At 41.8% G+C, this 72,089-nt stretch overlaps 5 protein-coding genes and 1 pseudogene across 7 annotated transcripts in view; 3 read left to right on the forward strand and 3 right to left on the reverse strand.

The window, feature by feature from the left end:
- Positions 1 to 2,300: 2,300 nt before the first annotated feature.
- Positions 2,301 to 4,712, reverse strand: LOC111979995 (phosphatidylinositol-3,5-bisphosphate 3-phosphatase MTMR8-like; annotated as a pseudogene).
- A 7,543-nt stretch (positions 4,713 to 12,255) lies between these two features.
- On the forward strand, positions 12,256 to 13,512 carry shisa2a (shisa family member 2a). Its single transcript, XM_024010916.2, has 2 exons — positions 12,256 to 12,715; positions 12,921 to 13,512. The coding sequence occupies exons 1-2, from the start codon at positions 12,430 to 12,432 to the stop codon at positions 13,448 to 13,450; spliced, it is 816 nt and encodes a 271-aa protein (XP_023866684.1). The 5' UTR covers positions 12,256 to 12,429; the 3' UTR covers positions 13,451 to 13,512.
- Positions 13,513 to 14,639: 1,127 nt separating this feature from the next.
- On the forward strand, positions 14,640 to 20,683 carry zc3h12b (zinc finger CCCH-type containing 12B). Its single transcript, XM_024013109.2, has 6 exons — positions 14,640 to 14,939; positions 17,176 to 17,972; positions 18,118 to 18,257; positions 18,637 to 18,871; positions 18,957 to 19,063; positions 19,161 to 20,683. The coding sequence occupies exons 1-6, from the start codon at positions 14,742 to 14,744 to the stop codon at positions 20,594 to 20,596; spliced, it is 2,913 nt and encodes a 970-aa protein (XP_023868877.1). The 5' UTR covers positions 14,640 to 14,741; the 3' UTR covers positions 20,597 to 20,683.
- Positions 20,684 to 24,062: 3,379 nt separating this feature from the next.
- On the reverse strand, positions 24,063 to 29,431 carry las1l (LAS1 like ribosome biogenesis factor). Its single transcript, XM_024012988.2, is given in 15 exon segments — positions 24,063 to 24,204; positions 24,337 to 24,487; positions 24,602 to 24,933; positions 25,052 to 25,072; positions 25,074 to 25,197; positions 25,283 to 25,489; positions 25,654 to 25,739; positions 25,869 to 25,978; positions 26,408 to 26,454; positions 26,545 to 26,712; positions 26,897 to 26,978; positions 27,145 to 27,214; positions 28,738 to 28,863; positions 29,068 to 29,222; positions 29,343 to 29,431. Coding segments are annotated over 15 exon segments (1,779 nt in total). The 5' UTR covers positions 29,352 to 29,431; the 3' UTR covers positions 24,063 to 24,113.
- Positions 29,432 to 31,006: 1,575 nt separating this feature from the next.
- On the forward strand, positions 31,007 to 56,478 carry msna (moesin a). The gene is made up of 13 exons (XM_024011779.3): positions 31,007 to 31,321; positions 42,913 to 42,996; positions 48,294 to 48,389; positions 49,255 to 49,529; positions 49,678 to 49,761; positions 50,109 to 50,255; positions 50,428 to 50,524; positions 50,963 to 51,126; positions 51,529 to 51,659; positions 51,942 to 52,102; positions 52,332 to 52,424; positions 54,785 to 55,015; positions 55,211 to 56,478. The coding sequence occupies exons 1-13, from the start codon at positions 31,310 to 31,312 to the stop codon at positions 55,373 to 55,375; spliced, it is 1,740 nt and encodes a 579-aa protein (XP_023867547.1). The 5' UTR covers positions 31,007 to 31,309; the 3' UTR covers positions 55,376 to 56,478.
- A 14,254-nt stretch (positions 56,479 to 70,732) lies between these two features.
- Positions 70,733 to 72,089, reverse strand: part of LOC111980387 (rho GTPase-activating protein 20-like) — a 13,108-nt gene continuing 11,751 nt past the window's right edge. For all 3 annotated transcript variants that reach the window (XM_070449468.1, XM_070449470.1, XM_070449469.1), the window contains one exon: positions 70,733 to 72,089. This exon is cut by the window's right edge and continues 481 nt beyond it. The gene's annotated coding sequence lies outside the window, so the exon portion shown is untranslated.

Below are 72,089 nucleotides of genomic sequence, written 5' to 3' on the forward strand. Positions count from 1 at the left end.
GACATGAACATGACACACAATGCTACTACAGGGAACAACACAGAAGAGCAGACATACATACAGTGGGGCAAAAAAGTATTTAGTCAGCCAACAATTGTGCAAGTTCTCCCACTTAAAAAGATGAGAGATGCCTGTAATTTTCATCATAGGTACACTTCAACTATGACAGACAAAATGAGAAAATAAAATCCAGAAAATCACATTGTAGGATTTTTTATGAATTTATTTGCAAATMATGGTGGAAAATAAGTATTTGGTCACCTACAAACAAGCAAGATTTCTGGCTCTCACAGACCTGTAACTTCGTCTTTAAGAGGCTCCTCTGTCCTCCACTCGTTACCTGTATTAATGGCACCTGTTTGAACTTGTTATCAGTATAAAAGACACCTGTCCACAACCTCAAACAGCCACACTCCAAACTCCACTATGGCCAAGACCAAAGAGCTGTCAAAGGACACCAGAAACAAAATTGTAGACCTGCACCAGGCTYGGAAGACTGAATCTGCAATAGGTAAGCAGCTTGGTTTGAAGAAATCAACTGTGGGAGCAATTATTAGGAAATGGAAGACATACAACGACTGATAATCTCCCTCGATCTGGGGCTCCACGCAAGATCTCACCCCGTGGGTCAAAATGATCACAAGAACGGTGAGCAAAAATCCCAGAACCACACGGGGGACCTAGTGAATGACCTGCAGAGAGCTGGGACCAAAGTAACAAAGCCTACCATCAGTAACACACTACGCCGCCAGGGACTCAAATCCTGCAGTGCCAGACGTGTCCCCCTGCTTAAGCCAGTACATGTCCAGGCCCGTCTGAAGTTTGCTAGAGAGCATTTGGATGATCCAGAAGAAGATTGGGAGGATGTCATATGGTCAGATGAAACCAAAATATAACTTTTTGGTAAAAACTCAACTCGTCGTGTTTGGAGGACAAAGAATGCTGAGTTGCATCCAAAGAACACCATACCTACTGTGAAGCATGGGGGTGGAAACATCATGCTTTGGGGCTGTTTTTCTGCAAAGGGACCAGGACGACTGATCCGTGTAAAGGAAAGAATGAACTGGGCGGAGCCATGTATCGTGAGATTTTGAGTGAAAACCTCCTTCCATCAGCAAGGGCATTGAAGATGAAACGTGGCTGGGTCTTTCAGCATGACAATGATCCCAAACACACCGGCCGGGCAACGAAGTAGTGGCTTCGTAAGAAGCATTTCAAGGTCCTGGAGTGGCCTAGCCAGTCTCCAGATCTCAACCCCTAGGAAAATCTTTGGAGGGAGTTGAAAGTCCGTGTTGCCCAGCAACAGCCCCAAAACATCACTGCTCTAGAGGAGATCTGCATGGAGGAATGGGCCAAAATACCAGCAACAGTGTGTGAAAACCTTGTGAAGACTTACAGAAAACGTTTGACCTCTGTCATTGCCAACAAAGGGTATATAACAAAGTACTGAGATAAACTTTTGTTATTGACCAAATACTTATTTTCCACCATAATTTGCAAATAAATTCATTAAAATCCTACAATGTGATTTTCTGGATTTTTCTTTCTCATTTTGTCTGTCATAGTTGAAGTGTACCTATGATGAAAATTACAGGCCTCTCGCATCTTTTTAAGTGGGAGAACTTGCACAATTGGTGGCTGACTAAATACTTTTTTGCCCCACTGTATTTATATATATTTTTTTTTATGCTAAAGAAATGTTCAACATATATGGCTGCTAAAGAATTTGATCATCGTAGCATCAGAAAAATATCCAATACAATCTCCTTGGAGATTATATCCCATTTTTAAAGTGTCCACCAGGACTCAATCTTAATTGCTTCAGTGTTTATTTCAGAGGAACCTTGTCCCTCCTCTTTGCCATCTGGAGTCTTAATGGCAACAACTGTGCCCTTTGTGGCAGTAACTCCATTTTCTGTGGCTGCTGGTTTCACCTGCTCACTCCCTGCAGTAGGCACCAACTCTATTCCAGCCTCTACTGCAACAGCACCATTCATCAGTGGTTTAGCATCTTCGGTTGTGTGGCCAATCAATATAGGAGACAACGAGGTTTGTTCAGGTTATGTGCCTTTTGGACTGCCCTGATCTGCTAAAACCCCATCTATGACTGCCAACTGCTAGAGGAATGAAAACATTGGGAAAACTTATTCAAGCCACCCCAGAAAGCTTTACATGAGCAATTAAAAAAATATATATACACAGTATATCCACTTACTCTCTGGAGATCTTGTCATTTTCTTCTGATCTAGAATGATTGCTTTGGCTACATGCCCTTGTCAAAATGATTATACATGCCACACCAAAACCTGCCAAATAAATCCACGCCATTCCATATATTTTAACGCAATTCAAATGTTTGCAAATATATTCTACACACCTATTGAGCCATTGGCAATAAATTGCTTATAGTTGAAAACTCTGTATAGAAACCAATGAGAACATACTTGAAATTCAATGGTAATGTGCTTGGCCTCAGAACTTCCCTTCCTAATGAGCGCTTGTACAGAGGATTTCTGTACTGAGGGCATTTCTCCCACAGAAATGGCCAAACGGAGAAGGTCCTCTCCTTAAGTCTGAAAGTGAACAACTTGTCCTTTCAATTAAACAGATTAAAATTCTAAAACAGTTTGACTCCAGGAAATTCTGTCATGGAAATGACTATTACAGAAAAGTAAAATCAGATGGCTGCATAGACACTGCAGTTTATTTCAGGGAGTCCTCACCGCATCTCCTCTCGCTCTCTTTGGCAGTTGCCAATGAAGTTTCCAAACTGGCAGGCATAAACATGGTTGTGGATTTCCAAAAGGTACTTTTCGTTGTACTCAAAGCCACAGGGGTACTGCTCGATGAGATTCCAAAGACATTCAATGAACTGGGTGAATACAGGGGACATCTCCTTGTGATCCCCGTTCACATGCCCACACCTACAAATCAATATTACATCCATTCTATTAGTATGGCCTAGGTGCACCATGAAGATCTTAACTCTTGACATCCTGGTTTTATTTTGTCCGATAGTTCAATTGTTTTAGTCTCAAAGTTCACTAATTTAGCACACACTAATGATTGAACACCAAAATGGTTAAATTATTAACCTTGTTCAAAATATTATAAGTTATTACCTTTGTCTAAACTTATGACCCATACATATCCATTCTTTTTCTATCAAAACCTTAAAAGAAACCGACTGAGAGTTTAAAATGTATAGATGATTTAAAAAAATCATTATACTAAATATAATTCCTAGATTTAGTAGACAATAACTGAGCAGTCCAGCACACAAATACTCATATTGTCAAGATACTGTTAGTAAACCAGACTGTTCTCACCATGAGTCCCTTGATGGTCCGATAGAAGGGGTCCAAGAGGATGCTGGCCAGAGAGCACACCTGGGCTGTGCGATCACAGCCATCTGGGCAGTGCACAAGCACGTTAGCCTTCTCCTCAGCCACAGCCTTAGTAGAGACAAGGGATAGCTCAGAACCACATGCTAGAGTAAAAAGTAGATGCAAACATGATCATTTGGGGGTTTTAATACATTTTTTCACAGGTTATAGGTACCTAATAAGAATGTTTAATTCAAACACAGCAACACAAAGGAGATGGCTACATGGAAGGATGTCTATTACCTTAGCTAGAAACACTCCAGCATCCATCAGCTGCTCCAGCTGCTTCACAGCCTTGATGTGACGCAGCCAACCAGAATTCTCCAGTCCCGTCAAGTAGTCACTCATTGTTGGAGACTTCATAGCACACACTGAAAACAGAAAACTAGGCACCTTATAAACTGGAGGCTTTGTTAAGCATGAACTTTGCCTCGTCTTTTCATGCTGCAAAATGACTTGAGTTTTACACAAGTATATGATTAATAAATAAAAACCACTACACCCGAAGATTATGGTTCATCCCTTTTTATGTGAGACCAATGATAGTAACCTTCTAGAAGCTTCTGCAGACTGTTTCTCATGACATGGATATTCTCGATGCCCACAAACTGAAAGCGGATGTTTGAGTAGTTGTCCTCATTCTCGTATCCCTTCCCTGCTGCTCTATTGGCCATGGCATTCAACTTGAAATAGAAGAAAGGCAGGACAGTTTGGGTTAGGGTTGAGAAAAATACAACAGAGGGGAAATTAGCAATACATTTATCTTAAAATGTGGTTCTTACCTTAGGTCTGGTATCCACCATACATGAAGGTGCTTTTGGGATTAGCCTGGCTGATTGCCTGTAGCATCGCCTCATCTTCTACACATCGAGCATTTAACCCGAACAGGGGCTGGCTACAACGGCAAATGGCAGCCTGGTATGCGAGAGGAAAACCAGAACAGCGTCACCATGAAGTGCATTTGGAATGCCATTGTAATCATTAACATATACTGTAAGTATAGCATGAGCAGAGATGAGTCGCTGACCCTTGCATTAAATAAAGGAGAGTCTGAACTTACATTACTTTGCTTGTGGAAGTAGGAGAGAGTAGGAATGCGCCCTCTGCTCCTGAATTTGGCACTCCAAGACTGTGCCCTTGCTTGCAGTTTTAGGAATGCCCAGTTCTGAGTGATATGTGCTGCAAAGCTAAGCAATCCATCAGAGGGAACAAAACATTTATGACTACAATAGCCATGAAAACATGTGCATGCCCATAGAATTGGTCAACTTACCTCATAGTTCTGTTGAATTCTGTCATTTCCCAAAACTCGTTGGGCAATCCCATTCTTTTGAAATCCATGGCTGAGTCAATAAAGAACCAACCATGTCTTCTCTCATCTTCGTCTTGTTTTGGGTTGTAAAGAAAAGCATACAAATCGTCCACTTTCCTTATCAAAAAGCCCAATGTTATTGTAGGTAAGAATTTTATGAATATTCACAATGATCACAATCTTGTTTTCTCCAAAGTGTAATGTTATGAATATTCACAATGATCACAATCTTGTTTTCTCCAAAGTGTAATGTTAAAGGAGAGTTGATCTGGAAGTCTACTGTAAGTACCTGGTTGGGAGAGTCTGAGCAGGGACTGATACACATTCTGGCAGTCCCCCTCACTGGGAATGACAAAGTGAGCCACATGGAAATTCTTGCAGGAAATGTGAAGCGGGCATCCTGTGGCTGTAAGAGGGAGTTTCTCTACTGTAGCTATGAGATGGTGTAAAATCTGGTTATGAGTGAAACAAAAACTATTAATCTTGTGTCCTGGCTTTTAAGTCTCTTACCCCTACCACTTCAAAGTTGGCAGAAACCTGGATAAGTGTAGGCGTAATCAGTGTGGCACCACTCCTCCTACCAAGGGGCATGGTTGCTTACACACCAACTAAGCCTACATCTATCCAGTGCCTTCATAGCTGTGAACATCAAAGGGGTACATGGTTTGGGAAAGGGTCAGGGTTGTTTTCATAGCACGTACTTTGGCGCTCACCCCTTGCCATGATATCTGAACAAATGTCATACCCAGGTTTCCTTGCACAGCGGTCATACCCAGGTTTCCTTGCACTGCATCTCAGTGCTTCAGGCGTCACTACAGACACCCTGGTTCGATTCCAGGCTGTATCACAACCGGCCGTGATTGGGAGTCCCATAGGGCCGTGCACAGTTGGCCCCACGTCATCCGGGCCAATGGCCGGTGTAGGCCGTCATTGTAAATCAGAATTTGTTCTTAACACACACACACACACACACACACACACACACACACACACACACACACACACACACACACACCTCTCTCTTATACACATCTAGATGTGTACACACACCCACACACACACACACACACACACACACACTCTCTCTGAAGTGAGCATGTGTAATAGAGTAGCTGTTCCCTAATGGAATATGCAAATTCATGCTAGAACACCCCAAGGGATCTCGCTAGCTCGTGCTTAGCTCTGCCCCCCGTCCTTGCTGGTTCTTCCCACTAGGACTAATTTGTTCTCATTGGACTCGACAGGTCGTTGTCTACCTTGGGTTAGTTATACAATCTTTGCAGGGATGTAATTTAGTTAACTAGCTTGTTGCTGCTTGTAGTGACTGTGTTAGTCTCATGAAACCCAGAGCCATGTATTTATAATACATTTCTCTGATGACACAGCTAACAAGCTACTAACTTAAACCAATGCCCAAATGGCTATAACTGTAACGGCTGTCGTCGGTGGAAGAAGGTGAGGACCAAGGTACAGCGTGGTAAGTGTTCATGATATTTAATAATAATCAAAACTGAACACTGAATAACAAAACAACAAAGAAACAACCGAAAACAGTTATGTCTGGTGCAGACACACAAAGACTGAAAATAACCACCCACAAAACCCAACAGAAAACAGGCTACCTAAATATGGTTCCCAATCAGGGACAACGATTGACAGCTGCCTCTGATTGAGAACCATATCAGGCCAAACACAGAAATAGAAAATCACAGAAAAACTACCCAACTCACGCCCTGACCATACTAAAACAAAAGACAAAACAAAGGAACTAAGGTCAGAACGTGACAATAACATACTTAATAGCTAACTAAATTAAAGAACAAGTAGACGAGTCAGTTAAAACTCTCCTAGGAAATTTAACAAGTTATACTGGCTAGTGAAGTTAATGTTCGCTTAGTTGCTACCTAGTGGTCACTTACATTTGGCGTTAAAATGTGCTCCATTGTCCTATGCCGAGAAATGGATGCTGGTCTAAACCAGATACATTTTATCACAGCGACTTTTTTCTTATAGTCTTTTGCCATTTCCCGAGGAAACGATTTTGCACATTAAGACGAAAGCACACCAAACGATTATGTTAGGTCAGAGCCAAGTCACAGAAAAACACAGCCATTTTTCCAGCCAAAGAGAGGAGTCGCAAAAAGCAGAAATAGAGATAAAATTAATCACTAACCTTTGATGATCTTCATCAGATGACACTCATAGGACTTCATGTTACACAATACATGTATGTTTTGTTTGGTAAAGTTAATATTTATATCCAAAAATCTGAGTTTACATTGGCGTGTTAAGTTCAGTAGTTCCAAAACATCCAGTGATTTTGCAGAGAGCCACATCAATTTACAGAAATACGCATAATAAACATTGCCAAAAGATACAACTGTAATGCATGGAATTTTAGATCCACTTCTCCTTAATGCAACCGCTGTGTCAGATTTAAAAAAAACTTTACGTAAAAAGCACACCATGCAATAATCTGAGTACAGCGCTCAGAGACCAACACAACCCAAACAGATATCCGCCATGTTGTGTAGTCAACAGAAGTCAGAAATAGCATTATAAATATTTACTTACCTTTGATGATCTTCATCAGAATGCACTCCCAGGAATCCCAGTTCCACAATAAATGTTTGTTTTGTTCGATAATGTCCATCATTTATGTCCAAACACCTCCTTTTTGTTTGCGCGTTTAGCCCAGTAATCAAAATTCATGAGGCGCGTCCACTAGGTGCAGACAAAAAGTCAAAAAGTTCTGTTACAGTCCGTAGAAACATGTCAAACGATGTATAGAATCAATCTTTAGGATGTTTTTAACATAAATCTTCAATAATGTTCCAACCGGAGAATTCCTTTGTCTTCAGAAATGCAATGGAACGCAAGCTAACTATCACGTGAACGCGCATGGTCAGCTCGTGGCGCTCTGGCAGACCTCTGACTCAATCCCCTCTCATTCGCCCCCACTTCACAGTAGAAGCATCAAACAAGGTTCTAAAGACTGTTGACATCTAGTGGAAGCCTTAGGAAGTGCAATATGACCTCATAGACACTGTGTATTCGATAGGCAAAGAGTTGAAAAACGACAGACCTCAGATTTCCCACTTCCTGGTTGGATTTTTTCTCTGGTTTTTGCCTGCCATATGAGTTCTGTTATACTCACAGACATCATTCAAACAGTTTAAGAAACTTCAGAGTGTTTTCTATCCAAATCTACTAATTATATGCATATTCTAGCTTTTATGGCTGAGTAGCAGGCAGTTTAATTTGGGCATGCTTTTCACCCAAAATTTTCAATGATGCCCCCTACCCTAGAGAAGTTAAGCAATTTTGTGTCCCTGCCGAGCAAAAAACGGGGTTGCGTTCCAGGTCGCCTTATTTGTGGGGAACTGTAGACGAGGAATTAAGGCTGCGTTTACACAGGCAGCCCAATTCCGATATTTTTCCACTAATTGGTATTTTTGCCCAATCACATCAGATCTTTTCACATCAACGCTGATCTGATTGGTCAAAAGACAAATTAGTGTAATAAGATGAGAATTGTGCTCCCTGTGTAAACGCAGCCAAAGTTCGTAAAATTTGACACGGTTGCCGTTTTCAAATCCATGCAGCCATGTATCATATTTTGCTGCGGTAGGAAAATGTATACAGGAAAATATACCCTACCACGCACACCGGCATTATTTGGTGTGCATTTATACAGCATGTCTGGACATTGCATGCACTTGCTGAGACTGCTTATTGGCTTGTTCAAACACCCTTAACACTTTATTATGTTTTGTGTCATTTTGCTCTGATTTTAGCAAGGGTAAAATACCAACATTGTGCTGATATGAGATATTATTGTATTGTATTAGTAATTACAATTTGTATTGTATTAGTAATTTCAATTATATGAAATACAACACTTGATTAGACCATAAGAACACACAAAGAACATAGCCTAAAGCTTTAATTAACAATGTTGATAAAAGGTTATGAATGCATTCATGGAATATCACTTACTGTATTAGAACGTCAAGATGCATATTCTTATCATGTGGAGGGCCTTTTTCCTAACCATAACCTAATTCTCCTAACCTGCTATGTTAATTATCCTAACCTGTTGCGTAAGTTCTCCTAACCTGCTACGAAAAGGCAATTTTAACATAAACTGTACTCTATCTAGTCAAAACCGTTAGGGTGAGGTGTTGCAGGGTGGCCCATGATTTGCCTAATTACTTGGGAGGCCCCCCATTGATAGCCTTATTATCATCTGAATGACTCTTTTACTTACCTCCAGATTTATAACCTGATAACTGAGAAAATGTCATTGCTGATTGAAAAAACATTTTAATAAAATTTAGGGCATTGATTGTCCTTTTGTCAAAATAATCACAAATAAAACAACCTGTTGAATTAGTGAATCTGTGTAAATTTACCTTTGGGAGCTCTGTTGCTAATTTATTACATCAGATTTGTTATATTCTCATAATATATTTGAGTGAAAGAATTTTGTGAATGCTAGTACATGCTTTAAAGTCTAAATGATTCTTCATAGTCCTCAATTACTTTTATTTCAATTTAATTTATAATACTGACTTAACTCAAACTCTAAACCTGAGCGGCTGGAGAATCCTGGTCATGTCATCGTGTTATTAGCAGAGATTAGGTATAGCACAAAGAGAGTAAATTGCGATTGTCTAAAGTGCCTTCCAATTAGCATTCAACAAACAATGCCAGCCAGTTTAGGGTTTGTGATGCTAATTCAGCAAGCTTGTTTCACGGAGGCTGACTTGCTAGTAATGGCCCTTAACGTTGCAATGGATTTCAGCGATATGGCATATAGGAGATGTATTTTTTCTCCCTGCTCTTATCTGGTAAATATGAATGTAGAGGTTAGGTGCTTATATACAGTGGTGTAAAGTACTGAAGTAAAGATACTTTAAAGCACTACTTAAGTCGTTTTTTAGGGTATCTGTACTTTACTTTACTAATTATATTTTTGACAACTTTTACTTCACTACATTCCTAAAGAAAATAATTAACTTTTTACTCCATACATTTTCCCTGACACCCAAAAGTACTTGTTACATTTTGAATGCTTAGCAGGACAGGAAAAGTGTCCAATTCACACGCTTATCAAGGCAACATCCCTGGTCATCCCTACTGCATCCCTACTGCCTCTGATCTGGCAGATTCACTAAACACACATGCTTCGTTTGTAAATTATGTCTGAGTGTTGGAGTGTGCCCCTGGCTTTCCGTAAATAAAATAAATAAAAAATGGGCCATCTGGTTTGCATAATATAAGGAATTTGAAATGATTTGTACTTTTACTTTTGATACTTTAGTATATTTTAGCAATTACATTTACTTTTGATACTTAAGTATATTTAAAACCAAATACTTTTAGACTTTTACTCAATTATTATTTTACTGGGTAACTTTCACTTTTACTTGAGTAATTTTCTATTAAGGTATATTTACTTTTACTCAAGGATGACATCTGGGTACTTTTTCCACTACTGCTTATATAAGGACATAAAAAATGTATTGTATCTTGACTGCTATCAATAAGAAACCTGTCACTTTATTATTGCAATACAGCAACAACATTTTATTAGGATAGCTAGGTGTTTGATGTCAAAGTTTGATATTATTCAGTTGACCTTACTTCTGTTTATTATTGAGAAAGCATATACAAAACAACGTCACTTGGCTATAGCTCATTAGGTAAATGGGAATGCAGCACTTCTCCGGGTGTGGTACAGATAGTGTTTGACCTCCTAAACCTAGACTTAAAAATTTGTGGTAAGATAAACAGACTCATTATCACCACCCCAGTCGGCTCCAAGCTCTGACAAGCGTACTGTTTGCACAGTTTGTTTACTCTACCCTGTTGGTTGGGGGTTGAAGGATTAAATGACTAAATGTAATCAGTATTTCTTCAGCCTAGTATCTTACGGTATCCAGTTAGTATAATAATCAGACAGACCAGGCTTAGGCCTACATTGACATAACCAGTCCATGAAACCCTAAACGGTAAAAGCAACCACCACAGTAAATTATAAGAATATTAAAGGGGCAATCTGCATTTAAAAGAATAACAACACGTCTCCCCGCCAATACATATCTATGGATGCAAAAACTAACCATCCTAGAAATCAAAATTAAAGTTGTAACCATGTTTTGATGCTTTATGGTGTTTGTTACAATTACATTGTTAAAAAACAATTGAGTAAAACAAGGTCACTTTGCTACCATCTAGCAGAGACAGTACAGGTGCATCAAAGCCGGGACCGAAAAACAACTTCTATCTCCAGGCCATCAGACTGTTGAACAGCCATCACGCCATCTCCTGTAGTAAGTGAGAGTAGTAAGCAGTACTTCTGTAGTAAGAGACAAAGATAGACTCACTCACACATAACACACAAACACACACAGTCAACGCTGCTGACCCATGTATTTAGAGACATTAAACACTGGACCGTTTCTTTTATACTGTTTTTCACACTGCATATTCATATACTGTAATCTCATATGGCTCATTCAAATATATCTACAACTGTACATTGCATTTTTGTTACACTGTTAATACTCACCGCATATTTATAAACTGGATTCTTATTTATATACTGGATTCTCATTCATATACTGTATTCTTCACATAGCTCATTCTTATATATCTACTACTGTACATTGCATTTTTGTTACAATGTTTATATACACCGCCTGTATTTATATACCGGATTCTTAACATAGCTCACTGTAATATACTGTATCTACTGCTGTACATATCATTCTTAGTATATCTTTCTGGTGTATATACACAGCATGCATTTGGATTACTGATACAGTGTTATTTGGGTTGTTAACTGGATTTGTCCTAACATTCCTGATTTCTTATTTTTTAGTATTGGATTATTATTATTTGTGTACTTGTTTGACATTTTTACTGCATTGTTAGGAGTTAGTAACACAAGCATTTAGCTGCACCCACTGTAACATCTGCTAAACTGTGTACGCTAACAATAACCTTTGATTTGAGGTTATATTTTAAGTTTTGATGGTGTATGACAGTTGAAGTAAGGTCATGAGGCATTTATTAGTTATATTCTTCAAGAATCAGAGGGTATATATCATTAGTTTTAAAGATTGAAAGTCTACATTGTAGTATCAAACACATGCTCCCTTCCTCAACTCCTCACTTATTTTTGTTTGCACTGAATGCAGACCTCTCCATTTTCTTCCAACAACTTTTCAAAGAAATAGGCAAGGTAACACATAACACCCAGACCTCACATTGCTATTTTGAATATCTAATTGAGTAAGGCTGGTTGAATTTGAATGAACATTGAAAAAAAATGTCCAGTAGCCTATTAGCCCATATAGTATTGTCTCCTTATCCAAAAGTGCAGACAGGTCTTGGCCTGGGGCAGACCTACATGAAATTAGCAAAGTAATGTATCAAGCCCCTCCCATATTAGGCACACAATAGGTGTGAGGGAGGGGGGCAGAGGATAAAACAGAGGTGAAATAGCCACATACTCCCATTATGGTCACAGATCTGCCTTGCTTCACCACTTGACCATTGACAGGATCACATAATTTTTTAATTCATTGAATTGTTGTTGATATTTCATTGACCATTTTCTTCCCAATTGTGAGCATGTCATTGGGCTTTTGATTTGAACTTTTTGAAGCTCCAAACAACTGTTTCACCAATTGGGTGTGAGGGTTTTTCCTGTCATACAAGATGCGTTTTTTAGTTGCTTTGTATTTATTTTTCTCTTTGATGCACAAACATATTGTGGCCAGCTCAGGAGAGTATTGCCATGGCTGGTCCGACTCTTACAAGATCTGGCACAAGGGCTTCCAGTGTCCAGAGCAGTATGACGGCCAGGACGCAAAGTACTGCTGTGGGACCTGTGCGCTCCGCTACTGTTGCACGGCTGTGGAGGCGAGGCTGGATCAGAGCTCCTGTGACCTGGAAGAATTTTTTGAATTTGAAAACGATAACACAATCAACATGACACCAACGGGTAAGATTTTGTGTCAACATTTTCTATTTTTGGTTTATTCAACATTTAAACTGTAATGGCTAAATTATCTCTCCCTTGGAAAGGTTAAAGCATTTCTGTTAGAAGTAAATAGCAGGCATAGTAATTTTGGTTCAATGTATACAATTCATCGATCGTGGTTTGTGGTTCAGCATTTACATTTTGTTCTATCTTTTTTCCCCTCCAGTACCCGCCTACTTGCCATTTGTGATAGTTGTGAGCACATTTCTGTCCTTTGTGCTACTTGGCACCATTGTGTCCATATGTTGCTGCCAGTGCCTAAAGCCAAAGGCACAGGATCGTCAAAATGCATCAGCACCCTTCCAGACCAGCCTGTTGGAATCTGGAGGGCCATCTCCAGAGAGCATGACTCCATCTCGCCAGTCTAGTTCCAGCTCAACAGGAAGATCAACCTTGGCACCCCCAAGACAACCAACCACCTCCACTCCTGGCACTGATGTCAACGTAAACATGTATGTTGCGCCTTTGAATAATGGATACCCTGTTTCAAGCACACAGTCTAACCAGTATGTGCCTCATCCGCAGCCCCCTGGTCCATTCTATCAGCCATATCTAAACTATGGGATGCCCCCAGAGCACACTTTGCTAATGGCTCCATTCTTAGAAAACCGCTCAATGTACGGACACCAACTGGTCCATTCCATCCCTCAGGCTCCAATGCACACAGAACAGTTGTACACAGGTGTCACAATATGAGGCGATTACACTATGGACACCTTTTTGCCACATGAGTCATTTGTGAGTGCCCACTTGCCTTGTCTAAGAGGTATTTATGGAATCATTATTAGTGTATATTTATGAGTGTAAATAAAATGTATTTTTCTTACTTTTTTTGTCTTAAGTCTTAACTCTGATCCTGTAATAAGGATTCCAAACAGTCTAAAATCCCACTGTACTATAGTGACTAATACATAGCATGACAATCATCCCATAGGCCTATATTGTCAAAAGTAGGCCTACTCATGATATTGCAAAGTTAATAATATGCTAATATGCTATTTCGAAGACGCTTTTTACGTATGGGTACTATGATAGAATGCTAGAACAATAGTCTTCCAATGTTTTGGGCTGCAAACAAGCTTTGTCTTCAGGATGGCCAGAAGATTTGGAGTTGAAGTCTTTTGTGATGTATCCCAGATGTTTTCAAAAGAGTGTACTTACTGGTGTGTGGGGAAAAACAGCGGGAGGGAAGGACAATGGATGGAGGTTGCAATCTCTGAATAAACCTAAGTAAAGAGGGGATTGTGGTAATCTCTTGAAAATTAGTTGGGGGAAGTGAAGGATAAGTACATAGGAGGGCACAGCTTGGGGTTCAGAGGATGCGCACAGATAATCAACTACCTTATGACAGTCATTAGTGTCGAGGCTAAAAACAGTTTTACATAGGACATTGTGATACAGTAGCCTAGATAATAAGGGATGGGGGGTAGTATTTAGTAAGACATGCACATTTCAAATGATAACAGCCTGTAGATGCAATGCCCACCAAACCCAGAGTTATTAAGATATTTAAGGCCACGTGAGTCAGCTAATACTTTTTAAAGTTTGCTGAAAATAAATAACCAAATTGAATATGCAGTTAAAACAGTCTGTGTTGATTAAAGTAGACTGGCTTAATGAGGTGGTAATTCCTTCTGCAGATATTCTAAAATATGATCCTCTATGCAGCGGGATTGCAAAAAGACGACCTGGAACGGCCCCAGAATGTTTATTTTTAGTTTAGCAGACATTGCACGGAATCGGCGTCAGAGGGCGTCCTACTTGTTGCTAAGAGACAGTATGTGGGAGGCTGTCAGAAATGATGAAGGGAGGGGATGATGAATGATATTTAGCAAGCTGTAATGTTCGTGAATAGACTGTAATAGCTAGCTAGCTATATAACTTAAATATATCTACTTTACTACATTCTGAACAAAATACCACAGCTAAGCAATTCGTTAGACAGCTGAGTGCGTTGTATTCGTGAGTCGTTGATTTATCATAATAAATGGTTTTGGAGCTGGCAGTGCCCGCAAATGCAGGCCCATTGCTTCACCGCTCCATCCAGCACATTGAGCGTATTTTCCGGGTGAGGGTCAGCTACGGATCCGCTGAGTCAAACTGCGACAGCGCAAATGTCAGCACCAGCAATATAATCATAGTTCGTGTCGGAGAGGGCGAGGAAGATGACTGCACCAAGGCAAAAGTATGTAACTTTTCTGGGACGTTAACATATGCTTTGTGGTTAACAGTCTATCTATCTCTGGACTGGAGAGTAACGTTCGCTAGCTAGCAGGCTAATGTTTGCAGCTAACTAGTACTAACTAACGTTAGCCTATTAAGCTCATCTGTTGTTGTAGTGGAGTTGGTAACGTCTGACTAGAGTTACATGTTTACATGTAACGTACTGCCCTTTTTGTTTTCAGTCTTATGTTGCTAACGTTAGCTAGCTAGTATACGTTAACTAACGTTACTGCTACCTTCTTAGCTAACTAGCTAATAGTAGCTAACGTTAGCTACTTCGCAAACGTAGTTAGCTAGTGCTATACAACTTGTTTGAGCATTTTTTTTGCTCTGAATAGATGCCATTTTTACAGTGCCAAAATTGACCTAAATGATGTGGTTCATTTCTGTTGGACGCTTTTCAGCTAATGTGTTAGCTAGCTAGTGTCTACAGGTCTCGATCTCATCTAGCCATACCAGTAATGTATGGGAAATATGATTACAGGTATTTATATCTTTGATATGATTGTGAGCTAGCTAGTACTATTAACTAGCCCAACTAGCTACCCTTTGCACGAATGTTGCTGAAACATGATGCCAAATGTGCTAAATAAACTCGTAGGATCTTGCTATCTATCTAGTCAGTATTAGCTCACCTTAGAACCGATTCATTGGTGTCTAACGTTCATTCTGTAAGCAGCACCAGCTACGAACATTTCGCACTAATGTTGCAAACCTCATCATAGCTACTTAAATGACCCCTTATTTGACATAGTTTTGACTTACTCATGGTGTTGTGTGCTTTAGAAACCTCCATTACTGCAGCATATATGTACTTTGCAGTTTCGCTGTGGGGCCTCAGCATCCATTTACGTTTCAGCTTGACCAACCATCTAGTGCTTCTGAAGGCACATGTTCCACTTGTTGCTATGAGACAGGGCTGCACAAGCCTGTGCATGTGCAGTGCTTTAGTCTTGTGGCCTTGCTGTGTCTCAGCCTGTTCTGTGGAGGGGGAAAAGGATGGGGCTTCTTTGCTGTTATGCCATGTAGTGCCAGGAAATTCCAACACATCGGTATTGTTGTGTGGGTTAGCTACCAGGTTTCCTACATATACACAAATGTCTTTGTGTTGATGTTGTGAGGGCATCTGAAAATAATCTGCCACTTTTGTTATTGTTCATATCATGTATAGCCTAGCTATATTTATTCTAAGGATCAAGTACAGTAGTTTCATTCCACCACTTTCTCAGGCCAGATCTACTCTATTATCTTATGTTTTCTATAGAGTCTTGACTCTCACTTTCTTTGATATGAGGTGGGGAAATAATTAGGCTCTCTAAGCAAGTAAATAAAACCTTTAGGCTCATCATAAGCATAAGGCTCATTATATTATGTTTACCCTTTGATAGAAGAACACCATAGAAAGACTACTAGAGATGGACATTTTCTGTTTTTATGTGATTATCAAATGTCTATTTTTCCCTTAGCTTTGGCTCTTGACAATGTGGTGGTTAGGATACAATCTGTATAAAATTGGGGGAAATATGTAGCAATGTACTGAATTAATGCTTTTGTTGTGTCTGTTTCTTACATTGATTTATGCATCTTATATTACTAGTGTTTTACATTGTAAATCTCAAATTGAGGCATGCTACGTTAACCATGTTTGCCAGGCTACCTAGAGAAAGATGGACTGTGTTCTGTTAGTCGTGACTGCTAAAAAGCAGTTAGCTGATGACAGGGCTGTGTTGCTAGGCAACCCATTTCATGGGCTGAGCCTCTTGAAGCACTAATGGAAGTAGCTAGCTATCTACTATCTGCAAGACCTGGGGAAGTACCGGTTTCAGGAGCACATGCAATCCGTTTCCATTTGTTTTAAAGCACTTGGGTCTGTATGCATATTTATTGTTTAAATGCTCATGTAATCTCATGCATCTCAGCCTTTACATTAAGTCAATGACAATGGATAAGATTTATATTTTATTTGAACAGGAACGGATACAATTAACATTGACACATCAATTTATTGAAGAGTCTGGTGCATTGCACCATTCCAGTTTTTACTTTTCATGCGGAGTTCAGGGGCCTTAGATTTCCTCTGAGGCCATACTTAACATTTACACATGAATTAGACATGCATTGAATCTTGTACTTGTAGACAGGGATGACATTTGGCCAGTTTGGTGATTTATTGACAATTACCCTTTGTTTTCCTCCAGGATTACATAGTGTCCTTAATTTCGCCAGCTCACCGAAAGAGAGAGCGTCTAACGTTGGCTTTACACATACAGCTGGCTGCGCTGAAGTCAGCCATCGAGTATGATTCTCAGGCTGTGGTGGAGGTGAGGGAGCATGTGGTGGACATCTCCGGTGGCGAGAGGAACGTGATGACGGCATGGTCGATGGTGGAGAAGATCAAAATGGAGAAACACCCATGCAGGGAAGAGGCCCCTGAGCTGACTGAGGCCCAGCAGCACAGTGGGGAGTCTGAGGAGGGAAGCAGCTCAGAGAGCGAGTCAGAGGAGCAGCATCAGCTGCAGCTGAACAGCGGCGGCTGTAAGAGGAAAGAGCACTTCAGTGCCACCAAGCCTCACCGGCAGCTCTGTCGCTCTCCATGCCTGGACCGGCCCAGCTTCTCCCAGAGCTGCACTCTACCAGAGCTCCGCATTGAAGACACCAAGGCCGCTGCAGTGCTCAAACATGGCAGCGACAAGGAGTACCAAACCAAGATGGAGTTTGCCTTGAAGCTGGGATACTCAGGTGAACAGGTGGAGACAGTGCTGAACAAGTTAGGGGCTGCTGCCCTTATCAATGACATTCTGGCTGAGCTTGTAAGGCTTGGTAATAAAGGAGAACCGGAGGTTCAAGCCAGCAGTAACACCGGCACGTTCGTCTCCCGTGGAGGCCCCTGTGTCAAAGAGGCTGTCAGTCCGGAGGTGTCACTTGAAGATGATTCTGTGGATCCTTATGATAATCTCAGGCCTATCGTCATTGATGGATCGAATGTGGCGATGAGGTAAGTCTCTATTAGACGCACACGATCAAAACAAATCTCGCCTCATGCAGAATGTTCTGAACCGTCTGTTTTTTTATGGCTGTAATTGAATTAGCTTTACAAGCAGACCTTTTACTAGATTTGGTTGTGTTGTTTTGTTTTGTAGCCATGGAAACAAAGAGGTTTTCTCTTGCTTTGGTATCCAATTGGCTGTTGATTGGTTTGTGGAGAAAGGACACAAAGACATCACAGTGTTTGTTCCTGCCTGGAGGAAAGAGCAGTCGAGACCTGACGCCCCCATTACAGGTACTAAAGCTCTACTTCAATTAGCCACATTAGACAAGATGTTTTCTAAAAATTGTGTCTGTGTTGGGGGAGGGGTGGGGGGTATCTGTATGTGTGTGCTTTATTAATCAACATGTTTGGACATTGAGCTCCATTTTCCCCATGCAAAAAAAGCACGACCCACAGTTAGAAAAATAACTAACATTTAAAGTATATAATTTTGAATAAGCAATAACATGAGTTTGGATAAATGTTTAGCCACAATTAATTTGAATTTGTTTTCAAATGCAATGCATATGAAAATGTCAGTGTGAAACCACAGGTACATAGGCCTACATAGTTCTATGTAACAATTTGTACACTGCTGTTCTTCACTGATTTAATGCTTTTCTTTTCACAGACCAAGACATTTTGCGGAAGCTAGAGAAAGAAAAGATCCTAGTGTTCACCCCATCTAGAAGAGTCCAGGGAAGGAGAGTGGTGTGCTATGATGATCGCTTCATAGTGAAGCTGGCCTGTGACTCTGATGGCATTATTGTGTCAAATGACAACTACAGGGACTTACAGAATGAGAAGCCAGAGTGGAAGAAGTTCATAGAGGAGCGGCTGCTGATGTACTCGTTTGTCAATGATAAGTAAGTCATCAGAGCCCTCAGCGACTTGGGTAGGGAGTATAATTAACTACAGAATGACTAAGCATATTCTCGTTTTATGTTTCAGATTCATGCCACCTGATGATCCTTTAGGAAGACATGGTCCAAGTTTAGAGAATTTCCTCCGCAAGCGTCCTGTTGTTCCAGAGCACAAAAAGCAACCCTGTCCATATGGTAGGTTGTCTCAACAAATTATGATTGTATTTTTGTGGTTGTACTGCTGATGTCAATATTGTTTAACTTGTGCTCTCTTTTATATCACCTTAAACAGGGAAAAAATGCACTTATGGACATAAGTGCAAGTACTATCACCCAGAGCGTGCAAACCAGCCTCAGCGGTCAGTGGCTGATGAACTGAGAGCGTTTGCCAAATTGTCTGCTGTAAAGACAATGAGCGAGGGGGCCCTGGCCAAGTGTGGCACTGGACCCACCACAGCTAAGGGGGACAGTGGCTCTGAGGCTAAACGTGTGGCCCCCAAGCGCCAGTCTGATCCCAGCATCCGCTCAGTGGCCTGCGAGCCAGAGGAGAGACTGTCTGCTGTCCGTAAGCCTGAGGCAAATTCTGTGCCTTCCCTCGTGTCTGCCCTCAGTGTGCCCACCATGCAGCCTGCCAAGAGCCACGGGGCTGGTGCCTTGAACACTCGATCAGCCAGCAGCCCAGTACCCGGCTCCCTCCAGTTCACCCACAGCTCCCTGGAGCACATGTCTAGTGTACAGTACCCACACCCACCCATCCTAGTCACCAACAGCCATGGTGCTTCTGTCACTTACAGTGAACAGTTTCCTAAGTACGATTCTGTGAGCACAGACCACGGATACTACTCTATGCTTAGTGATTTTTCTAACATGAGCATGAGCAGCATGCACAACGTGGACAGCTTCTGTAGCATGGAGCATGAGCARGGGYTTTATCWGKGAAATCCCAGCCAGCATTGCCCTGAGCCCTGCCTCAGCCACTCTAACAGTGACTCCTTCTCCTCTTATGGGGAATTATACATGAGCTCAGTGGACAGTAGCCTGGATGAGAGCATYAAGGSYCAGCAGWCTCCTGCACAGAGCAGACTKCAGGCCTTCTCCCATGGGGGYTTCCACCACGAGGCCCTGACCCGYGTGCAGAGCTATGGCCKTGAGGAGCCRAAGCAYGGTCCAWGCAGGAAGCAGTCCATATCCCACCTGGCACCGCATGTCCAGCACCCTGRTGTTGGGGCCKGGTCCAGCTGCCCAGGGGACTACCCCTTACCTCAGAATGTCCTCCCGTCKCAGTCCTCGCAYCCGGGACGCTCCCTGGGCATGACACGRATGGACAGCATCTCAGACTCCAGGCTGTACGAGAGTAACCCCATGAGGCAGCGSAGACCCCCACTGTGCCGCGAGCAGCACGCCAGCTGGGACCCGCTGCCCTGTGGCAGTGAGTCCTATGGATACCATTCGTACCCCCTGAGTAACAGCCTGATGCAGCCGTGTTGTGAGCGGGTGATGGTCCGCAGCATGCCTGACAAGATGGAGCAGATCTGGAGGTCTCCGTGGGAGAACCCGCCTCAAGCCGAGCGCCATGTCATCCCAGAGCACCAGTACCAAACATACCGCAACCTCTGCAACATCTTCCCCGCTTTCGTGGTGCACTCTGTCATGGAGAAAAACCCTCATCTAACGGACCCACAACAACTCGCTGCTGTCATTGTCACGAAGCTGAGGTCTTGCCATTAAGTGTTTTTATTTTATTTTTGAAGCTACAATTGTCTGAATAGTATTAGTATTCTATATTTGAAGTTATTTGATTGTCATCAAAACAATTTCTCCTCATGAAATTCAGAAACCCAAAATCATTATAATCAAATGTAAGGGAAACTGACTGATGGTAAGATTATGTATTTGAATTTAAACGTAGCCATCTATCATTTGATACAGTGAGGAATTAGTTCACTATACCTAGATAATATTGTGCATATCTGACACTGATGTAAATACTATGTGACTTTGTTGTTTATTGTGCAATGATTTGTGGTAAAAGACAGAGGGAAGTGAGTGCAACCATACCTCAGAGCATGAACTTTGACATTTTAATGGCCTTATATCTGAATGACCTCACTTCTCCAGTCATTGTTTAATGGATTTCAATGAATATCCTAATGTTGTTGAGGTCAGTCTCTCTTGCTTTTTAAATGTTAAGCACTGTAAGTATTTAGAATTATATATATTTTCTCAATCTCACTTTACAAAGCTACTATTTTGGTAGAACTTGTGAGTGCACGTATATAAGCAAGCCAAACTAGAACTGGGAAAGATCAGACTTAAAACACCTGTGCTCATATGACACATGAAAGCCATTTCAAAGCTGCTGAAATAATGCCAAAAAGATAGATAATTGACCTTGTCATTATAAAAGCGATTATAGTTTTGATGCAGACAATTGATTGGATAGTAGTGTAACATCACACCAGTGTTGTAAGCCTTTCCTATGGTATATTGTATGGCTTGCTGTGTTGATTAGTTACATTAATGTAACTGTGTTACATGGACATTATTGGGATCATTTTGAGCATGTGTATATATGATTGGGACCTGGCATGTGACTTAATGGCACAGAATGGCACTTCCATTGTGTCTAACATGACTTATTTTGTATTTACTAAGGAACTGGTGAAGTCTCTTCGGCAAAATGCTTTAAAGAAAAGCATCCGTTTCCTTATTAATGCTGAGAGACAACCCATGTAAAGAAAACAAAAAAACATTTCTGAATGTTATTTGCCCAAAACAATTTTGGGGCTTTGTTGACTTTTGTTTTTTCATGAACTAAGAGCAGGCCATGTTGGGCCTGTTGTCTCTTCATGAGAAGGTGTGACACACTGCCTAAATGTTTCTTCCTGTGAAACACTCAGAATGCGAGGCTGCCGTCAGGGTTGTTTCTGGCATTTGGCTTACAGTTTGCGTGCCTATCTTTTCCCCTCACGTTTGAAAGGTTTCATTATGATGTGAAATGTGTTGGTTATAATATCATTTCTAAAGACTTATGGAATTGTTTCTTTTCTCAGTGAGTAAAATATGATCTGAAATCAAGGTCTTGGGCCATATCTAATGCACGTTAGTATTTTGTTTATTTTGACATGACGTGCATGTTTCATATTTTTGATGAGAGTAGAAGAGAGACCCCCCCTCCCATTTTGAAGTGCCGCAAACAACAAAGCCTAAAATGTCTAGAAATGACCTTTGTTTGTTGATACAAATTGTATCTATTTCTTGATTGTAAAATATATTTATGAAATGTACAGTATCATTAAAAAAAGTTTTATTTAAGAAAAAAAAATACAATGCCATAATGTTTGTGACACTGTGTGTCACTGGGAGTAGCCCATTGGTATGTACTTTTTCCTACTGGGCACAGTAGTTTATTTACAGGGATACTTACGCGCTACATGGAAGTGCATAGATACCCTGTGTGCAGCTGTAAGCATTGTGTCCTTTCTCTGTATGTATTAATACTGAAATGACCACTCATTGTACAGTTTCAATGCGCTATTTAACTTGTTGCATCAATGTTTTTTGCTGTGTTGTAACCCAAGCAGCTTGGTAAAAAATGTGACCCCTCTAACTTTTTATCCATATCTGCTCTATTCCTGTGTTGATACCATCTATATTTAAATGTATTGACATTGACGTATTGAAAAACATGCCAAAACTGGTTAACTTTTAATTGCTGCACAGAAAACTGAATAGGTTGCGATGTCAGTCATATATGCTTGGGTTACGATACTTAGGGGGTTATTTATTAAATAAATACTTAAAAAAAAAATGTTGACCCACATAATACTATATTCAACTCTTAGGCTACTGCCACAGTAAAGCCGAGTGACGGTGTGTTAGTATGATTTAGTATTTATGAGGCAGCGTCAATTACCACTGATTGGACATGGGTAAAACCTGTGAAAAATATTTGATGGATAACCCCCTTTTTTGGTGACAAGATTATAACTATTGATTTGTGGTTTACTTTAGAAATCTGGCACTCTCACCAATGGCACTTGATCTAGCCTTAAGTATTTTAAAGCATGTGAGAGAATATTGGTTTAAATTCTATTGTTTCAAATGAGAAATTGTATTTTTGCTGTGAGCCTTTGTAATTACATTGAATTTACAAGATAGGCCTGTTTGCGATGACTGACTGATTTCAGTCTGATATTGGTGGTCTGAGCAACTTGCAGTTGATTTTGTTGGAATTGAACACAGCAGATAGATGTTTGAAAAACTAGATATTTCCAATGTGTAGATTAACCTTGAATTGTGTTCTAAATATATCAGCTTACCTGAAATGGTAGATTCTCATACACCCACAATATAAATTCTCAGGTACTATGAGATTTACAGCAAAAACAATATTGATGTGTGCTATTATGAATGATAAATGCGCTTACAAAGTCAAATTTGTGAATTAGTGCAGCTCTCATGTCCTAAAGTTAAATTGAACTGTCTTGTATTGTGGTTTTGCAATGTAAAAGGGTTAAGAGTGAGTTGACAACTAGGCCGTGTGTTATGAGCTGCAGTAGTTTGTTCTATTCTATGTTGAATTAAATGCATTGCTTTTAAAATTGTTTTAAGTGACAAAACAATTACCAAAAGACAAAACATGAACTCTTTGGGTCTGTTGGCTCAAACAAAATGTAAGTCTCAATGACGAAGTGTTTGTTTCCTCAAATAAAGCAAGACTATGTTTATACAGTGTTATTTTGTTGGCCGTGTCAAGTGTTCTCTTTCAGATGTCCAACGGAATTTTGATATTCTACAGCAGTCCCCCATCCAAGGGCCAGCAGAGGGGTTCAGATGGCTGCTGAAACTAGTCACCTTTGTAATAAGAACTTGTAAGTAAGAATTTAAATGGTACTGTGTCCTGTGCATGTGACAAACTTTGATTTGATTTATTTGTGCCACACACTAGATTTCCAGAACACTGTTCTGACTGACTATAAATTCATAAGAATTAGCCAATTGTAATTGGCATAACAGGGATTCAGGAACCTTCTGTTTGCAAGTAAGATGGAATTTAATATTTAAATCAAAAGAACGTGATACAATGTCTTGGGTACTCTTAAGTAATTTTATTTGCCACGTGCCTTTGCTGGAAGAAAAATAAAATAAATGCTTTTGGCATGTCAGAGAAACAATACAATGTGTTTGCAGATGAAGATCAATGACAGTGAAGGCCTTCATTTTACAGTATTGGCATATTTGTTTAAAACAGTTGCAGGCCAGCTTTCAATTTGCTGATGTCATTGTGTGTCCAGAGAAGCCCATCCGTGGTGACTCTGTGTGGCATTGAGACACTGGAGAGATTAAGAGAAACATTACTGATCAGATTAAGTATAATTGCTTAGTGATGGTTGATCTTACTTACTCATACTTTTATTTCTATGGATGCCTACAGATATATAGTATAACTTTATTTTGTTTCTTACCCTGCATGCGCATTGTGCTGAGTGGCATTCTCCATTTCCACCTGCTGGTCAAACACCATAATGGTAGAGAAGTTATCTACCATTAGGCAGGAAGGGTCCTCTGTCTGGCCTGGAACTTTCCCAAGAGGATAGTTCTTCCACTGGACTTTGTCTAAACAGGTGAGAAAACAAACCTATTTAGATAAAATGTTATATTCTAATGAAATATTGTGGAATCAGATGATCAGATTCATGTTCTGCAAATTGGCATGAGAACTGAACTGACCTGTGCAAACTTGCCAGGGAGAACCCCTGAGTTCTGCGGCCCTCTCGGCCAGGACATCTGGGCTTAGGTGCTCTTGGAAGTCCTCGGTCCTCTCTGGCAGGGCCTTGCGTGAGTCAGACACGGTTCCTGGGTGCATCATGTAGACCTGGCGTCTGGACTGCACCCGCAGCCTCTCATGCAGGCTCTCCAGGGTGTAGATACCGCTAGGCTGGCCTGAGTGCTCCATGGGAGGATCACACCCTGAGTCTGCCCCCTGAGTGTAGATACTGCTCAGTCTGAGTAGCTTCTGTCGGGTGTCCAAGGGCATCGGATGTTCCATGTCCTCCAGGATCCTAAAAGTTCAAACAGTAAGTCATTTTCAAACATAATGGCAGAAAATATTTTTCATAAGCTGGTACAGCGCAGTAGAGAATACAATAAGTGATGTGTGTACATAATTAAGTCAGTTGCTGCTGGAGCAGGTGAGGCATGGCCACACGGAGCGTTCAGACATGCTGCAAGGAGTTGCTGCCACCTCAGCTGGATGCGTTTCATAAAGATCTTGTCCTTCAGTCTGGCTTTCCTCTGGATTTTCGATTCATAATGGTATTCATTCTCTGTAGAAACAAAATTAATCCACATCAGTAAATCCAGCACAGTTTTGTATTTACATTGAGTTATTGGGGTAGAAAATGATCGTACTGTTGGAGTTGCAGAGGATGACCTCAGAAATCCACCCAGCGATGTAGAATGATCTGTGTTTCTGGTCGTCTTCAGAGAGCTGCTGCAGCTCCACAAACAGTTTCTCCAGGAGGAGATGAATGAAGAGCTGAGAGTTGAGATCCTTCAGGAGGGGCAGCCAGAAACGCAGGACAACTCGAGGAAGGTGGGGAGCAGTGGGGTCTGCATCTTCAAAAACAAAGGCATTCTAGTCACTCAGGGAAGTGTATGGCTTACAGTATTTTTAACATGTTCCCAGTCTTACGACATCTGTTAATAAAATCAACATGGGATTTACACACACTTATTTTAAGAAATGTATTGGGAGGAAATCTACCTAATCCCAGTCATACCTGAGTTGTCGACACTAAGTGACACCAGTTGTTCAATGGTTGGAACCATGAATCCATCCTCAATCAATGCATCTGTTAGTATTTCACTATATGGGAAAAAGAACAATGAGGGCCCGGAGCGTTGCTATTTAAATAACGTTATTCTTGTGGAATACAATCGGATGCAGTTTGTGGATTTGACAATCACTGCAATACCAATAAATGTGTTAACTGACCTAGACTCTAGGGCAAAGTGCTTGATCTGGGCAAGGATCCAGCTCATGTCTGCAGAGGGTTCTGGCCACAAGCTCACCTGTTTGTCCTCCTCTAGAAATCCTTCAAACGTCTAAACAAAAGAAAAGAGTAATGACCACCATACGCTATAAACATTTCTGGCAGTAGAGAAAACCCAATCACTCAAGAGTGATGTCAATAACAAAATGCCTATCTTGAGAGGCCCTCATTTATAGATGGAAGAGGAGATGCTGTGCAGACTAGAGAACAGACGTCTTCACCCTCTAATATAGTGGGTTGAGTTGAGTGGGCAAGTCTCACAATCATAGGAAAATTATTACGTGGTTATAAATTGTGATTAAATGTTCTTTCTTGGACTTCCCACAACCATATCGTCCTTGATGTTGATTATGCACGATTCACATACATTTCTGACGTACATGGCATACAGTGCAAATAAACCTAACAATCCTGCTGTTAAGGGATTTCACAAATCAATATAAAAATGTAACAAACAAACGGCAAAGGGTAATGCAAATACCTGAAACTGCTCCTTTTCAAAAGATATCAATAACTCTCGTGCCTTCTCTGAAAAAAAAAAAAGCTGTTTTAAAAACCGTTTGAAAATGTAACTCGGTAATAAGCGGCGCCTAATGTGTTCAAATGTTTCCAACTTACTGTAGGATTCAATTTCTTTTTGTCTGGTGATGAGCTCATCCTCCTGTCTCTGAAGCTCCTCTTCTCCATCCTCCCCCTCTGACTGGGAGTCCCAGTTCTCAGCCAGCCCACTGCCCAGCTGCCTGGACCAGTACTCCTGCTGAAGCCACTCCAGCACAAACTTACAACCTGCAACATAGAAAAGACATCAACACAACTAAGAGTAAGATCACTGCAGAAAGTCCAAAGTCAAATGGAAAGTAGGAATGATATCATATTGTTATTGAGGATGATGAGGATAAAAACCCATGGTCTCGGAGATTATGAAATTCTTAAGAGAAAAATAAATCTGTTTGTTCATGATCATGCTCACCCTTGCGACACCATTTCAAGGTAGGGAGCTTGCGGTGGGTAATGTCATGTCTGAGGTTTACAATCCACTCAGGGATCTTCAACTATTAAAAAAGCCATTGGAATAATAAATACATGTTTTTATTATATCACCTGTATAGTGAGGTCCCCCAGATGACATGATAATTTCATGTGTAGTGAGCAGAGGAAAATGTAATATTAGATTTATTAATCATGATGCAGGAATTACATATTTTTTCAATTACTCACATTGCTGGCTAGCCTTCTGAGGGGACGAGCAATTTTCCCCTGCTGACGCTCTGTGATTAAGTTGACAAACCTATTGAGAAAAATATCAATCAAGCCAATAGAGGAATCAATAAAACACGTTTTTTATTTTATACACAGTACCAGTCAAAAGTTTGGACACCTACTCATTCAAGGGTTTTTCTTTATTTTTACTATTTTCTACATTGTAGAATAATAGTGAAGACATAAACACTATGAAATAACACATGGAATCATGTAACCAAAAAAGTGTTAAACAAGATTCTTCAAAGTAGCCACCCTTTGCCTTTGACAGCTTTGCACACGCTTGGTATTCTCTCAACCAGCTTCACGAGGTAGTCAACTGGAATGCATTTCAATTAACAGGTGTGCCTTGAATTTCTTTCCTCAATGCGTTTGAGGGAAACAGTTGTGTTGAGACGAGGTAAGGGTGGTATACAGAAGATAGCCCTATTTGGTAAAAGACCAAGTCCATATTATGGCAAGAACAGCTCAAATAAGCAAAGAAAAATGACAGTCCATCATTACTTTAAGGCATGAAGGTCAGTCAATCCGGAAAATGTTAAGAACTTTTAAAGTTTCTTCAAGTGCAGTCGCAAAAACAATCAAGCGCTATGATAAATGGTTCTCATGACCGCCACAGGAAAGGAAGACCCAGAGTTACCTCTGCTGCAGAGGATATTCATTAGAGTTAACTGCACCTCAGATTGCAGACCAAATAAATGATTCACATGGTTCAAGTAACAGACATCTCAACATCAGCTGTTCAGAGACTGCGTGAAATCAGGCCTTCATGGTCGAATTGCTGCAAAAGAAACCACTACTAAAGAACACCAATAAGAATAAGAGACTTGGTTGGGCCAAGAAACACGAGCAATGGACATTAGACCGGTGGAAAGTCCAAATTTTAGATTTTTGGTTCCAACCGCTGTCTGTGAGACTGCAGGCGAACCACAGCATTCTGCAGCGATATGCCATCCCAACTGGTTTGCACTTACTGGGACTATCATTTGTTTTTCACCAGGACAATGACCCAACACACCTCCAGGCTGTGTAAGGGCTATTTGACCAAGAAGGAGAGTGATGGAGGGCTGCATCAGATGACCTGGCCTCCACAATCACCCAACCTCAACCCAATCGAGATGGTTTGGGATGAGTTGGACCGCAGAGTGAAGGAAAAGCAGCCAACAAGTGCTCAGCATTTGCGTGAACTCCTTCAGGACTGTTGGAAAAGCATTCCTCGTGAAGCTGGTTGAGAAAATGCCAAGAGTATGCAAAGCTGTCAAGGCAAAGGGTGGCTACTTTGAACAATCTAAAATCTATTTTGATTTGTTTAACACTTTTTTGGCTACCACAATTCCATGTGTTTTATTTCATAGTTGATGTCTTCACTATTATTCTAAAATGTAGAACATAGTAAAAATAAAAACCCTGGAATGAGTAGGTGTCCAACTGTTGACTGGCACTGTATATACACACATCATTGATTGCAACAGTATGCTGCCACATGAGAAAATGTAACAATGGACCTGACTCGTATGAGGACATTTAAACATGAAAAAAAGCGATTCCAACCTCATGAGTGCTGTTCCATAAAGCAAGACCAGGTCGTCAGCGTCAAGTTTTCCTGATCTGTCAAGTATTTGACATCTGACCAGGTCTGCTGTGCTTTCTACAGCGATGGGAGTGTTGTGGGCAAATCTGAAAAAATAAATCAAATTATGTGAATATTTTTCATCCAGGAACGCCTTTGTCCACCAGAAAACAGCAGTGGTGGGTTGGACACGAACTAACGTTAGCTACAAGCTAAGCTAACACCAACTATTCTGCAATTATCTAGCTAACAAAATAGTAATTATGCAACAGGAAAACATTATCTGAAGATCAAATACGTGTATGCCTTACCTGCCCTTCCATGCCGATATTCGGTGTAATGCATACTTTTGTAAAGCACAATCCTTTGAGTACAGATACTCGAGCACCTGGTCCCATTCTGCTTTGTTGATCCATGCAACTACATGGCCCTTTTTCTCTGTTGTTTTTTTCTTCATATTTACCAGCTAAAGAAACGACAGTAAGACAATTAGAGACAAACAGTTTTTACCTAGTTGATTTAGCTCTAATGCAAAACATGTAGCTAGTTAGGCTAACCAAAATGGAATGTTCCAATGCTAACCTACCAACACCATCCACAGACTAGAGTGGGGTCGGTTAAATGCAACACCAAGAAACGGATACCGCGCAGAAATGTTCCGCTATTGCACCCGCCAAATTATAATGCTATAAATAGAAAAAACAACGAAATAATAAGCAAATAGTTCATAGTTAACAGTTAACAGTTGACATCTAGTCTGCCATTCAATCATACAATTATAGTGTGTAATGTATTGTCATAGGCTCCTTTTGGGTGTTGCGCATGAATGTAGGCTAAAGCCTTACTCAAAGATGGCTTCCCCCCCTCTTGTAGGCCCGCAGATAAAATAAAAACAAAAAATAACATTTTGTGTGGAACTCAGTCGGGGTCTCTACTTACTGATGAGAGGTAGAATGTGCAATTTCGAAATTTGGTTGTGCATCAGCAGTTTTTCTCTCATGTCAGTCACTGGCAGTCACTCAATTAGCCCATGTCAGCAAAACATTTTTAGATAGGTAAATTCGTCTAGCCAGCTATCTAAACTTGAACTTGTAGTAATCATGGTCAAATTACCGACCAGGGGGCCCTCATTGATTTTGTTTGTCACTCACTCAGATCCATATTAAAAACGGCAAACATGTCTCTCCAACCTATGGCAAAATTACTAGAATTGCATGGAATTAGTTATAGAATTGCAAAATCTTCCCTCTGCCTCGTGGCAATATGTGTAGAATTGCAGCATATTTTATTTAAAACTGCAACATGTCCTCTACGCCCAATGGCAAAATGTGTAGAATTGCAGGAAATGAACTCTAAAACGATGTCAAGAGGGGGGAAATGTTTTTGTTTAGGGCCCCCAAAATCCTAGAGCCGGCTCTGACTGCATGCTTGGGTATGCAGACCCTCGAGTCACTGCAGCCCCTTGAGTTGAGATTTGTTGTGGCCCCCACCCCCCATAAAAGTTGCCCATCCCTGGCCAAACTTATTGTGAATTATAACTTATCTTTATGGACAGGAAATCAAATGTATTGTAAGCTACTTTTTTGTACAGTTTAGCATACTGGTATAAAAATGTGGCTTATATTTGTATGCATCGTGACAGGCCTTTATAGTAGACCTTGGCCTATCCTATTTCTGTAATTATTTCAGTAGCTGTCCATATACAGTAGGTTGTCCATGGGTCAGGGGAAGTGGAATGAGGCTATTTCTGTCTGGATTCCTTTTGAATGGATATCAATGATGCATTAGCGTACACAAAATGCACATCATTTAAATGGTGATTGATTGGAAGTTGTGTCATATGGGGGTGTCAGACCGTGTCATTAGAAAAAACTCGTCTCAGGTTCAATAATTGATTGGAAAAATACATCTGCTTTATATTTATTCGATCATTAGCCTATAAAATATAGTTCTGACTAGGTGTTTGTTGAAAATAATATGCAATGGCAATTTTAATCAAATATGCCTAACCACCCTATCCGGTGCGCCTGTCCCAAACAGTGTGTTACCTTCAAAATTGTATTATAATTTAGATTGAAAAACTGGAGTGAAATCAAATGTCGCTACTGACAGTAGCCTAGCTATATGCTTATGGTATGCGGGAAATTACGTATATCGGAATTTTGTGGGGTATCCCGGCTTAAATTTCAAGTCCAGGAATTTAGTTCAGCTGCTCACGTTCAACTGGAGCTTGACAAAGGAATAACGGGTCATTGAGAATACAGGCGGAGTCTGCTGAAAAACTCATTTTAGTATGTCTTCATTGGGCTGGGTGTGGTTTTTCAGTCACCGTGCCGTTAGCAGGAAATTAAGCTCTGGGCCACCACTTTGAGGCGATACAAAGAAAATAGGAAAATACGAGCAATTTGAAAAGTTTGAAATCAAAGTTTAACTGAACTTGACGGACGATTTTCAGATTGTGCACTTTATCTAATGGACACAAGTTTTTGTTGACTCCATTGTTGCTACCATCCAATTCCTGACATCAGTGACTAAGGACAGATAACTGCGAAAATGCCGAAGACGGTGAGTAGCCTTTATTCGTGTGTGGGACCAGCTTTACATAGAAATAAGACATTATATAAAACGCTATCTCTGGTCAAAATGTAGCTTTCCAACTTGTTGTCTTGTTTGGTCGTGAAAGATAATTTAGCCCATGACAGGCTATAAAGTAAAATGCTTGAATTGATATCCTATAATTCTTCGAAAGCATCTCTTTGGCAGATTTAACTCAGTTGGGCTACTGAATGTGTCTGACGTTGTATAGCCTATGTAGAGCCATATAGGTTCAGAAAAGGTTTAGCGCCCCTCAAATGAATGAAAAGTGTATTTTAAAGCATGTATTTCATATAGGGCAGGACGCTTTAGCCTATATTTTTTTCTCCAGCATCCCCTAAACTTGTTTTATTACCGATTACAAGGAATTGATACAATGTTGCCCAACGTTCTTTTTTGTTAGGCTACCCTAGGTTTGTGTCTATCCTATGAACCGTTATTTTGTGGCAAGCTATGCGCCATCGGCAATCCCCCGTTCCTTGGAACGTGATTGGCTTTTGAATGAACGTTCAAGAAGTTGAATAGACCAGCGTTGGGTTCATATCAACTCGATCCCTATTCATGAATAATTATGTCAGACATTTTAAATGTTATTCAAATGTAGTCTATAGACTACATTAACGCGTCACCGGGCCCAATTCATATCAATGTGGCCTATTAGTGTTGATTTTGTTTGCTGTAGGCCTACTGGGGGTTCCCATGGCCCATTCGATGACGTTGTGTTTGTCTTTGTGGTACCCCGTAGTACAATAGCTAGCCTATGCACTCTTGCAACAGTGGACTACCATGTTAGCCTGTCCTATAGGCCTGCTATTGAGTGATGGAGGTTAGATCACTTGCATTGTGCTCTATCAAAATATAGGCTATTCTAGGAGGTACAGTATCTAGAAATGTAGGTTCTTAAAGTTTGATCTAAAGTTTGATCTAGAATACCAGGCCTGTGTGATTTAGATATTTGCTATATTTATTAAATATTTTTTATTTGACATTTATTTACCTAGGCAAGTCAGTTAAAATAACAAATTCTTATTTTCAATGACGCCTAGTTCAGGGGCAGAACGAAATATTTTTACCTTGTCACCTCCGAGATTCGATCTTGCAACCTTCCGGTTACTAATAGTCAAACGCTCTAACCACTAGGCCGCCCAATATAGAGCCCAGATCAGTTCTGTTGATGTTAAATAGCATTGCATTTGTAATTTATTTGATTTCTACGTTATCTTAATCAAGTATTTACTACAAATTAGGAACAATGAATAAACCACTCTCTATAGCATCATATTTTAGGTCAGAACGTCAGACATGAGGATTTGAAAAATATGTTTTGCATAATAAGAATCAGTCACTGAGATCAAATGCACCCCAGGTAATGACAGTAAAATAATGTGCAGTATTGTGACATTTAGCTTTTAAGAATCAATTGTGAACTCATGAGAAGATTATAGTTGTATTTATTTTAATCTGTATTTATGTATTAACATGTCTTTTCACAGCAGTCATCCATGTGTCCCCCTACCATTAGTGTAGGCTTTGGCTGTGCTTCTTTTGGCAATTTTACAGCTTCCCAAGGAACTGTAATCTAGTGACTCAAGGTTTCTAAGATTGCGTCAGTTACTTTTTAGCCATTTCCTGGCCTGCAGTCTCTTGACGCTGCCACTGAAAGCCTTATTTGGTGTTTCACAGCACAGACTCCCCCTTCTCCGTCCTGCGCAACTGCATGGTCCTCAGCCAGTGTTTCAGCATTTAGGTTTTTAAGCACTTCTACAGGCCACCCCATGTCTAACACCAAATTGACTCCTGTCTCATTTCCCAGATAATGTCATAATACATATATTATGATATGCTATTTTACATCAATCAATTTTATTATATTCATAAGACCCTCTCATCACTAAAAAGGTACTTGCAGTCTGGTTAATTTTATTTCAGATGTACCTTTAGACTCTAGAACTCTACACATCACTAATAAATGTGTTATTCAGTGATGTTGCTTTCCTTCAGAACTACGATATTCTAATCAACAGCAATTTCTACTTACTACGGTCCAGTGAAGTGAAATACTATATTGGCATGAGTATAATTTTGTTAGTTGAAAAGCCTTAGTTCTTCACAAACAACAAATAACAGAACCAAGTGAAGTGGAAAGTCCAGTGGTATGTAAGAAAGGGATTAAGCAGCTCTGTAAACGCACATAGCAGAGCTGAGATTAACAATTTGTAATAAACTAAGCTACAGGTGGTAGAGTGTATGAAAGGCAGAAATAATGCGAACCTTTGGGGGCTTCAGCCCGTAAATGGAGGGTAACTGTGCGGCTGCTCTGAAACATCTCTCTGGCTGCAGAAAACCAACCAGTGAGTTGTCTTTTGTTGTTGTTTTGGTGTGTTTTTGAGTTGATTTAGATGAGGTTTGTTAAAAACCTTGTTTTTACATAGGATCTCACCCTAGGTTAACATAAATCACTGCACTATTACTACGTTGGTAAGTGAACAGTAATGATTGTGATAACGACCTTATCAATTTGTACTGATAAGTGGTTGCTTTAAGGTGTTCGAATACAAAGGAGCTGGCATTATCTGCGATTCATGAACCTGATTTGAAAAAGGGCAAGTCATAGTACAGTGAGTTTAACTAATTTGAAACTAATATAAGACTCGCAAACACATTCAATCTGAAAAAAATATCAACATAATGGAAATTCTTGTATTGATTCTGAAAAACTGTCTATAGTGGAAGTTTATAACATTTTGGCTCTACGGTGAGTAGCATTAGCAGTTTGAGGCTAACCTCATTCTCAGAATTAAAGCCAGAGAGCTTTTAGTTCTACATTAGTGCCTGTGGCTCTAATCTTCCTGTTCATGATTTTGACCTAAAAACATACTATGAATACTTTTCTAATTGATTGTATTCAATTTGTGTATGCGAATATGTTTGTGAATGGTTAACATTCACCTCCAAAACAGATAAAAGTATGTGTGACCAACAATCTAACAACATAGTATAAGAATTATCCATCAGTTCCTGATTTCCACATATTTATGATTTTTAAATCCCCTTCAAAGTGTATTTCAATCAGATGTCTTGAGGGGATGCAGTTGAAGGAGGTATTCCAAAATTTTGGAAAGAGAATTTGGAAAGTGGAAAATGTCACTTCATTTTTTCCTAGTGATTGGTGTCCCAGTTTATTATAATTTGTGTACTTTACTGAAATAGTCTATAGCTAAGATTTGTTATAGCTTTGTTTGCTCCTCAGTATGACCCAACACCCTTTACAAGACAGAAAAGGCATTGAATGGTCCCAAGACAGAATGGAAACATTAACATTGGTGATTTTGTAGCACATACAGATTAAACATTATAGTCTTAAAGGAGGCCTGTGTAAAGGCCTTTGTAGACTGTACAATTTTAGCCGTCTTATGCCACGATTTTGCTGTCCCAGACAAAATTTCCACGTCGTGGGCAAATTCTTATGTCGGAAACAATTGTTCAGATGTCTTGGCTCGTTCAGTGTGGCATGGTCTAGGTCTGCCAATTAAGTATCACTACATGCGGTCGTAAACTTTTTGCCTTCATCGTGTAGTGTGGCTGGCGTTACGAGCCGATCCCGATGACTGACCAATAGTAACACCGCCAATATTGTATGTACACAATAATACGATTAGTGTAAATAGTCAGATTAATATAATAGTTAGATTTAAACGTTTACATGCTGTGCAAGAATAACGATTTCCCTAATGATCTTGTTTACATGATATCTGCGCTGCTGGCACATGCGCAGATCAAATACACCGCTGAAGCCTTGCAAGTCAATCGCAGAATGTGACGACAGAACTGAAGGAAATCAAACAATCTTTTTTTTTAAACCTTTATTTAACTAGGCAAGTCAGTTAACAATTTTTTTTCTCTCAATGATAGCCTAGGTTAACGACAGATTGCTTGGGGATTTAATTTTGTAACCTTCCGGTTACTAGTCCAACACTCTAACCACTAGGCTACCTGCCACCCCTAGGTTGATAGCCTTTCTCCAAGGTACTCGTCTATGTATTACATTTTCAGGAATCAGCCACAACACTGTCCTTGGTCCTGTTACTGAGAGTGATGTTTTGCTGCTATTCTAATAATAGTGTGAAAAGTGTTCTGAGCTCTAGCCATGCGATACACACCCTTACCAGGCAGAACTGCCCATTCGTAGTTCTTTTTTTCCTGTGTGAGATGAACTATTTTTACCCAGGAAAGGCACTTCTTAACAACCCTTGACTGGTAGCCAAGGACCTGTTGGCCTGAACTACACAATGAAATAATGTCTAATCAGTAGGCTATGTATGTGTTAAGCAGTTCATTTGGTTGACTGGGAAAATAAAGTATAGTGTTTAGAGAAAATATAAAATTGGTATGATTTAGGGCAGTGGTTCCCAACCTTTTTCAGTTACTGTACCAGCAACAACATTTTGGTCTGCCTGAAGTACCCCCTCATGTGCATTTTACCAGTAAGCCTATGGTCACGAGTCTTCTCAAGTACCTTCTGTAGATAGGCCAAGTACCCCCAGGGGTCCTAGTACCCCTGGTTGGGAACCATTGATTTAGGGGATTCATCAAAACAGTGATGCAAATAAATGTTTAACATGGTGACAGAGGCACAATGTGGGACTTACATGCAAATCTACTCTCAATGTCTTACTGGATCTTGTAAATTAGTGTCATTTAACAAATCTTAGTCACTGAAATTAGATTCAACTCACATTTGCCGTGTGGCTCAGTTCATAGTTAGGGTAAATCATAAAAGGAATAGCTACGGTGTTAAAGGCTTTGGGGTTTTGATCTACTTCGTTTTCGAGGTTGGTTCTGTTTGGGTGTGGCTTTCCCAGATTGGATGAGTTGCACCTGTGGCCTTGTTAAACATGTTTAAGTTTCACCTGTGCTGGCACAGGTGATATTTTAGCGCTGCAGAGCCTATGTGCCAGTTGGCATGAGGCAAATCTAGTGGGTGTCCATGGTGGGTGTGTGTTAAGACTCGAGTTTGCTTGGCCAGCATTCAGTAGGTACCCCCATGGATGCCTTTCAGAATCCATTTTAAAACCCCACTTGGTTTCGATTTGTTTGTGAATGATTCATTTGTTAGTTCCCTTTTCATGTTGAGCGAGAATTTTTGGTTGGTTATTGGGGTTAACAAAATGGGGGCTCAGCCAGGAAGGATCATTGTTTCCTATGAGTATGGTAGTCACTCTAATCACCTCTGAAGTGTTACTGTGCCCAGATATTTGAGTTTTCAAAATACACTTTTGTTGTAGCGTTTGTCACTGACAACCACTCAAATGGGTTATAAAATTCGTGAAATCAGTGGAAAGTTGCATAAAAACTCACACTGTAAATAAAAATAAATATGGACTTTTATTTGCAAGCATTTGTGGGGAACCCTACTTGGGAGGTACTGGATAAAATGTACAAAAGCGAATCTGCTCATCATTGCAAAGCATTATGTGACAGTGGCAACTGCCGATTCAAAAGCACTAGTCAAAGAGTTAATCACTACTGTTTTAGTGGAAGAGGAAATCCTCGTGGAGAGGGAGGATGATGAGAAGGGTCCTACGGATGGTGGAATACACCCCGTAGAGGTGCAACTGTGAGAGGTAGAACTAAAGGCAAGATTGAAGCAACAGAGATTAGAGTTCGAGCACACCATTCAGTTAAAACAGATAGAACTGCGGTGTTAAAGGCCACCAAAGCAGCACCAGAAGTGGATGCCCTCACAATCAAGTCAGGCCATGATCCTCCACCCTCAACAGAGTTTGATCTTGGTCGGCTTGTACCGCCTTTCAATGAAAAGGAGGTGGAGGTATATTCTACTATGAGTGGATTGCCACGTCGCTAGAATGGCTGCGCAATATCTGGTCATCCTCTACAAAGTGTTTTTGTGGGAAAATCTCTGAAAGTGTACGGTGCTTTATCTCTTCATCAGAGTTCAGATTATGACACTGTTAAAGCTGCTATCCTTCTGGCTTATGAGTTGGTCCCAGAGGCATACAGACAACAGTTCAGTAAATTACGAAAGACATTAAAAAGCCATGTTGAATTCTCAAGGGAACCAGCATGTCTTTTTGATCGGTGGTGTTGTTCTCAAGAGGTCAAGGTCCTTCAAGAGTTAAAGGCACTCCTACTACTCAAGTAGTTCAAGAATTGCCTTCACGAAAGGGTTGCTACCTACATTTATGAGCACAAGGATCTCACTCTTGAGAAAGATGCAGTCCTTGCAGATGAGTTTGTGTTGACACATAAAACTACCTTCACAAATAAAGCGCCCCCTACACAAAAAGCAATCTAGAGAAGTTTAAGGTTTAAGTATTTTCTGCAGTGCCCAAAGACAAGGCAGAAAACTTGTGCTTTGTATCCGCCAGTTTGTCATTACTGCCGTGACAAAGGACACATTGTCTTTGTGTCCTAAGTTGAAACAGAAAAATGAGAGAGAAAAACTGTTTCTTCTTGTGGGATCACTCCAGCCCGTTAGGTCTCTGGCTGGGACTGGTTTATCGCCTAAACAAGGTTTTGGATTATATGTGTAACCAGTTGCTGAAGTGTCAGACAAGGACAAAACACCCTCGTCTTCTGCGAGACACTTGGGCAGTCCAACCTTTTATATTTGAAGGGTGTTTTGCCTTTGTCTGACACTTCAGCAACTTGTTACAGTGTGTTTGCTCAAGGCATGAAGATGGATTGCATGGAAGTTCCTTTGTATAATGTGGAACTCGAGTCTGGTCTTGTTACTGGGTCCGTTATCGTTGGAGTGAGGCCTAGCATACTGGTGAAGAGGGTCTCTTTCATTTTGGGCAACGATTTGGCTGGAGGGAAGGTTGTGCCAAATCCTGTTATTTATAAAGGAACCAAGAGTAGAGGAACCTGATGGGTTATCAGAAATGTACCCTAGAGTGTTCCCAGCATGCGCGGTTATATGTGTTATGTCAAACAAGATTGCCAAGAGCAAGTCTAGTGTTCAGGAGGATGTCAGTGATCCCACCATGTTTCATCTGTCTGAGACATTTATGTGTGGTCCTGATTTCGCTATACCTCCTGAGCTGACCTCTCCTTTGAAAACCCTAAAGTTGAGCAAGTTTGTAGGACCTCTGAAAGAGAGAGGGTCCATACAGTTGACACTTCGATGTCTAGGAAGCAGCTGATTGCTGAATATAGTAAAGATGTTTTCCTCTCTCCTTTTTTTGCTGAGATACGTCCAGAGGAGGAGTTTGATGAAGTTCGTGTGGGTTACTTTGACAGAGACGGTATTGTGATGAGAAAATGGCGTTCCCACGTCACAACCGGGCAAGACGATTGGCTCAGTGTATTTCAAATTGTCGACGAGATACTGAGGTTGGCGATGGTAGTATGGCAGGCCATCTTGGGGTCAACAAGATGTATGACCGTATCTTGCGTAACTTCTTCTGATCTGAAACGGGATGTTGTGGCTTATTGTAAATCTTGTCACATTTGCCAGCGCACAGGCAAACCAAACCAAACTGTAAGCTGCAAAGGTGCCAGTTGCATCTTTGCAGCCTATTCCTGCTTTTGATTAACCTTCAGCAGGGTTCTGGTGGACTGTGTTGGTCCTTTGCCCAAAACAAAGAGTGGTCACCATTTTCTTCTAACCGTTATGTGTGCTGCCACTCGTTTCCCTGAGGCAATTCAAATGGAAATTTACTACGGATATTGCGGGAGTTTCCCCTTGAAATCCGTAGTAAGGACAACTTTGTTGCCGATTTTGTTTTTCAAGGGTTGGCAGTCATAAGTTTGGTTTGTGTTTAGCCAGTGTGTATCCTGGCTTTTGTTTTGACTGCACGTTTTGCCGTATTGGAGATTATTTTTGTTTTGTTTGGGCTTGTCCCAAGGGGATGAGTACTAGTAAGGTACACAGATCGAGATTTTCCCTCTGTTCTCAAAACTTTTGAGTTTTAGGCAGCTATTATATATATATATATATATATATATATTTACAAATATGAAAAATATAATAGCATTTTTTTGTGCCTGTTTTGTCTTGTACAATAGACTGGCAGCAAATACCACGTTTTTATTAGAGAAGGCGATTCATTAAAGTAGTGTCGCATTTAAGTTGATCTTGTTCTGGAATGGGAGTTTTTTTCTGTTGGTGGTGAGCAAACTTGTCCAACAAATACATGGTATATATTTGTTGTCTTAAGAGGGAAGATGTTATAGGCTTTGGGATTTCGACTTCGAGTTTGGTTCTGTTTGTGGCTTGCCCTGATTGGAATCATCCTTGTTGGTCAGGATGTGTTGCACCTCATTAATCACCTGCTGGCACAGGTGATATTTAAAAGCTGCAGAGCCAGTGTTCCTGTTGGCATGAGAGATGTTGGAAGAGCTAGACTGCTGTTTAACACTCCTGCTTTAAGTTTAATACAACACCTTTTATTTTGTCGCCATTTGGTTTGATTGACGTTTATTTTCACTCCCTAACCTAAGTTGGCGTGTGTTCTTTTCTTTTAGTTTATCAAGCAAATCTAGGGGAGCATCGATTGTGGGTGTATATTTAAGACCCTAGTCGAGGTTGATTGGTCAGCATTCAGTGGATGCCTTTCAGAACCCATTTTAAACCTCCACCTGGTTTTGTTTCGTTTGTCAGTGACTCATTTGTTAGTTACCTTTTTATGTTGAGCAACGATTTTTGGTTGGTTATTGGGAAACGTGACAATAGCAATAGACAGTTATTGGCCCTAACTTGTTTACAAACATAAGTTATCGGTATAGCCTGCAAGTGCACGTAAAGCTTCATTTCACTGGTAGAAGTTGCCGGAACATGGAAAGAGGAAATGAAACATTCAGCTAACCACTCCCTAGAAAACTGGGCCTTCATTTTGTGTGAAATAAAAAGTTGATTTATTAATCTCTCCCCTACAACGTTAGGTAACACTTTTGAGATGTGTCCAGATCTTGTTTAGTCATACATTTTAAGAAAACAAGGAACTCAACTATGCACTGTCAAGTGGCATAGAATTGGTTTGAGAACCAACCATGTTAAATGTTTGTACTAATTACTTGTAGATGGTTGAATGTGTCTGGGTCATTTGTGAAGCCTAAATTAGGTTAATGTTCATAGTAGTTAGCTCCTGCTCCTACAGGCCTCAGTCCAGTCACAGCTCTACTCTACAGCCCTCTACTCTGTGTGCCGCATCAGTCCAGCCACTCCAGTCTGCTCTGTGCTGCCGGTGATGACAGGAAGTGGCAGGGTGACAAGTAGACTAACCAGCAAATGGGGCCTGCTGACACAAAGGGGAAAGAACGCAGCCCTAATCAGCCACACAGCTGGGAAATAAAGCATGCCATTGTGGCTCAGCTCAGGCGTGGGCCTCAGCCCTGCTCAGTTATTCCCCCCCCCCCCACACACACACACACTCATGTCATCTCTGAGAGGACAGAACATGGAGCCATGTCAATATAGCTTTATTAATCACTCACAGCGTAAGATGGAAATATGTTTAGGGTGCACAGCAGGAGGAAGCTTGTATACCACGAGACAGGCAGCATACACTCATTTGTTGCATTCCTTTTATGGGCATATTCCATTTGTTTCTAATTCATACTGGCTGTAAAACTGCTGTGAGTGTTGGGCCATGATGTAGTGGTCTAAAGACTGAGGTATCCAGGATGGCTAGCTCATCAGGTTTTGTATGCCTGCTGTTATATAAATCATTCTAGAAATAAGGCTACTTTTCCTAATTCCACTTTTGTAATTACAAAAATAGCAGAACTTGCAATTACAAAATGATCACGTTATTATCGTGTCAATAGAACAGTCTAAGAGCAACTTTTTATCATTATTACATATAGGCCTACAGTAAATGTCATATGAGGGCAAAACAGTGCGATAGAGAGCTACAAGTCCTTTTTGCATGCACGTGTGTGTGGATGTTAAGAAATCAAAAAGAGAAATTGTGCTGGTGCAATCACTGAGCACACGTTAACTCTGAGAGAAAGGCAGGCAAGCAGCAATGTGATGCATTACAGGATGTAGTGTCAGTGAGCTCGATTTTGGGCGGGCCACCCTCGCTTTGCGAGGCCCAGCTACCAGAGGATGTGGTTACTTCCTGTAGTGAAGCAGCTCGGTAGAGAGAGAGAGTGAGCTAGGGGACAACATGTTCACTTAGCATGCTAAAACCCCCAAAGTATTTCTGCTACATTTAGAGCGATATACTCATCACTATTGGCCAGATGCAAAACTATTTAATTTGACACAGTATTAGTATAGTAACTGTAGGAAGTTTTTATTTCTGTGTAAAATCTACTCCCATAAAATACTGTTTAAAATTCTGTTAGTGTAGTTGACAAGTTTTATCGCATCATTAAGATAAAATATTTATTTCCCCTTTGGTTTCTGTGAAGCCAGTGTGCCTCTTATTCCAATATAAGCTAATAATACCTCATTGTGGCAGGAATTGGTGCACTGTCTCTCTCAGTGGGTTTCCTGCAATTGTTTTTTCCAGGGTTTGAGGCTGATCAATCATTTTAGTCTAGCACCTCCCCTTGTGCAATCATCTGTACCAGGCACGGAAAATGGCCTCTCTCCCACATTGTACATCTTTGAAACATTGTAATTGTCTGCCCCACCCTCCCCTCTCTAGTGAGTAAGGGAGTTGAAATTAACATGCATATTACGTCTCAAAGGAGTATACCCAAAGAGTATTTAATAGAGTAGTATGGACATGCAACAGCTCTCAAATAAAGACAAAAATGTTTCACACTGCTTTGAAAAAAGTAATGGTTGAGTGTTAGTCTCAGATATCCCAGACCTGGGAACAACGTAAGCTAGGCAATGACACTGGAGCTTTGGAACATTGCCGGAAGCAACCCAACTGTCTAGAAAAACTAGTTGACTGTCAGCCTAAATTGTTGTATTATGGCTTTTGCTTACCGCCTGATGAAAGCAGTATTTGGAACCTAACGTACTATGATGCCTTTGCTGCCTGCTCTTTGGTAATATGTTCAGTAGTTATCAGTTTACAAACCACTGACATTTTGGATGAAACATATCTGACAACCCACATACGCACCATTTTTTTCTGAAAGTATGTGTGTCCACTCTGCTATAACCATAAATCTTTCATGAGATGTAGACAATTATAAATTGCACTGCCAAAATGTTTAATCAAATAGAGATTTTGCCAAGTTAGTGTGCTCATATACCTGGCCCAAGTTGTCATGTAGGTGCACTCCTGCCCTGCTGTGAAACTCTACTGCCTCCGGTCATAGAATGAGGGTTCATTCTAATGCTTATGCAAGCTATTCCCCTTTGATCAATCCCAAAATTAAATTGTGCATATAAATGTACATACATGTATATATTTATTAGCATAAATCATAAGTAAGTAACTCTAACAGTCTCTAATCAATGTAGTCTGATCCAACATGCTATTGATTCTCAATCTCTAATTCTCAGAGGCATCTAACTTGACAATCACATTTGTTGTAAATTAGGTACACCGACACATGTAACTTTTATTTTTATGGAATTTACTCGTTGTCAGTCACAGCGTACTAACTAATTTTGGTTTCTTCAACAGATTAGTGTGCGAGTTACCACGATGGATGCAGAGTTGGAGTTTGCCATCCAGCCCAACACAACGGGAAAGCAACTCTTCGACCAGGTAAGAACAATGCTTGCTCTGCTGAAACATGCTAATGGTTTTGCCTCCCCAGTGGCAAATTACATGTTCTTGTGGTGCTTTTCTTCTAATGCTAATCAGTGTAAATTGCAAGCTGGGGAATGGAAGCCCAGTTGTGGGACTGGAGTGAGGGGTTTATTTTTCTAGGAACTCTCACTCTCTCGCTGTTCTTCTCATTGAGTCAAGCTGTTCGCTATGGCATAGGCCCGAGAGCAAAACATTTTTGGGGGGCTCCTGAAGATTTTTATTATATATGTATTTATATCTACAGTACCAGTCAAAAGTTTGGACACACCTACTCATCCCAGGGTTTTTCTTTATGTTTACTATTTTCTACATTGTAGAATAATAGTGAAGACATCAAAACCATGAAATAACACATATGGGATCATGTAGTAACCAAAAAGTATGATTGGGAATCATACTTAGGCAGCCTGTTTTGCCACCTTAGTTGTGGGTAGTTGTCTGTGTTTGTGGCCAGTATAGCCCTAGTCAGCGTCACGTTCGTTTCTGTTGTTTCTTGTTTTGTTGGCGACATTCATAATAAAGAGAAATGTACGCTCACCAAGCTGCACCTTGGTCCGGTCATTTCCACCCTGATGACGATTGTGACAGAACTACCCACCACAAACGGACCAAGCAGCGTGGTAAGGAGGACTGGATATGGGGGGACATCCTGAATGGGGAAGGATCCTGGACGTGGGAGGTGATCCTGGCGGGAAAGAATCGCCTGCCGTGGGAGCAGGTGAAAGCAGCGAGGAAGGCGGAGGCAGCGAGTAAAAGGGCCCAGGATTACACAAGGGTCCAGGGTGCACAGAAAGACCGGGAGGCCACTCAAAAAATGTTTTTTTGGGGGGGGGGGGGGGGCACACGAGGAGATTGGCTGGTCAGGTTGGAGACCTGAGCTAACTCCTCGTGCTTACCTTAGGGAGCGTGGTACTGGTCAGGCACCGCGTTATGCGGTGGAGTGCAAGGTGTCTCCAGTGCGCGTTCACAGCCCGGTGCGCTACATTCCAGCTCCCCGCATCGGCCAGGCTAGAGTGGGCATCCAGTCAGGACGGATGGCGCCGGCTCTGCGTACTGTGTCTCCGGTGCGTCTGCACAGCCCAGTGCGTCCTGTGCCAGCGCACCGCCTTTGCCGGGTGAAGGTAACCATCCAGCCAGGACGGGTTGTGCAGATACTACGCTCGAGACCTCCAGTGCGCTTCCAGGCCCCCCCCCCCAAAGTGTATCCGGTGCCTACTCCAAGAACCAAGCCTCCAGTATGTCTCCCCAGCCTGGTGAGTCCTGTGCCTGCTCCCAGAACCAGGCCTCTTGTATGTCTCCCCAGCCTGGTGAGTCCTGTGCCTGCTCCTAGAACCAGGCCTCCTGTATGTCTGCCCAGCCTGGAAAACCCTGTGGCAGTTCCACGCACCAGGCTCTCTCTCTCCAGTGATGATCTATGGCACGAAGCCTCCAGTGATGATCCATGGCCCGAAGCCTCCAGTGATGATCCATGGCACAAAGCCTCCAGTGATGATCCACGGCACGAAGCCTCCAGTGATGATCCACAGCACGAAGCCTCCAGTGATGATCCACGGCACGAAGCCTCCAGTGATGATCCACGGCACAAAGCCTCCAGTGATGATCCACGGCACGAAGCCTCCAGTGATGATCCATGGCACGAAGCCTCCAGTGATGGTCCATGGCCCATAGCCTGCAATGAGGATCTATGGCATGAAGCCTCCAGAATTGATCCGCGGTCCGGAGCCTGCAGCGACGGTCTCCAGTCCGGAGCCTCCAGAGACGGTCTCCAGTCCGGAGCCTCCAGCGACGGCCTCCAGTCCGGAGCCTCCAACGACGGCCTCCAGTCCGGAGCCTCCAACGACGGCCTCCAGTCCGGAGCCTCCAGCGACGGCCTCCAGTCCGGAGCCTCCAGCGAGGGTCCCCAGTCCGGAGCCGCCAGCGAGGGTCCCCAGTCTGGGGCCTGCAACGAGGGTCCCCAGTCCAGAGGCGCCACCAAAGTGGGGGGAGCCAGAGGTGTGTCCCGCACCGGAGCCGCCACCGAAGTAGATGCCCACCCGGACCCTCTTCTATAGAGTCAGGTTTTGCGGCCGGAGTCCGCACCTTTGGGGGGAGGGTACTGTCACGCCCTGGCCATAGAGAGGCTTTTATTCTCTATTTTGGTTAGGCCAGGGTGTGACTAGGGTGGGCATTCTAGTTTCTTTATTTCTATGTTTTCTGTTTCTATGTTTTGGCCGGGCATGGTTCTCAATCAGGGACAGCTGTCTATCGTTGTCTCTGATTGGGAATCATACTTAGGCAGCCTGTTTTGCCACCTTAGTTGTGGGTAGTTGTCTGTGTTAGTGGCCAGTATAGCCCTAGTCAGCGTCACGTTCGTTTCTGTTGTTTCTTGTTTAGTTGGCGACATTCATAATAAAGAGAAATGTACGCTCACCACGCTGCACCTTGGTCCGGTCATTTCCACCCTGACGACGATCGTGACAATTGTGTTGTGACAAGGTAGTGGTGGTATACAGAAGATATCCCTATTTGGTAAAAGACCAAATCCGTATTATGTCAAGAACAGCTCAAATAAGCAAAGAGAAATGACATGAATGTCATTCAATCCGGAAAATTTCAAGAACTTTGAAAGTTTCTTCAAATGCAGTCACAGAACCTTCAAGCACTATGATGAAACTGGCTCTCATGAGGACCACCACAGGAAAGGAAGACCCAGAGTTACCTCTGCTGCAGAGGATAAGTTCATTAGAGTTAACTGCACCTCAGATTGCAGACCAAATTTATGCTTCACAGAGTTCAAGTGACAGACACATCTCAACATCAACTGTTCAGAGGAGACTGCGTGAATCAGGCCTTCATGGTTGAATTTCTGCAATAAGACGAAGAGACTTGCTTGGGCCAAGAAACACGAGCAATGGACATTAGACCGGTGGAAATCTGTCCTTTTGTCTGATGAGTCCAAATTTGAGATTTTTGGACGCAGAGTAGGCGAACGGATGATCTCCGCATGTGAGGTTCCCACCATGAAGCATGGAGGAGGAGGTGAGATGGTGTGGGGGTGCTTTGCTGGTGACACTGTCTGTGATTTATTTAGAATTCAAGGCACACTTAACCAGCGTGGCTACCACAGCATTGTGCAGCAATACGCCATCCCATCTGGTTTGCGCTTAGTGGGACTATCATTTGTTTTTCAACAAGACAATGAACCAACACACCTCCAGGCTGTGTAAGGGCTATTTGACCAAGAAGGAGAGTGATGGAGTGCTGCGTCAGATGACCTGTCCTCCACAATCACCTGATCTCAACCCAATTGAGATAGTGACCGCAGACTGAAGGAAAAGCAGCTAACAAGTGCTCAGCATATGTGGGACTTCCTTCAAGACTGTTGGAAAAGCATTCCAGGGGAATCTGGTTGAGAGAATGCCAAGAGTGTGCAACGTTGTCATCAAGGCAAAGGGTGGCTACTTTGAAGAATCTCAAATACAAAATATATTTAGATTTGTTTAACACATTTTTGGTTACTACATGATTCCATATGTGTTATTTCAAAGTTTTGATGTCTTCACTATTATTCTACAATGTAGAAAATAGTAAAAATAAAGAAAAACCCTTGAATGAGTAGGTGTTTCCGAACTTTTGACTGGTACTGTACATGATTTTAATGAAAAGCAGTAAACATACACATTTAATAACAGACTCATAAACACAATCAAGCAAAAGTTAAAATACACAGCATTGTTTCACATTTTGTAATAACCGACTCATAAACAGAATCATGCAATAGGCTGGCTTCACAGCTTCCCCCGGCGCTTCACAGCTTCCCGGGGAAACTGGACTTATTGTAGCCTCACGCGGAGGAAAGGGTAGTGGAGGAATGCGTTCGCTTCTGCTGCAGTGTTCGCTGTAAAATATTACACGTTGTAGCGGTGCTTTGGATTTGCCATTAAACTCCCTACCCACCCTAAGCTAACCCATCTCAACTCAAGGGCGGCTCAATCAAATCAGATGACTGTGTAGAACTGGATGATTTGCAGGCAGTGGTAGTGTGTTTAAACACTGTCTTCTATATGGGAACACCCCCACCAACTCCTCCCCAAGGCTGTTTACACAGCAGATGTGTCTCCTCCATGAGTGGTCATCAGTCCCTAGCCGTCTCAAGCTGTTCTACGATGCCTGTCTGTGTGAGGAGAGGAGAGAGGAGAGGTTGGTGCTTGGCAAGCCGTTTTGGTCCCACCAGTGTTAAAGTGGCTCTCTTAGACACAAACTTGTCATGGCTGTATGGCAGGCCAGCCTGGCCTAAGATTACGCTTGGCCTAAGTCTCTATCGTTTTAGCAGTGTCACTCCATCACCAATTGTATTTTGGCTGCTGTCCCTATCTCACTTAATGCTTATAATCACATATATTTTTTATTTGTTTCTATTACTTTTATTATTATGAATTTTTTAACTTAATGTGGACTTTGCTGTCCAGACATATCTGTGTCAGGACAGCCACAACCCCTCTAAGTGGCATTTGATGTAGTGGGAATTCTGGGCAGGGGACTGGATGACTCACTCCACAACCATTAGATAAGATTACAGAGTTTCCCCTCTATTTTTACTCAGGCAATCAGAAAGAGAGCTGTATGGGGCAACAATGCTGAAGCACTAAGTTTAATATGTGACTTAATTCTTATTTCAATCTGGTTATGATTGTCGTAATACATAAAACGGGTGCCTTTCACAAATTAGCATATTGGATCTAAAGCCTCTGTTTGTTTGTGTGTATGAGAGAGAGATGATCTACTCAAAAAGAGTACCAATGTCTAGGGTAAAACAAGAGTTAAGTTATGTTGAGAAAGTTTAAACTGCTCTTCTACATGTAGGTCCAAGCAATTACTCTTAGGAAATGGCTGCCAACTGTATTATTTTTGGCGTTAGGTTTAGCTTAGAAATGGTTATTTGATACAGTGTTAGTTTGAAACTGAAAATGAAATAAAAAATGTAAAAGATAAGTAGAATATCTATGCACTAAGCGAAGATGATTCTGTATTCATACTTCAGTAAAAGTGCTTTAATATAACTCTAAAGAAAGACTAAACTAAAGACTATCTAAAGACTATTAGATCGTCATATTCTTTTCAATTAATGACTCAACCATCATGCACCAGTACCAACAGTAAATTAAAACCTGACATGAAACAAGAATGTCGCATAACACTGTTTTCACAGACAATTTAACACAATTAACCCCTGTTGAGAGCTAGGTTACATAAAAAAAATTGTGTGCCCTAAGGTTGTGAAGACAATCGGACTGCGGGAGGTGTGGTTCTTCGGACTGCAGTACCAGGATACAAAAGGTTTCTCAACCTGGCTCAAGCTTAATAAGAAGGTGAGTGCCTCCATTTGAACAAGGATATAGTGAACAAGGCTTCCATGCCACCATACACTCTTAAAAGTAAAGGTGCCTGGAAAAAACTTTTTGGGTTGCCACACCGGCGGAACATTTCCAGTTGAAAAAGGTTATCCAAGGAACACCTGTGTAAAGGTCAAACCTGAACCTTTTTGGGAAGGGTTCAATTTTGAACCTTTTTGATAATATATTGTAGCGGCGGCAGCCTATCAGATTGGAGGCGTGGCTTATTGTAGGCGGTGCTTTCAGATAGTTATTTTTGGTCACCCGTTAGCGTAAATGTCATTCCTGTTCATCATCTTAAGTTTGTACACTGCAAATTAAAATGTTCCTTGAATATTTATGCATATTACATATTCTAATATAATATTAATAATATTAACATTGCTGATTACATACAGTAATAAAGTGGAAACTATTCCAACTTTTGGATTTGCATAGGCTCTTAAGGAACTCATACATCTGTGTTAGCCTCATTGAAGCTACAAAACTGTCAGCGTTCAACCTTAATCTTTTCTGTTGTATTGTCATCACATTAACAGGAATGAAATTTACTAAAAAAAAAATCTTTAAAAAATCTTAAAGCCACACCCCTACTAAGCCACGCCTCAACTCCAGGGTTTATCCAGGAACCTGTTGCTACATTGAACCATAAAGGTTCCTCCAAGAACCCCTCAACTAACCAAAGGTGCAAATATGAACCATTGACTAGCAATCTTTGAGGAACTCCAGGGGTTCCTTTAGGATCTCTGGGTTTCCTCTAGTCACCACTAATTCTAAGAGTGTAGGTAAAAGAGAAACTGCTCCTGGTGCCTACACTCAGCTGTATGACCCCTGACCCTAGGTGACTGCCCAGGATGTGAGGAAGGAAAGCCCACTGCTGTTCAAGTTCCGCGGAAAGTTCTTCCCTGAGGACGTGTCAGAGGAGCTGATCCAGGAGGCCACCCAGAGGCTGTTCTTCCTGCAGGTGAAGGAGGGGATCCTCAACGATGACATTTACTGCCCCCCGGAGACTGCTGTGCTGCTGGCCTCCTACGCCGTGCAGGCCAAGTATGCTGACTACAACAAGGACATCCACTCGACAGGATACCTGTCCAGTGACAAACTGCTGCCTCAGAGGTAAGGCCTCCACCATCTCTAGAGTTTACATAACACCTTTTGATTGGACCTCCATACTCTCTTTACCGTAAACAGTTTATGATGGCATACAGTTTTTGATGGTGCCATGTTTTTATGGTGTAATGTAATGTTCTCTTTGTGTTTTTAGAGTCCTGGACCAGCACAAGCTCAACAAGGAGCAGTGGGAGGAGAGGATCCAGGTGTGGCATGAGGAACACAAGGGCATGCTCAGGTAGTGAAACACACACACAGACACACACATTACTTACCCCTCCTAGCTCTGTTGTCCCTGGTCTAAAAAAAATCTGCATCTGTTGGTTTCAATTGAAAGTTCTATATCTCTCTTTACAGTACAACATACCACGTCATGTGGAAAATTGCTTTAGCTTCTCTCATAGAGTGAATGGATTTGCACTCAGAGCTTGAGTATGTGAAAGCATATGCTGTGATTTTGAAGCATCTTGACAATCAGCTCTTATTGAGAATTATTTTGGCAGCTACCTTGCTGGTAGTATTTTAATAACTTAACAGCTTGTGTTCCTTCTGTGCTTAATGACTTGATTTGTTATACCCACACAGAGAGGACTCAATGATGGAGTACCTGAAGATCGCTCAGGACCTGGAGATGTACGGTGTCAACTACTTCAGCATCAAGAACAAGAAAGGATCAGAGCTGTGGTTAGGAGTAGACGCCCTGGGACTCAACATTTACGAACAGAATGATAAGTGAGTGACTCATGTAGAAATGTACACAACAGGGGTACTCACACATATGGGACTGAAAGCTGTTATACATATGCCGTACAAACTCTGGTCCAATGGTTGTTTTATGATTGTGACGAAGTGTAAATAAGAACGCAAATATCACTGTGTTGATATCACATTTTTGCTTCAACAGGATGACACCTAAAATTGGATTCCCATGGAGTGAAATCAGGAATATTTCCTTCAATGACAAGAAGTTTGTCATCAAACCCATTGACAAGAAAGCACCAGTATGTACCACCAATGCCCTCTCTGTACTCATGATTAAAGGAATACTGTGAGATTATGGCAGAGTCAGATGCGCCCAGAGTCAGATGAACTCGTGGATACTCATTTTATGTCTCTGTGTGCAGTATGAAGGAAGTTAGAGGAAGTTTAGCGAGCCAGTGCTAACTAGCGTTAGCGCAACAACATGAAGTCTACAGATATGCTAGCATATGCAAAACTACATCTAACTTCCTTTGTACTGCATGCAGAGGCATACAAATGGTATCTATGAGTTCATCTAACTCTGGATAAGTTGAAAAATGAATCTTGCATCTGCTAAACTGTATAAACTTTGATTTGATAAAGTTATAAAGTATTTACTAGGGAGAGAAATTATTATTGTTGCCATCATTTTTTTTTTTTTTAAGATTACTGGTACTCACACATGCTTTCTTTCCTAGGACTTTGTATTCTATGCTCCACGACTGCGTATCAACAAGCGCATCCTGGCACTCTGCATGGGCAATCATGAGCTGTATATGCGTCGCCGCAAACCAGACACCATTGAGGTACAGCAGATGAAGGCCCAGGCCAGAGAGGAGAAGAACCACAAGAAGATGGAGAGGTCAGTGTCACCACCACCGCACTGTAGTTACTGCTTACAAGACTATTTCAAGACTTCAGACACCCGTGGTTACTCCAGCCTCTGTCTTTGTATCGTCCTTGTATCTGCCCAACAGTAATGCTCAAAAAGAAAGCTGAACATGAAGAGCATCAATTGATCATTTCTAACATTAAAATCACAGCAGTCTGTTGTGGGTGGAAAATGGTGGCCACTGGCCAGACATTATTACTTCTTCTTACTAAAGTCCCTCTAACTTCAGTAGCCATCAGAACATTGACAGATCTCTTTAGCTAATGTTTAGGTTGGCCTATTGTCTGATAAAGAAGGCTTGAAAATGTTAGGAAATTGTTCATGTTCCCTCCCTTCTATCTCCCTGTTTACTCTACGGCCTCTGTCCACCAGGGCACTGCTGGAGAACGAAAAGAAGAAGAGAGAACTTGCTGAAAAAGAAAAGGAAAAGATTGAAAAGGAGAAGGAGGAGCTTATAGAGAAACTGAAACAGATTGAGCAACAGACGAAAAAAGCTCAGCAAGGTTTGAAACCCCCTATTACTGTAGTATGAATAAATAATAGAAAACCTATTATCTTTACTCTTAAAGCTTAGAGTCTTCTACGAGAGTGATTGTTCATTGCTTATTATTGATTATTGTCTAAATACACCCAACACACTGTAAAGCACTGTAAGACCTAATGTAACCTTTATTCAAGGAAGTCAGTCTTGTTGAGAGAAATTCCATTTTACAAGAGAGACTTAATGAAAGCTACAGTACATGTAGTCCATTCTGTCTATTATCATCATTACTGTGTGTTTGCAGAGTTGGAGGAACAGACGCGGAAGGCCCTGGAATTGGAGCATGAGAGGAAGCGTGCTCAGGAGGAGGCGGAGCGTCTGGAGAAGGAGCGCAGGATGGCTGAGGAGGCCAAGACTGCCCTGCTCCAGCAGTCTGAGAACCAGATGAAAAACCAGGAACACTTGGCGAGTTACCCACATATTACACACATTCATCAACAGCACACGCAGTGTCAGCACGTAGCATTGTGCTACAGAGTGATGAGCTACTGAGTAATGTGATGATTGTTAATTACTGTAGTTCATTTTTTGGAATAAAACAAATAAGTTATTGTTTGTATTGTACAGAAACATGTATTATCATGATAGTTAATAGGCTAAGAAAGAAAGTGAAAATAACCAATTTTTCCCACAGGCCACGGAACTGGCTGAGCTAACCTCAAAGATCTCCCTACTGGAGGACGCCAAGCAGAAGAAGGAGGATGAGGCAACGCAGTGGCAACAGAAGGTGTGGTCTCAGCTACTGCTCTCCTCATTCACTCTGACCTCCCCCACCTTCTCAAATGGTTTAGTCCCATGTGTAATTAACTACATCCAATGTTGCAGTAATTCATCCATTAGAACAAAGTAACCATAGCTCTGATATGCTGTTCTAAGTTATAGCAGTTGGACACTGTTTGTTTTAAGAGACCATACTTCAGGCATGGACACAGTGGTAGCTTTTGTCAGCCGAGAGTACTTAGCATCTCTGAACAGAGTGCCAGTCGTAATTTGCAAAATGAGTGCAAAATGACGGCAGTCAGAGACGCCCACAGGCGGGTGGTCCTTAAAACACACCTTGCCGAACGAACTGCAAACGAACGGCAGATGAACGGCAGAATGACAATCGGTGCAGTGTGTGCACACAGCACCGAATGTGGATCTAGTGTTTGTCTCTGATCGTTCAGTGTGCTGTGTTTAAGGGACCACCCGCTGTAATCGTCTGACTGACCCAAAAAATCACACGATTCTACATCATGGATGGCACTCTGTTCAGAAGGTGCTAAATACAATCATCCAGTAAACGCTATTGGTGCGTCTGAGCCCTCTGGTGGAGGGAATTGCGGGCCCCCCCCATTGGAGGGGCCCCTCTTCTCTCCCCCTGTGTGCATGGTGAATCATGCTGTGGGCCTGGCTGGAAGGGATGGTTTCTCTCTGTCTTTACACTAGGGAAATCCTGTTTGCCTGGGAGGATTTCTCTCACCCCATATATTTTCCCTATTTTCACATTTCAAAGAATGCAAATCTAAATGGCAGGTCCCAAATGTTGTGTGATTGTGCTGTCTAGATCAACCCCCCCCCCCCATTTTAATCTGAAAGATTTATGAGCTGATTGGTGCACCGTACTGTCACACAGAACATTCATGTATATTTTGGACTGTATAATCTTATAGAGGTCATTATAGAGGTATAGATACACTACATGACCAAAAGTATGTGGACATCTGCTCGTCGAACATCTCATTCCAAGATCATGGGCATTAATATGTAGTTGGTCCTCCATTTGCTGCTATAACAGCGTCCACTCTTCTGGGAAGGCTTTCCACTAGATGTTGGAACATTGCTGCGGGGACTTGCTTCCATTCAGCCACAAGAGCATTAGTGAGGTTGGGCACTGATGTTGGGCGATTAGGCCTGGCTCACAGTCGGCGTTCCAATTCATCCAAAAGGTGTTCGATGGGGTTGAGGTCAGGGCTCTGTGCAAGCCAGTCAAGTTCTTCCACACCGATCTCAACAAACCATATCTGTATGGACCTCACTTTGTGCATGGGGGTATTGTCATGCTGAAACAGGAAAGGACCTTCCCCAAATTGTTGCCACAAAGTTGGAAGTACAGAATCGTCTAGAATGTCATTGTATGCTGTAGCGTTAAGATTTCCCTTCACTGGAACTAAGGGTTCTAGCCCAAACCATGAAAAACAGCCCCAGACCATTATTCCTCCTCCACCAAACTTTACAGTTGGTACTTTGTATTGGGGAAGGTAGCGTTCTCATGGCATCCGCCAAACCCAGATTTGTCCGTCTGACTGCCAGATGGTGAAGTGTGATTCATCACACTCCAGCCAACGCTTGGCATTGCGCATAGTGATCTTAGGCTTGTGTGCGGCTGCTCGGCCATGGAAACCTATTTCATTAAGCTCCCGAAGAACAGTTCTTGAGCTGACGTTGCTTCCAGGGGCAGTTTGGAACTCGGTAGTGAGTGTTCTAATCGAGGACAGACGATTTTTACATGCAACACGCTTCAGCCCTCAGAGGTCCCGTTCTGTGAGCTTGTGTGGCCTACCACTTAGCGGCTGAGCCGTTGTTGCTCCTAGACGTTTCCACTTCACAATAACAGCACTTACAGTTGACCGGGGCAGCACTAGCAGGGCAGAAATTTAACAAACTGACTTATTGGAAAGGTGGCATCCTATGACGGTGCCACGTTGAAAGTCACTGAACTACTCAGTAAGGCCATTCTGCTGCCAATGTTTGTCTGTGGAGATTGCATGGCTGTGTGCTCAATTTTATACACCTGTCAGCAACAGGTGCAGCTGAAATAACCGAATCCACTAATTTGAAGGGGTGTCCACATACTTCTTTATATATAGTTTATTCCTTCTGCTGGGGGAAACAGAACCAGACAGGTGAAACACTGGCCAATACTGTGCTATGGTGAAACAAAATCCTTTATGGATATTATACTGAACTCGGCTAAACCCGATAGCTGACACTGTAGTTCACCTGAAGTTCACCCGTTTATATGTATCACATAACCTATTGATATTCCTTCTCCTGAATCAGTTCATACCATGAACCGTCATTAACATGAGTGGCTGCCCCCCTTAGGCCTGCATGGTGCAGGAGGACCTGGAGAAGACCAAAGAGGAGCTGAAGAGCAAAATCATGGCGTCCCACATACAGGAGCCTATGCAGGCCGAGAACGAGCATGACGAGAACGACGAGACCAGCGACCAGGCCAGCGCCGAGTTCACAGGCGGTATCTCCTACAAAGACCGCAGCGAGGAGGAGCGCATGACGGAAGCCGAGAAGAACGAGCGTGTACAGCAACACCTGCAGGTGAGTGACCGACTGTGGCTGCTGCCCACATCAAATCCCCCCCAGCACTGGAGACAGATGTTTATAGGGGTTATATCACTGTTTATAATAGTGTAGAGATAACAAGAATGAGGCTTAGAAATGTATCCTGTTATGCCTGTGTTGTTGTGTGTGCCTTAGTGAGACTTGGCCGTAATGTTATGTTTCCTCTACCAGGCTTTGAGCTCGGAGTTGGCCATCGCTCGGGATGAGACCAAGAAAACCGCAAATGACATCATCCACGCAGATAACGTGAAAGCGGGACGGGACAAGTACAAGACCCTCCGGCAGATTCGGTCGGGCAACACCAAGCAGCGTATAGACGAGTTTGAGTGCATGTGATACATCTGGTTTGCAACTGCTATAGGCCCCACAGCGGTGCCATACTTGGTCCATTCATTCTAGACTGCAGACACTGCCTTACACAAGCTACAGTGCCTTCTACCCAAACAAGACCAGTATACATATCAAAGAGCAAAAAAAAAGTACAGCACAATGTATTTGAATAATGGTGCACAAATTACATTACAAGTAATGAAATAAGTGCATCAGTTAATAAGGGAGATATTTAATAGAACAGTTTAAAGTGAATAAGATTTGATCAATTTTATTATAGATGGAGGATGTTTTATTGATTATCCTTTACAATTTATTTTTAATTGATTCATTCCTCACACTGTTTTAAACTGAAAACGAACTAAACAACAACTCGATGCAGGACAGCTGCAATTTGAATTACATTATGGTTGGTCACTATTTGGGTGTCATTGTTTCAGAGCAGGTTTGTTTGTTTTGAGGTGGACTGTTAAGCATTTTCAGCAAATGAAGAGAACATCAAACTGTATTTAAATTAGCATTTTTTTATTCTAATTTTAAGCATTTAAATAGATGGTTGTCTTTCTAAGAGAAGGACATCTTTGTTTGGAAACCCTCAGCAGTATTGCTTTTATGTAAGATTTGATTAAGTCCATATGAAATAAGCGTTGGAATACCACATTTTCCTTTTTCAGAGAGAGACATACAGTACCTCTGAATGACTCTTTATAGACCAAGTGTATCTGCTATGACGTATAGCCATGCACACTAGTAGCTGCCATGATTAGGAGTTTCTTTTTGTATATCAATCTTTTGCTAAATCTTGTATTATATGGCATTTGAAGCAATATGATTCGAAGACCTGCCTTGAAAGATTTATTTTGTCATTTGGATTTTTTAATAAAACAAGTAATGTGTAAAAAGATGGATGTCTTACGGATTGTAAGTGTCCCTCTAGCCTTTTCTCAGTAAATTATATGAATGACTGGAAGCCACCAGCCAGAATTAAAACAAGGATGAATATTGTAATTCTTACAGTACTGGGCAGTGCCTTGTCATCTGCAGAATGTTTCAGCAGACCTTTGCTGCTTGAGTCTTCATTTCAACTGTCATTAAAAGTGGAAACTACACTGTTTTGTGTGTTCTGTTTTCCTGTTTCCCTTATCTTTGTTTGAGCTCAGAAACTGACTGGCCATAGGTACGTTTGGGCAAATGCTGGATGGGCAGGTCCATCTTTAGCAAAGCGGGCATGTCTAAATTGGTGTTTTTGCGCAAACTTACCGTTATTTAGCTAATAATGTGTGCCTCGATTAAAAATGGGCAGGTTTGTTAAAAGTGACTGGGACGATTTCTGGTCCAGTCCGTCTCGTTTCTGATCTCATGAAATCCCTTGGAATAGGTGCAGTATCTTGCAAGGACACTAGAGGTCCTTGGTTGGCCAATGCATATATTTCAAACGCCTCAGAAAGTGGTTTATTTTCAGCACAATACGAAGGTGGGGTTTCAGAAATATCTTCTCTTGTTTGCATGTAGACTTCTTGAATATGTTAAACCCTGAAATCAAATCCGGTTTTAGTTAACAATTGGACGGATGACTTAACTTTGACGGTTCAGCTCAACGTAATGATTTTAGTAATTAACAAGCACTTCCGTTTCCCCCAGGAGTGGCCAAATATCTCCTGCACCTGAAGTATCAAACCAAAGAGTGCAGCGCAAAGAGATCCCTCCGGGCAAAAACGTACATATAATCAGTAACACTTGATATGAAGAGGGTATACATAACACATTTATGAAACCAGTCATACCACTTTTATGAGTGTTGTATCATTTATAACTTTCATAACACATTCATCATTCATAAGATGCTTTCAAAATAAAAGTTAACTCAAATGACATTGTATTAAACCTTTGTATAAAGAACATTTTCATTTTTACCTTCACAGTACCCAACCTCCTGGCACACTATTAACACAACAGGTTGGGAGAAGCACATAGCAGCCCTTACAGCATAACCCTTGTAGCAGTGTATGTGTTAAATGCCCTGCTTGAGGCCACTATGGCGATAGGGAATAGCACAACCCTGGGTGTAGTATCTTTTAAAAACATGAAATAGCTGGGCTTCATTGAGCTTGCCTGGTGCAATGGAACCAAATGGATATTCCCAAAAGTGCAAACCCCACCCGCCCATCTGTCACAGCAAGCAGGCTCAAGCAAACACTCAAAGTATTTGAAAGATTTCAAATATCAATCAATCAATCAGTTTATTTGTCAAGTGTGCCTTACAGTGAAATGCTTACCAATAGTGGAAAAAAGGTATTAGGTGAACAATAGGTAGGTAAAGAAATAAAACAACAGTAAAAAGACAGGCTATATACAGTAGCGAGGCTATTAAAGTAGCGATGCTACATACAGACACCGGTTAGTCAGGCTGATTGAGGTAGTATGTACATGTAGATATGCTTAAAGTGACTATGCATATATGATGAACAGAGAGTAGCAGTAGCGTAAAAGAGGGGTTGGCCGGTGGTGGGTGGGACACAATGCAGATAGCCCGGTTAGCCAATGTGCGGGAGCACTGGTTGGTCGGGCCAATTGAGGTAGTATGTACATGAATGTATAGTTAAAGTTACTATGCATATATGATAAACAGAGAGTAGCAGCAGCGTAAAAAGAGGGGTTGGGGGGGGCACACAATGCAAATAGTCCGGGTAGCCATTTGGTTACCTGATCTGGAGTCTTATGGCTTGGGGGTAAAAACTGTTGAGAAGCCTTTTTGTCCTAGACTTGGCACTCTGGTACTGCTTGTCATGCGGTAGTAGAGAGAACAGTCTATGACTGGGGTGGCTGACAATTGTTAAGGCCTTCCTCTGACACCGCCTGGTGTAGAGGTCCTGGATGGCAGGCAGCTTAGCCCCAGTGATGTACTGGGCCGTACGCACTACCCCCTGTAGTGCCTTGCGGTCAGAGGCCGAGCAATTGCCATACCAGGCAGTGATGCAACCAGTCAGGATGCTCTCGATGTTGCAGCTGTAGAAACTTTTGAGGATCTCAGGACCCATGCCAAATCTTTTTAGTTTCCTGAGGGGGAATAGGCTTTGTCGTGCCCTCTTCACGACTGTCTTGGTGTGTTTGGACCATTCTCGTTTGTTGTTGATGTGGACACCAAGGAACTTGAAGCTCTCAACCTGCTCCACTACAGCCCCGTCGATGAAAATGGGGGCGTGCTCGGTCCTCCTTTTCCTGTAGTCCACAATCATCTCCTTCGTCTTGGTTATGTTGAGGGATAGGTTGTTATTCTGGCACCATCCGGCCAGGTCTCTGACCTCCTCCCTATAGGCTGTCTCGTCGTTGTCGGTGATCAAGCCTACCTCTGTTGTGTCGTCTGCAAACGTAATGATGGTGTTGGAGTCATGCCTGGCCATGCAGTCGTGGGTGAACAGGGAGTACAGGAGGGGACTGAGCACGCACCACTGGGGAGCTCCAGTGTTGAGGATCAGCGTGGCAGATGTGTTGCTACCCACCCTCACCACCTGGGGACGGCCCGTAAGGAAGTCCAGGATCCAGTTGCAGAGGGAGGTGTTTAGTCCCAGGATCCTTAGCTTAGTGATGAGCTTTGAGGGCACTGTGGTGTTGAACACTGAGCTGTAGTCAATGAATAGCATTCTCACATAAGTGTTCCTTTTGTCCAGGTGGGAAAGGTGGGACATCTTTGGATATGTTTGGGCGGTATGCAAATTGGAGTTGGTCTAGGGTTTCTGGGATAATGGTGTTGATGTGAGCCATTACCAACCTTTCAAAGCACTTCATCGCTACGTACGTGAGTACTACGGGTCTGTAGTCATTTAGGCAGGTTGTCTTTGTGTTCTTGGGCACAGGGACTATGGTGGCCTGCTTGAAACATGTTGGTATTACAGACTCAATCAGGAACATGTTGAAAATGTCAGTGAAGACACCTGCCAGTTGGTCAGCACAATACCATTTGAACCCAGGTCTGGGTGGCAACTGACCAATTGTTTGCCATTGTAATGTGGTAGTCTGAAACCTTGGCTGAGACCTGAAGACTTGCATTAGCTCCACAAACTAATGCCTAGTCCTTAGCTCAGCAGGTTAACACAGTCTTGTGGTGCGCAGAAGAACCGGGCTTGAACCCACCCAGTCAGTAACATTTACTTTTATTTTGAAGACTGCTTATGAATCATGTTTAATAAATGTCTTATGAATGTTGTATGAATGATACTAAAACATTCATGAAGGTGTCATCATGACTGGTCTTATAAAGATGTTATGAATACCTTATGGATACCCTGTTACCATCAAATCAATATCAAACGTTGGTTGATATTTATTTGAGCTGTCAACAAATGTAAATTCTACTTTAAAAGGTCCAATGCAGCCGTTTTTATCTTAATATCAAATCATTTCTGGGAAACAATGAAATACGTTACTGTGAAAAATAGCTTCTTAGCAAAGAGCAATTTCTCAAGCAAGAATTTAGCTAGGACTGTCTGGGAGTGGTGTGAGGGGAGTGGAAATTTAGAAATATATATATAAAAAAATTGAAATATATATAAAACACAGAAAAATCACATTTTTGACTGCACTGGACCTGCAGATAAACCAACCCTTGAGATCCTGTCATTAATATGTGGTTCAAAATGACTCAAACTGTGTACGTGTACTACTTCTTCCATCGATGCTAAACATCAGTATGATGGTGTAACCGATGTGAAATAGCTAGCTAGTTAGCGGTGGTGCGCGCTAGTTAGCTGTGGTGCGCGCTAATAGCGTTTCAATCGGTGACATCACTCGCTCTGAGACCTTGAAGTAGTTGTTCCCCTTGCTCTGCAAGGGCCATGGCTTTTGTGGAGCGATGGGTAACGGTGCTTCGAAGGTGGCTGTTGTCGATGTGTGCAGTGGACCCTGGTTCAAGCCCAGGTAGTGGCGAGAAGAGGGACGGAAGCAATACTTCTACATTGGGGGGGAAATGAAATATGATGCATAGAGAACGTCATATTTCATGTATTTTTACCTAGTGGGATGAGAATAGTTGATTACCCAGGGTTCCAGACAGCTGGTGTATGGAGTCGATGCAAATGATCAAAGGAGAATGAAGAATAGTCATGCTCAGAACATCTGCACCCAGAAAGATACAAACATTTAGGATGAAAAGAATGAAGAACAGAGGGGAGTCACACTCTCCTGTAGTTCTATTTTTGTTGTGCAGGAGTTCTAAAGAAAAACATAGCTGGAGATAATGATTCAAGCTGAAACACAATGCTGTGTGATCTGATGTCCGTCTTTGAAGGTTATTGTATTCAGTATCCTGCCTCTCCGCATATTTCCACATGTCGTTGGGCAGCCACTGCTTCACATTGACGCTTGCAGTTATTATTTGTACCTAAATTGTATTTTGGCCACCTGTGTCTAATTTACAACACATGCTGCCTCATGTTGTTTAACTGTTAAAAAATCTAGCTATAATGATTATCCTATTTATGAGATGGAGATGGGAAAAACATAAACATACTTCTTATTCAAATGTCCATTCCATGCTAATTTATACAAATTCACTGCCTACAGAAGCTGTCCCGCAATGTCAAAATATAAATACTTTACCCAATTATAATGACCTAATAAAGTGTCAAGTCAATGTTTTGTCAGGATGTTGTTATCACTGAGCAAGTTTGTCATGGATACTCAGAACTTCAAAGACATTGGTCATGAAGGATTGTCATTGTAAATAAGAATTTGTTCTTAACTGACTTGCCTAGTTAAATAAAGGTTAAATAAAAAAGAAAGTTATAATAAAAAAAATTAAAGGACAGAGCTGCATGGCAACAAGGACACCAGTTGCCATGCAACGCAGTCCTAAAATAATTTTGACTAAATCCATTGACATGAAGTTACTGCTCTCACATCGAGCACAACCTTTTCCTTCAGTCACAAAACAGTTGGATTAGTGGAACTTTTTAGGTCATACCTGCATTTTCTGAGTACTGCAGTACTGAGCGCCGAATAATTTACTTGATCTCGTACAATCCAAAAACAATAAGGTCATTTGTTGAGTTGGATTAGTTGTTTGAGATTCTAGTTGCCTTTTCTTGCCGTTGTGCCCTTAATGAAGGCACTTAACCCCTAAACTCCCCCAGGGGCGTTGACTCCATGGCTGAACCTGTACTCCCACTTTTGTGTGGGTGTGTGTACAATGTCTAGCTTTAACAAATGTTACATTGAGTACAACCTAATGTGCACTTCATGTACACATACACGTAATGTACACATTCCTAGAGGATGATATGTGGGTTGTTTTTTGGTAAGCTACTCAGGAAAAATGGGACATTCCCAGAACATTAGCCAACATTCCCATTACGTTATATTTAGGGTTTCAGCCAACATTAAGATGATAACATCCCACAAACATTCAAAGAATGTTTTTCATCACCAAATATTTTTTTCTAAGAAAATAGTTGAAATGAAATATCCTTGGAATGTTCTCTTAACATTCACTAAAATGTTGTTCACAACATCTGTAAAAACAACCACAAAACATTCCCCTAAGGATCTCTTTCAATGTTCCAGTAATGTGGGAGCAATAGAAGTGGTTCTGAGGAAACATTACGGGAACATTCTGCTAATGCCGATGGCTATGTTATTCAAAACACCCATAACAACAAGCAGGGACTATTCCTTCAATGGTCTCATGAAATTATACTGTGACTCCATGACATGATGATTTTAATAACGTTCCCTGAACGTACTTCAGCAATCAGTTCTTCCAGCTGAAGCTGGGTCAGTTTTCTCTGAATGTCTTTTCCTTGTTCTGTGAGTCTCTGTTCATCCTTTCTGTATTTTTTCACTGCATGGAGCATATGGTCACAGAATTCCTTGTGTGATTTTGAAGTCAGTCCCACCACATCCTCCAGCCTGCTTCTTACTGGTTGGGGCATGGCTTCTATCACAGAGTTTCGGAACAGAATCGTCATCAGTGGGTCTCCCTCTGGATCCCGTTCTGTTTCCTGCCTCCATCGTTTCAGCTGACCATGTAGATACGCAGCCGGATTCTCTGTCTCCCCCAGTGGTTCTCCTTTTAGAGACTTTGGGACAATCCTTGTGGGGTACTCTGCTCTTAGAGTCCACCAGAATCCAGGACGGTATGTATCAAAGTCCCTTCCATCCCCCAGTGAATCCCATACTGCCGCTGTCAGGCCACTGGCACACAGTACATTCTTCATTTTTACCGGTCCCACTACTCTCTCCAACAGTGCCTTTAGATCCCCCACAGCCAGTAGTTTCCCCATGGTTGTGCTTCAAAGGTTCTAATCCATTTTCCAGCTCCATCATCCAGGTCCTGTGATCCCCATGGGACATAGTGCCCTTGCGCCCCTATTACCAAAATTGGACATTGTGCACCATATCTTCCAGGTTCTTTTTATTTCACCTTTATTTAACCAGGTAGGCCAGTTGAGAACAAGTTCTCATTTACATCTGCAACCTGGCCAAGATAGAGCAAAGCAGTGCGAAAAAAACAACAACACAGAGTTACACATAAACAAACATACAGTCAATAACCCAATAGAAAAGAAAAATAGAAAGATCTATGTACTACGTGTGCAAATGTAGAAGAGTAGGGAGGTAGGCAATAAATAGGCCATAGAGGCGAAATAATTACAATTTAGCATTAATACTGGAGTGAGATGTGCAGATGATGATGTGCAAGTAGAGATACTGGGGTGCAAAAGAGCAAGAGGGTAAGTAATAATATGGGGATGAGGTAGTTGGGTGTGCTATTTACAGATTGGCTGTGTACAGGTACAGTGATTGGTAAGCTGCTCTGACAGCTGATGCTTAAAGTTAGAGAGGGAGATATAAGACTCCAGCTCCAGAGATTTTTGAAATTCGTTCCAGTCATTGGCAGCAGAGAACTGGAAGGAAAGGCGGCCAAAGGAAGTGTTGGCTTTGGGGATGACCAGTGCAAAATGACTGCTGGAGTGCATGCTACGGGTGGGTGTTGCTATGGTGACCAGTGAGCTGAGATAAGGCAGGGCTTTACCTAGCCAAGACTTATAGATGACCTGGAACCAGTGGGATTGGTGACGGATATATAGTGAGGGCCATCCAACGAGAGCATACAGGTCGCAGTGGTGGGTAGTATATGGGGCTTTGGTGACAAAACAGATGGCACTGTGATAGACTACATCCAGTTTGCTGAGTAGAGTGTTGGGGGCTATTTTATAAATGACATCGCCGAAGTCAAGGATCGGTAGGATAGTCAGTTTTACGAGGGTATGTTTGGCAGCATGAGTGAAGGAGGCTTTGTTGCGAAATAGGAAGCCACTTCTAGATTACATTTTGGATTGGAGATGCTTAATGTGAGTCTGGAAGGAGAGTTTACAGTCTAACCAGACACCTAGGTATTTGTAGTTGTCCATATATTCTAGGTCAGAACCGTCCAGAGTAGGGATGCTAGTCGGGCGGGAGGGTGCGGGCAGCAATCGATTGAAGAGCATGCACTAAGTTTTACTAGCATTTAAAAGCAGTTGGAGGCCACGGAAGGAGTGTTGTATGACGTTGAAGCTTGTTTAGAGGTTTGTTAGCACAATGTCCAAAGAAGGGCCAGATGTATACAGAATGGTGTCATCTGCGTAGAGGTGGATCAGAGAATCACCAGCAGCAAGAGCGACGTCATTGATATATACAGAGAAAAGAGTCGGCCCGAGAATTGAACCCTGTGGCACCTCCATAGAGACTGCCAGAGGTCCGGACAACAGGCCCTCCGATTTGACACACTGAACTCGATCTGAGAAGTAGTTGGTGAACCAGGTGAGGTAGTCATTTGAGAAGCAAAGGCTATTGAGTATGCCGATAAGAATGTGGTGAGTTGAAAGCCTTGGCCAGGTCAATGAAGACGGCTGCACAGTACTGTCTTTTATCGATGGCGGTTATGATAACGTTTAGGACCTTGAGCGTGGCTGAGGTGCACCCATGACCAGCTTGGAAACCAGATTGCATAGCGGAGAAGGTACGGTGCAATTCAAAATGGTCGGTGATCTGTTTGTTAACTTGGCTTTCGAAGATTTTAGAAAGGCAGGCCAGGATGGATATAGGTCTGTAACAGTTTGGGTCTAGAGTGTCTCCCCTTTGAAGAGGGGGATGACCGCTGCAGCTTTCCAATCTTTGGGGATCTCAGACGATACGAAAGAGAGGTTGAACAGGCTAGTAATAGGGGTTGCAACAATGTTGGCGGATAATTTTAGAAAGAGAGGGTCCAGATTGTCTAGCCCAGCTGATTTGTAGGGATCCAGATTTTGCAACTCTTTCAGAACATCAGCTGTCTGGATTTGGGTGAAAGAGAAGCGGGGGTGGGGGGGCTTTGGCAAGTTGCTGCGGGGGATGCAGAGCTGTTGGCCAGGGTAGGGGTAGCCAGGTGGAAAGCATGGCCAGCTGTAAAAAAAAATGCTTATTGAAATGATCGATTATCGTAGATTTATCGGTGGTGACAGTGTTCCCTATCCTCAGTGCAGTGGGCAGCTGGGAGGAGGTGCTCTTATTCTCCATGGACTTTACAGTGACCCAAAACTTTTTGGAATTAGTGCTACAGGATGCAAATTTCTGTTTTAAAAAGCTAGCCTTAGCTTTCCTAACTGACTGATTATATTGGTTCCTGACTTCCCTGAAAGTTGCATATCGCTGTGGCTATTCGATGCTAATGCAGAACGCCACAGGATGTTTTTGTGCTGGCAGTCAAGTCTGGGGTGAACCAAGGGCTATATCTGTTCTTAGTTCTACATTTTTTGAATGGGGCATGCTTATTTAAGATGGAGAGGAAAGCACTTTTGAAGAGCAACCAGGCATCCTCTACTGATGGGATGAGGTCAATATCCTTCCAGGATACCCGGGCCAGGTCGATTAGAAAGGCCTGCTTGCTGAAGTGTTTTAGGGAGCGTTTGACAGTGATGAGGGGTGGTTGTTTGACCGCGGACCCATTACACACGCAGGCAATGAGGCAGTGAGGCAGTGTATTTAGAGGGAAAGTTGGTCAGGATGATATCTATTAATAAATCTTCTTCGGGATCGGTGTCCCTTCCACGGGACGGTTATGCTAACGTAGGCTCATGCGATTAGCATAATGTTGTAAGTAACAGGAACATTTCCCAGGACATAGACATATCTGATACTGGCAGAAAGCTTACGTTCTTGTTAATTTAACTGCACTGTCCATTTTACAGTAGCTATTACACTGAAATAATACCATGCTATTGTTTGAGGAGAGTGCACAATTTTGAACATGAAAAGTTACTAATTAACAAATTAGACACATTTGGGCAGTCTTGATACAACATTTTGAACAGAAATGCAATGGTTCTTTGGATCAGTCTAAAACTTTGCACATACACTGATACCATCTAGTGGCCAAAATCTAAATTTCACCTGGGCTGGAATAATACATTATGGCCTTTCTCTTGCATTTCAAAGATGGTAATTTTTTTAAACAAAAGAACGTTGTTTTTTCTTCTTTGCATTATCTTTTACCAGATCTATTGTGTTATATCCTACTACATTCCTTTCACATTTCCATAACCTTCAAAGTGTTTCCTTTCAAATGGTACCAAGAATATGCATATCCTCGCTTCAGGGCCTGAGCTACAGGCAGTTAGATTTAGGTATGTCATTTTAGGTGAAAATTTAAAAAAAGGGGCTAATCCTTAACTAAGAGGGTGCCCATGGTTATCTTCCTCCTACTCCGCAGCCCTCTTTTTTCCCTTTCTTTGCCATAGACCATTTCTCTAAAACTGGCTATATCTTCTCCACTCTCCCCATCTCGTTCCCTGTTCTTTTTCTTTTGCTCTCTCCCTCTTTTCAATTATGCGTTTTTCTAGCCTTCTTATTTTTCCGTCCATTCTCTTGCTTTTTTCTTCCATTTCAGCTATTATGTCCTCTTCTAGTGATTCTTCATCTTCATCTCTTTTTACCTGCATTTTTGCTAAGGCCTCTCTCAATCCTCCAAAGCAATCAAATCTTTCTGGACTTGTTTCTGTAACTTGCTCAGTCTTTCCTGCTCTTCTTTTGTTATTTTCTTTTACCTGAGAGGGCACAGAGGGAGTCTTCCTCTCCTCTTCCACCTCTATTTCTCCCTTTATTTCCACCTCTCCCGACACCAGGGGGTATTGCCCCATGGTGTATTGTGCAGGTTCTGTAAACCATTCCACCTTCTTCCTGTCTGGGTTTTCATTGTCTTTCTTCAACATTCCTCTAGCTGTCTTTATACTTTTCAACAATCCTTCTCCTTTTTTAAACATACCGAGTACACCTTTTTCTCTTTCTTTCTTGTCCTCCCTCTTCTTCCCTGTGTCACTTGTCTTATAATTTTTTATCAGCGTCTCCATTTCCTCACACACCGTGACATCAAACGTTCCTCCTTCTGGCCATCTCGTTCCCATTTTCTTGGTGCGTTGTTCCTAAAATATTTTTGTCAATTCATCAGGGATACCTGGCGCTCAGGATTTCTACTTCCGTTCCATTCATTTCTACCGCTTGTTTTCTTGGTCTCCTACGGCCAGCCTCAGTTTTATTCCTTTTTCTGTGTTGAGTCTATTAGTTACTATTATTTTCCTTAATGTTAATCTGCTGACAGTTTGACTCACCTGGACTCCCTCACACAGCTGTGCGTAATGATGGTAACAGGGTTGCCTTGAATTAACGGTTTAGGTTGAACCACTTACACCCCCCCCCCCCCTAGGCGTTCCCACTTGGGCGAAGCCGGGTTGGCCGGCTTGAGGGCCGTGAAGCCCTGACGATCCCGCTGCGGCATAGAAGCACCATAGGCCGGCTGAAGCATGCGTGGGATGGGAAACTGCGAGCCAAAAGAGGCAAGGAAACCTCGATGCCAGCTAGGCGTGACAGCCCGACGAGCCAGCTTTGGCACCCCAGGTTCCATCGGTGGCGGAATCCAAGCCCGCGTCGTACCAAACAAAACAAAGAAAACTCATGGGCTGGCTGAGGCATAGAGCCCGACGAGCCGGCTGAAGCATGACGGTGGGATGGGAACTCCGAGCCAAAAGAGGCAAGGAAACCTCTCGAACCAGCTAGGCGTGATCAGCCCGGCGAGCCAGCTTAGGCACCATCAGCGGTGGCCCCCAGGTGGGCCCCCAGGTGTCCGCGACCGTCATCAACAAGACAAAACCCCCCAAAAACTCCCTGATGCTTTCCTGTAATGGTACAGTAGCATTCTGTAACGCCCAACGCATGAGATGAGAAGCAGGTACAGGAGTGAACCCATTTAATATAGAACGACATGCACCGGAACAGAACAGCGTCTGGACCATGAACATGAACACACAATGCTACTACAGGGAAACAACCACAGAAGAGCAGACATACATACAGTGGGGCAAAAAAGTATTTAGTCCAGCAACAATTGTGCAGTTCTCCCACTTAAAAAATGAGAGAAGTATGCCTGTAATTTTCATCATAGGTACACTTCAACTATGACAGACAAAATGAGAAAATAAAATCCAGAAAATCACATTGTAGGATTTTTTTATGAATTTATTTGCAAATGATGGTGGAAAAATAAGTATTTTGGGTCACCTACAAACAAGCAAGAATTTCTGGCTCTCACAGACCGTAACTTCGTCTTTTAAAGAGGCTCCTCTGTCCTCCACTCGTTACCGTGTATTAATGGCACCTGTTTGAACTTGTTTTCCAGTTATTAATAAAAGACACCTGTCCACAACCTCAAACAGTCACACTCCAAACTCCACTATGGCCAAGACCAAAGAGCTGTCAAGGACACCAGAAACAAAATTGTCGACCTGCACCAGGCTGGGAAGACTGAATCTGCAATAGGTAAGCAGCTTGGTTTGAAGAAATCAACTGTGGGAGCAATTATTAGGAATGGAAACATACAAGACCACTGATAATCTCCCTCGATCTGTGGCCCACGCAAGATCTCACCCCTGTGGGTCAAAATGATCACAAGAACGGTGGAGAAAAAAATCCCAGAACCACACGGGGGACCTAGTGAATGACCTGCAGAGAGCTGGGACCAAAGTTAACAAAGCCTACCATCAGTAAACACACTACGCCTAGGCCAGGGACTCAAATCCCTGCAGTCCGCAGACGTGTCCCCCTGCTTAAGCCAGTACATGTCCAGGCCCGTCTGAAGTTTGCTAGAGAGCATTTGGATGATCCAGAAGAAGATTGGGAGAATGTCATATGGTCAGATGAAACCAAAATTATAACTTTTTGGTAAAAACTCAACTCGTCGGTGTTTGGAGGACAAAGAATGCCTGAGTTGCATCCAAAGAACACCATACCTACTGTGAAGCATGGGGGTCGGAAACATCATGCTTTGGGGCTGGCTTTTTTCTCAAAGGGACCAGAGCGAACTGATCCGTGTTAAAGGAAGAAATGAATGGGCCATGTATCGTGAGATTTTGAGTGAAAACCTCCTTCCATCAGCAAGGCCATTGAAGATGAAACGTGGCTGGGTCTTTCAGCATGACAATGATCCCAAACACACCGCCCGGGCAACGAAGGATGGCTTCGTAAGAAGCATTTCAAGGTCCTGGAGTGGCCTAGCCAGTCTCCAGATCTCAACCCCATAGAAAATCTTTGGAGGGAGTTGAAAGTCCGTGTTCCCAGCAACAGCCCCAAACATCACTGCTTAGAGGAGATCTGTATGGAGGAATGGGCCAAATACCAGCAACAGTGTGTGAAAACCTTGTGAAGACTTACAGAAAACGTTTGACCTCTGTCATTGCAACAAAGGGTGTATAACAAAGGTTATTGAAGATAAACTTTTGTTATTGACCAAATACTTATTTTCCACCATAATTTGCAAATAAATTCATTAAAAATCCTACAATGTGATTTTCTGGATTTCTTTTCTCATTTTGTCTGTCATAGTTGAAGTGTACCTATGATGAAAATTACAGGCCTCTCTCATCTTTTTAAGTGGGAGAACTTGCACAATTGGTGGCTGACTAAATATTTTTTTGCCCCACTGTATATGCAGGGGCAATCAACAAAGTGAGGGAGTCCAGGTGAGTCCAATGAGCGCAGCTGCGCGTAATGATGGTAACAGGTGCCTATGATGACGGGTAGCCTGGCGTCCTCGAGTGCCAGGGAGGGGGAGCGGATCTTCTGTTGTTCTTCAGGTGCATATGAGGGGACATTAGCATTAGCTCCACCTGTCATCTCATTCTTTACAAGACATTTTATGAGAAAATGGAACAAACGGTGAATGAGGATATGGATATGCTAGATCTAGCTTACGGTTTACCAAGACGTGAGTTACATTATTATGATTTTTAGTACTCTGACAATTTACTTGTGTTTGCTTGTCGAAATGTTATGATTTACATACACGATCAAGGCTCAAACAAAACAGGCACACACACATTTTCTTGATTTACTCCAGACAGGGCCTGACTGCTGAACTGACATAGAAGCAACAGGTTGCAGAAAATTCAGTAACTCAGTAAAACAAATCTGAAGTTGTTTATGTAAATGCTCTGAAACTATATGTCTGAGCCTTTTAATCTGCTTCTGATTGACAGGTCCCATCTTGGTTGCCAGGTGACAGTGCAGAAGTGGATGGATGGTATGACTGTCCAAGTGCCCCAATAGGTGAGGGACGCTGTGGCATCTAAAGGCAGCCAGTGATCCTTCATGCAACCTGCTGCCCCTCGCACCTAATAATCATCAAACATCCCCAGGAACATGTCACTCAGGAACATATCACTACCCTTTGCCCTGTCAATCAACTAGCTTGAAGTAGGTTCGGTTGTAGAATCAGTTGTAGCAATTACATGTTACCGGTACATAGCATTAAAAAGAAAATACTGCCAGCAGCGGGCCACTGCCTAAAGTAGCATGCGTTTAGAAGTAATTTCTGTAATTAGAAATAGTAAGTTAAGTGTTACAAATCATTGTTTGTAGCTCTGTGACAAGGCACCTAGCCTGCTGGCTTCATAATATTTTCTTGTTTGATGTTAACCTGCCCTGGAACTGCATACGGAAATTAGCTGCTAGCTAAATCTGATACAACACATATTTTCTCAAGTGTACTGAGACGAATGCTTCTGATGTACATTGTCCTTGCTCAAATAAACTCAATAAATAAACTCAATAAATAAATAAAAGGAAACATTATGCCTAGGACCCTGGCACTGAGAAGGCATGGGAAAACATATTCAGAGATTCAGAGATGTTCAGGGCTAACTTGATTTATTATAAGTGGTGCCATCAACATAAGCTCGTACAGGGGTGAAGAGGTGCAAAATCCCCCCCCCCCCCTCACACACACACACACACACACACACACACACACACACACACACACACACACACACACACCACACACACACACACAAAATTGATATGAAGGTTAACGCCACATTTGATTATTGTTCAAAGTTACAGTTCTAGGATAAAACATACATAAAAACAAACAATGATGTGGTAAAAGTGGTACAGTATATGTTATTATATGTTTAAGACCGTTATATCAATGCATCTAAATGAGATGTATACATGAGGCTTCATTTTGCAAATGCAAAATAGCACTGAACTGTTCAAAAACAAAACAAACATTTTAACTCACTATATGCAATGTGATTTACGTTGGTCATATTTCTTTAGCGATAAAAGTGAGAAGTAGGCGATTTCTTATTAACCAAATGTTAACTATACAGCAGGAATATGTGTTGCACACCATACAATCACTTTACAGTATTTGGAACTCAGTTTGGATAATATTCCATCTCAGGTATTTATATTGTTACAATTATTCTGTATGTTTTTTTTGTTTGCAAAACAGAATCCAGCCCATGAAAACTGAAATAAATGTGTGTGTTTTCCCATATACAAGTTGTGCATCTTATACCTAATTTGCCTCACATTTTGTTGTTTTTACTTTTTCACCGGCAGATTATCACAGCCCCCTCAGGAAACACACAAATCACAGTAATGTCAAGATGTCTGGTCCTTATTCATAATGCTTCTGTATAGAAAATTATTAAGGTTATGAATCCCCACTCAGTTGGAGGAAGTGCTCTGTCTGAGTGGTTTGAGTGCCTGCATTCAATCTGCACCATCCAACTGGACAAAAACTGGTTGAATCAATGTTGTTTCCACATAATTTCAACCAAAAAATTTAATGTGATGATGTTGAATCCAAGTGTAGAAACCGATTGGATTTGCAAAAAGTCATCAATATAAGATAACTACTACATTTTTTCACCCAATTTTTTATCTAAATCCAATGACATTGTGAAATGTTTTCTTGATTTCACTTTGAATTCACCTTAGATGACAACTCAACTTAAAGTTAATCAAAATTAGACGTTGAACTGATGTCTGTGCCCAGTGGGATCCTTCATTGACTTAATTTATAATTTAGCAATAAATACACACAAAGAGGGCGGTGAAATAACCCAGGATGATCTACATTCTGATAGCCCATTACAAAACACCAAATGATGAGCATTATGAAATCAGACAACTGAGTCCTCACCATGTGATAGCTTTGTAGCATTTTCTGTTGGTTCCAACATTTTATTTTGCCACTGGAGGAGCTCTTTTTCGATCAGTTTTGCATCTAAGTGGCCATTCTTGCTGTCACTTGAGTTGAAGTATTCTCTCACAGCATCTGACAGTTGTTGGCAGTTATATTCTAATAGTGTGGCTCATTGCACATTCGGTTTTGTGGCTGATTGTGCTTGCAGTCTTGTGGCTG

The sequence above is a fragment of the Salvelinus sp. IW2-2015 genome, linkage group LG20, assembly GCF_002910315.2.
Source record: "Salvelinus sp. IW2-2015 linkage group LG20, ASM291031v2, whole genome shotgun sequence".
NCBI lineage: Eukaryota > Metazoa > Chordata > Actinopteri > Salmoniformes > Salmonidae > Salvelinus > Salvelinus sp. IW2-2015.

Excerpts from the sequence above, each read along its gene's own strand:
- msna (XM_024011779.3), top strand. Across the intron at positions 49,530-49,677 it reads GACAAACTGCTGCCTCAGAG|AGTCCTGGACCAGCACAAGC; the intron begins GTAAGGCCTCCA and ends TTGTGTTTTTAG. Across the intron at positions 55,016-55,210 it reads GTGTACAGCAACACCTGCAG|GCTTTGAGCTCGGAGTTGGC; the intron begins GTGAGTGACCGA and ends TTCCTCTACCAG.
- shisa2a (XM_024010916.2), top strand. The coding sequence starts at position 12,430 with ATGCGTTTTTTAGTTGCTTTGTATTTATTTTTCTCTTTGATGCACAAA. Across the intron at positions 12,716-12,920 it reads AATCAACATGACACCAACGG|TACCCGCCTACTTGCCATTT; the intron begins GTAAGATTTTGT and ends TTTCCCCTCCAG.